Source organism: Bidens hawaiensis, unplaced genomic scaffold, assembly GCF_021521415.1.
Source record: "Bidens hawaiensis isolate Kalapana, Puna unplaced genomic scaffold, B.hawaiensis_p1.1 tig00000904_1, whole genome shotgun sequence".
In the NCBI taxonomy this organism is placed as follows: Eukaryota; Viridiplantae; Streptophyta; class Magnoliopsida; order Asterales; family Asteraceae; genus Bidens; species Bidens hawaiensis.
The window spans coordinates 3,185,858-3,257,946 of record NW_027491052.1 but is presented as its reverse complement, the minus strand read 5'-3'; the positions used below and the strand labels follow the sequence as shown (position 1 = coordinate 3,257,946).

The following is a 72,089-nucleotide window of genomic DNA, read 5'->3' as shown; positions in this document are numbered from 1 at the left end:
GGGTAAACCATGCACCCTTGCATGCGCCTCGTAAATCCGTTCTAGATCGTTACAATTTGGCGTTCTTAGATAATATGGAGCATACGTCTTTATTATTCTTATATAAAATAATTAATTAATAACTTAAAAAAATACAAGAGACATATATGTTTTTTTTAAATTGAAATATACCGTATCAGAAATACTCCAGGGTGTCTCGAGTTGTTTTGTCGGCCATCTTTAAGTACTCGTCGTTGATGTCGGCCGTGCTTCCGTATGCGAGCACGCATTTAGCCGAGGTAACATTTTGGATTGGGTGAATCCTAGCATCCTTTGACCGTCCGGTTTTTGCTTAAAGTAATCAAGCTCGCGCTCCAAATATTTGATAATGCACAAAAATAAACATTTAGACATTCGAAATCGACGCCTAAAAGTCTTCGGGTTCTTGTATCTCGGCAACTCATCGAAGTAATCTTCCATCAAACGAGTGTTCGCGGGCAAAGGGTCTCATTCAATATATGCTCTTTTCTTAACATGGAGTGGAGGAGAACGAAGAGAACTTATGTAATTTGTCGTGAGCAAAACCGCACTCGTAATCGCCTCTTCCTCCATGGCATCATCGGCTTGTTGGTCGGGGCAAAAAATAATGGTTGTATATAGTAGTGGGAGAGAGTTGGTTATGTGTAGAGTTTGAGAAACATGAGTTTTGATTGGAGAGTGGATGAATTATATATGAAAAAAAATTGTTTTTTTCAAAGTCGTTGGTCTCAACGGTCAAAAGGGGAAAAGTTTCAAAATTCGTGTCATTGCAACATTGCCTACAAAACGGCGATTAAAAAATTAGCCCCCAGCGTTTTGGAGCCAAAACACCCTCCCATAGTGTTGCGAGTACGAATGGCCTAAATATCTATACTGTTGACAGTTTATATGTTCAAACTATGATATAGCCCGTGTAATATACGCGTTGGTAAAATAAAAAAGTTAAATTTAATAATATACATATTAACATATCTTATGGATTCATAGGATATAAATAATTTACTAAAATACATAGATTAGTAAGAATAATTTGTATTTGCATTTTAAAAGTAATAAAATGGAAGGTTGTGAATTTATACCAATTAAGAAAAAGAGAAGACTAACATCAATTAATCCTAGTTGAGTTGATAAGCCATAAACATTTTAAAAGTAAGGTATGGAGTTCAATTCTCACCAACAACATATTTTTCATTTTATCATTCATAAAGGAAAAGTTGTAAAAATGGAAACTTGTACACTTAGAGCCTATCTGGAGGGTCTAATTAAATGACAAGTGGAAAAATTATGTTGCTTTAATATATAGGTAGATATTTTAAACATCCCCAACTATGGTTTATCGTTCTAAATACTTCTACATGAGTAACTAGGGTGCAAACGAACCGAACGAAGCCTTTTTAATGTTCGCTCGTCTAGTTTAAACTTGTTCACGAACGCTAACCGAATGAAAAATCTTGTTCGCGTTCGTAGGAATTGAACTTGTTCACAAACGCAAATGAACATGTACCATTTAAGAAAAAAGAAATCAATATTCTTAATCCAAAACATTATAAATGATCACTTTAATTAAATATAAAATTACGTACTTGAGATAATAATAATAATAATAATAATAATAATAATAAATAATAATAATAATAATTATTATTATATAATCATCTTCTAATCAGCAGTTATATGACGCACAAGTGAGATTTGTTAGTTAAACTTCATAAAACAAATTAAATATAAACAATAAAATTATAAAATTTAATGTTAGGTTAGTTATTACAATAAAATATAAAAATTAAAAATATAAATCAAACATTTAACTATTTTTTAGATTGACTTTTTTTTATTGTGTTTAGGCCACCGCAATCTTCAATTTGGAGTAGAGATGAACAAATTTGGTGCGATACCGGTACCGAAATTGGTACCGATTTCGGTACCAAATCGATGCCAAAGTTTTGAGTTTGGTATAGGGACCGATACCGGTACGGTATTTCCTGAATTTTTTACCTTTGATACCGGTACCGGGACGGTACCGGTACCGAACTGAAGATTTCGGTACCAGTATCAGTACCAAAAATTTGCGTTTTTTGGGATCAGGACTAGTAAGGTACCGATCTCATCCCTAATTTGGAGAACTCGATGCCCCACTCTGGCCAGACTACGTTGTCTTAATCGGGCTCACGCTGACTTCAGAGTTTAGCTTGGATGTTTCCCCGGGTAACCATACCGCCGGTGCCACTTGGCAGACATTGAGCCGCCACAAGAGCATAACTCTCTGGCGTAACACACGGTGGGACGAAAATCCGGGTGGGCTCGGAATCCAAACTAACAACCTTATACAAGGCCTAGATCAAATCCTTCGTTGCCAATATCCACCAAAGTGACATAAATGGGGATCGAACTTGGGTCTCCACTGGAGAACCCAAGTCTTCTTACCACTAGGCCACAAGTGAATGATCAAATCAATAAATTTTATTTTTCAGGTTCGTTAATTTATTAAACGAACGAACGTAAACAAACTTCATGCTAAACAATTCACGGACTATTCGTTGGGGTTGAGTTCGTTTACAACCCTACGACTAACAAATTGATAGTTAACCATCTACTAGTGATAGAATCAGAATCAAGGGGAGGGGTTATCATCATAAATTATTCTCTATGGTTTTAATTTTTTTTATTAAATATATATTTTTAAAGAAAATCATGTTTTCATTAAGAAACTTAGATTAGTATGAATTCCCACGACCAGGTTCATCGGAGTATCGGCCCCTTAATCCCCTTGGTCTCAGTGTGATGTCTACAGCAATAATGCAAATAATGTTGCCATACATACTGAATATGCCAAAGTTGTATGCCATGTTAGTTGTTACACATGAATATGAGTGGGATATAATTAATTTCGTCTAAACAAAAAATCACATAAAGTGACAGATTTTCAAATCTCGATGTCCACACGTTCCTTTCAAACTTCAATGATATAACATATTACAATAACACATGCACTTATAATCATGAAAATAAGAGCAGCTTAGAAGGGCACCCATAATACATGGATCAAATAGTGGACCACATTGTTTAGAGGAAAGTACCACACTCAATAGAATTCCAGATCATCTTCAAATAACATATTTAACAAGTGAATGAATCTAGACGGTATTAAACTATGTATTATGGGTCATCTCTATTTCATTTGTTATTTAAGCGTCACCTAGCCTTTCTTCTATCATTCAACCTACCACTCATTCCATGTAATTCATTCTTCATTTCATTTATTTATATTCTAATGACATAAAAAAATATATAAACAAACTCCAATCGGAGTGGTCGGCTTAAAGAGTGGATAACGGATAGCGACATTTTATATCACGTGCACATCTATTTAGTTGGCATAGTAATATATTATTATTTGTTAATTTTACTTTCTATAAACATTACTGTTTTGTTCAAAAATTGACAAACGTGATTTTATAACAAAATTAGTAAAATGGAACTAGGTGCTTGTAAATATGACTTGAACACAGAGATTTGTTGCGAGGAAAAAACATGTTATCCTTAGGATAACAAGAAAAAAAACCCCGGGCGGTGAAAACTATCACCACCGATTTATTAATAACAAAAAAGTGGTTACAAGTGTGGAGCTAAAACTTGATCGTGATTACAGGGAGTGCGAGTACTAATAAGTCTCGTGTGTCTAGAGTGTGTGTGTTGATCGAAGTTTGTAGCTCTATTTATAATAAAAATGAGCCTAACAAATATTGCCTATAATTTAGGAAATGTGAGACCGGATCCAATTAGCCGTTAACTTCTTCAATTAATCACGTTTTCCTTATTGGCCATGTTCTAATAACAGCAAGTCCGAATCTTCAGCTAATCTCGATAAATCATTTGACCTGGTACACAAGGAAAGTAGCGGACAATGTGTTAGTTAAATAACATATTTAGGATACCTGTTACCTTGGAGGATACCGCATCCTAGAGTTATTCTGAATAAAACGTTTGCTAAGGATACTGAAAATCCGAGCCCTAACAATTGTCCCCAAATTTAACAGCTGTAGATATGGTTTACAACTGTAAAATTTTGAAATTTGAATTTGAATCTTCGAATGCGTGGTGGATCTTTGATGCACGTGTCAGTCGTCCGCCCTTTGAGTAAACCCTAGGCCGTCCTTATAATCACTTGGATAAATAACATTTTCAGTCACTTGTTCTTCCATCCAGGTAATCTTTTCTTACTTTCTTTCCTTTATCTTCTGGAAACTATGAGTCCAAAGCTCCGTGATTCTGGTATGGAAGATTTAGTTTCCCAAAATCTTCTTGCCAACACCGTGAAAGAGATATGCACGTTCAACAACAACGATATTGCAAGCCTACAGTCCCGAGGCTGCTTCCCTCCCGGAGCCGTTTTCCGACCCTTCGATCCGGCCATCTTATCTGACCTTGTCTCTATGACCTGGGTTTGCTTTCCGTTTTTGCCGTTTAAAATCGGCTTTTCCTATCCATTTCCTGCTTTTACTACCGAGTTCTTTATCAGAACCAGTCTCAGTTTTGTCCAAACTATGCCCATGGTTTGGAGGAACTTGTTCGTTTTGGAGAGGTTAATTGCTGACCATGCCCTTGATTTCACCCTTTCAGAGCTTGCTTCTGTATATGACCTTCGCAGCCACGAATCTTCAAGATATCTTCTTAAAACCAAATCCGGCCGAACCCTGCTCGTTTTAAGAAACACCCAGAATAACGACCAGTGGAAGAGACAATTTTTATTTGTTAGGAGATATTCTCTCCCACAGCCTGATACTCTTCCTTATCTCTGGGTTTCCAAAAGTAGGATACTTTATCTTGAAGATATATGTTGATATCTTTGAAACTGATATTTTTGTTTTTTGCAGCTTTGAAGTTCTTTGAGATTGCCCCTCCCACCAGAGAAACCGAGGATAAGTTTGCCTCTTTCTTTCTTATCGACGAGGAAGAGAGGACATTTTATTTCCAGTCAGGCCTTCAAGAACCATCTCCGTCCGCGAGCTCCGTTATGTCTTGTAAGAAATAATGAGATATTAGTAGGAATTTAAGGATCAAAGATACTAACATGTATATTTGTAGGCAAGTCTGCTCCTGCTTTTGCTCTTGACGATATTGATAGCATGGTATCCACCCGAAGCACTATCAAGAAGGAACCCGTCCCTAGTTCTATCCCTTGTTCGGAAGGCAGCCGAGCAAAAGGTTCTAAGAAACGGAAGAGTCAAGAGACTAGTGACTCCATTCCTGTGCATGACATTGATTTCCATGATGCTATGAGTAAGACTCAACAGGTACCTTTCCCTTTCGTCACGATTTCCCATATCCTGAAGATAATATATATTGAAGATTCCTTATCCTTGTAGGGCCTTGAGTTTCTTTCCTCCCAGTTTACCGCCATGAGCCTTGAACTTCATGAAGCCCAGACCCGCATTTCTGAATTGGTGAAGATAGGGACCACAAAGACCAGTATTCTTGACAATAAGATCAAAGAGCTGGATGACGTGAAGCAAGAGCTGTCAGTGGCCAAGAAGGAGCTGATTCACAAGGAAGCGGAGTGCTTGGTAAAGGTCCACGAGGCCATGGAGGGGGCTAAGAAGTCGGCTGCTGTCTCTGTATTCCAGTCCCAGCTAGCAAAGGATGCTGGTCTGGATACTCCCTTTTGGGATGTAGCTGGCTGGGAGAGAATCTTGGCTAAGCTTAATGGGGAAAATGTGGAGGAAGCTGGTCCGAGTGGAGCGGAGAAGGCTGCGGAGGAGGCTGTGGAGGTGGCAATCAAGGATGCAGTGAAGGCGGTCGGTGGTGAGGTGCAATTGGGCGATGATAGCGGTAAAGAAAAGGCTTGAGCCCAATTTTTTATGTGTTTGTGTTTGTTGGTCTGATGTCGGGTTGTAATGCTTGTTGAACAATTTTTATTTTCCTATCTTGAACAATATTATGCTTAGGATATTGGGATACATGGGTGGAGGGATCTTGATTTTCCAAGACGAAGCCTAAGTTATCTTGTCTTTTGGACATATGGCAGTATTCGGGTGGAGGGATCTTGGCTTTTCAAGACGAAACCCGGATGTTGCCTTTTTAAATTCATATGATGTCCCCAACTGTTGATCTTTTTAGGTATTATGCTTTCTGGAATTTTGCTAAACAACTTTGCAATATCTCTACATTTAGCGATTTGCTCGATCTTCGATCTGTCAAAACAAAGTTAGATAATCCTGGTGATAAAGCCCATTTACCGGCGACAAAGCCTTTGTACTGGCGATAAAGCCTTTTCACTAGCGACTACTTGGGAGACATGAAAATGTCTAAACTTGAGATAATAGTGGGGAAAGTCCCAAACGTACGGGCATGTAAATGCCAAAACTTGAGATAACATGAGAATGTTATAAACCTTAGATAACATGAAAATGTTATAAACCGTATGTGTGACACGTCTGCCACTTATCTTAAGGATTTGGTATATAGCCAACAACAAACGGATTATCAGCTGGTCTGGTCCGCCTGCCTCGAACTATATCCGAATCATCGTGCGCTCCAGGCGGCGTTAGAAAGGTGAAGACCTTTAGACCTTAGAAGATATCCATGATATCTTATTCGTGCGTTCCAGGCGTTCGTTGGAAATGTGAAGACCTTTAAACCTTAAGAGATATCAGGGATATCATATTCATGTGTGAGGTGATCAGCCTCTGACTATTGTGAAGATAACATATCCTTGGGATAACTGCAAAACACTAAGCTCTTGATAAGGGGTGGGTGTTAGCCTGGCTAACACCCCTCCGATGCTTAAGTCAGTAAACTTGATTTAGAGATAATAAAGTTCAAAAAATATAAAAATAGACGAGGGAATATACCTTTATTTGAGGATACGAGCATACCGGTCAAGGATACTAACAAAAATATGCTTTAAGATGGATAGCGTTCCAGGCTCTGGTATAGGAACACATTCCATAGTGATTAATCTGTAGGCCCTTTTTCCTGCTTCTGAATCAATCAAGTAAGGACCTTCCCACTTTGGAGCTAGCTTTCCATCTGCTGGGTTATTGGTATTCTGAAATGCCTTTCTTAATACCATATCTCCTACTTGGAATCTTCGAATCCTGATATTATTGTTGTAGGACTTGGCTATTCTTTGTTGGTATGCTGCCGTTCTGATCCTGGCGAGATCTTTGAGTTTATCGATGGTATCCAGGTCTTCAGTAAGACTTTGGTTGTTGGACTCAGTATCTTGGATGCTGGTTCTTGCTGTGGGGATCACCATCTCCGTAGGGATAACAACTTCGGCCCTAAATACCAAGGAGAAAGGTGTTTGTCCTGTTGCATTTTTTGAAGTGTTCTATCAGTCCAAAGAGCAAATGGTAGTTCTTCAGCCCATTTTCCCTTCTTGGATCCCAATTTCTTCTTCAAATTGTTGATGATGATCTTGTTACTAGATTCTGCTTGACGTTAGCTTGAGGATGTACTGTAGTTGAAGTCACCATCTTGATTCCCCAACTTTCACAAAAATTGGTTGTTCTACTACCGATAAACTGTGATCCACTGTCACAAACAATCTCTGCCGGGATACCAAATCTTGTCCGGATATTGCGTTTGAAGAATGATATCACATCCTTTTCTTTAACTTGGATGATTGCCTCTGCTTCGATCCACTTGGAGAAGTAATCTGTCATGGTCAGCATAAAGACCTTTTCACCAGCAACCTTGGGCAGCTTTCCCACAATATCCATTCCCCATGGTTGATGCAAGATGTTGCTGTGTTTTTGACAAGCATCAGACTTCTTGGAGAAATTTATTGCGTCTTTCTTCATTGTTGGCCAAAAGTATCCTGTCCTCGGTATCTTGGATCCTAAGGCTCTGCCCCCAGTGTGGTTTCCACAATCACCTTCATGTATGTCTTTGAGGACTTCTTGTGCTTCATTATGTTCTAAGCATCTCAAGTATGGACCTGCAAGTGATTTTCTATACAAAATATTATTTAGGATAATATACTGGGTTACCTTCATTCGAAAAGCTCTTGGATTTTCTCCTTCTGGTATCTCATTATCCTAAAGATACCACATTATAGGATGGGTCCACGATACTGGATTATCCTTAGGCTTTAAAGTCTTCAAGACTTCATGGCTCTCCCTTGTTTCTGGAGTCAAGATATGTATGATGGGTATCTTGATGTCATCAGGTATCTTGAGCGCTGATGTGCTGAAAGCGGTCTATAAAAAACCAAACTTAATCTAGACACTCTACTTTTAAATTTATAAATCTAGACTATCCTAATGCTAGACCACTAGACAGGCAAGTGTACCTATCGACTGTAGTAAAGCCTAATGAAGTCCGGATGTCGAACCCACAGGACACTAGCGACACCTAAACTAGACTCTGACTAAATTAAACTAAACTGAATTAATTGATTTTTTTTTGTTATTAAATATAAATTAAAAAATACTTAAACTAAAACTAGACACGAACAAATCGGGGTGAAACTTATATAGGGGAAACAGCTACCTAGGCAAGGAATCCTACTAGTAAACTCGTAAACTCTCGGAATTGGATTTAAGATTGGTAACCGAATTCTAAAAATATGAAACTTAAGGGAATAACTAAAGTATGCTAGATCACCTCCCGGTCTCACCAACAATACCTAAGAACCCTAAATATGATGTAAGCTCAACGGTTTAATGGTTCGGATCACCTCTCGATCTCATCTTACCTAACTATTCTTAGGTACCCAAAGATTAAATCACCTCCCGGTCTCTCTAATCACAATATACCTTAAGGCGTAAAGGGGTATTCTTATTAAATTCGGCTATAATTCGGATCTTTAAGAATCTAAATGAATCTAGGGAAACTCACTCCCGTACAATCACTCCGCAAAAGACCAAAACAGACGACACTCAATTACCACCCAGTCTCTCAAGTGGCAGAATATAAGGTATCTCTAAACTCTCAGGGTATGTTTGGTTGGAGGTAATGGAATGAAGGGGGAATGGAATGGAAGAAGGAATGGAATAGACAAGGGAATGAAATTGATCATTCCATTCCTTTGTCTTATTTGGTTAACCTATGAGAATGAAATAAATTATTACTTTATGTTGTTTGGTATCCTAAAAAATTGTATGATTGAAATAAAAATAATAAAAACATTCCTATCTCAAAATAATTTTTTTTACAAAAAAAAAAATCGCAATGGCGATGGTGGTGATGTTAGCTCCGGCGACGAAAATGGTGGTGGCAGTGGCGGCGGTGGTAGTGGGGGTGGGGGTGGTCAAGCGGTGGTAGCATTGGTAGTGATGGCGATGGTAGGGTGGCGGTGATGGTCAGGAAACGACGGTGACAATGTTTTCGGTGGTTAGAGCGACGATGGTGGCGGTGGTTGCGCTGGTGGTAAGGTGGTGGTGGTGGTGATGGTGGCGGTAAGGTGTCGGTGATGGCGATGGTAGTGGTAGTTATTGTTGTTAGGTGGTGATGGTGTTGTTAAGAAAGTAGGGTGAAGGAGGAATGGAATGAAAAAAAAGAAGGGGGTAGCAAGGAACGGTTTTGATGGAATGAAATTCCATGTGTAATGGAGGATTCCATTCCATTAAGCAACCAAACACCACTTTTTTCGTTCCTACGTAATGAATCATTCCATTCCCCCTATCATTCATGCATACCAAACGCTACCTCAATTACTGTTCCTATGGTAAAGGTTAACAATAAACCATAAACTAGTTGTAAACACACAGTAAACAACCTAATACTCATCCATACATGAAAGACGTTCACAAAGACGCATATGGAACAATAAATTAATCATAAATTAATACCAAATACGCACACGCATCATAACCAAAGACAATAAAAACTTTACCAAAGCATGAACCAATCAATAAACAATCCAAAACTGAAAATAAAACGTGTCTAAAAAATATTCATCCAAACCAAGGCAGTTTCACAGTCTAGCCGCTCATAATAATTGATGAAACAAAGATAAAATATAGTCATGGTTCATCATAAAATAAATAAATATAGTTGAGCTACCTGCCTGTGAGTTTAAATTAATTTAGCTGTGTGTCTGCTTGCTTCCTAATTCCTTTCTTATTTGGCCGATGACTTTTAGGCTCCTACTTGCTTGCTTTTCAATTTTTTTCTTGTTTCCTTGCGATTTTTCTTGCGGCGAATAACCTCCACTGGAGGCGCCCCCTCCTAGGGATCTCCCAATAATCCTCTTTTTTTCTCACCACCGTTCCTTAAAAGGCCTCCAAAATAATTCCTTAAGACTCCACCGACTTTCTTATTCCTTGGCCTAGACATTCTTTTCTTTAATTATTTTGTTCTTTGATATGGCCCACTAGAGTTCCACATAACTTCTGTACATAACAACTGAACAATTGTAGTTATTTATATTCATAATTTAAGAGTTAAAAATTAATATATAACCAAATCAGTTTAAAAAATAATTTGATTGCACGACATATTTTTTATACTCAACGTATTTATGATAATAATATATGATATAAAGTAATATATAAAATACGTTCGACCATTTATTTATTGGTCTCAAGTTTAGCCAAAATACTTTATGTTAGCTCAATATCTCTTAAAACTTTTAAAATCTAAATATGAGCTAGATAGGAGAAATATTTAATAAATATGAACCCAAAAACTATTAAAAGTGTAGGAAATAGTTATAATATTTATATATAATTTAACCCATATCAAGAGCTGATGCTAAATTTGCCAAAGCATCTGCTTCAGTATTTTCTTCTCTTGGTACCTGTACTATATCAAATGTTTCGAAACACATAGCTAATTTCTTAACTATTTCTAAATATTTTTCTAAGTTTTCTGCATTCACTGCATAAAAGCCATTAAAATGGTTAGCTAATAATAATGAATCAACATAAACTTGGAGATACCTGACCTTCATATCCTTAGTTAATTGTAAGCCAGCTATTAAGGCTTCATATTCAGCCTCATTATTAGTAGTCTGAAATTCACAAGATATAGATAGAGGTATAATGTCCCCCTGTGGCGATTTTAGCAGGATACCTAGACCTGTTCCTCTTATGTTGGAAGCACCATCGGTATACAAAGTCCAAGTCTCCTTGGTCACCAGGATAGCTTTGATCTGCTTAGGGCTTGCTTCTATTCTTCTCTTGGTGACCATGTATCCAAGGAACTTTCCTGCTTTGGCACCAAAATGACACTTGGCTGGGTTTAGCTTCATGTTATATTCATCCAGGATGTCAAATGTTGTTGCCAAGTCTTTGAGATGATCCTCAGCCTTCCTTGACTTTACCACCATGTCGCCTATGTAGACTTCCATCGTGTCCCCCAGTTGGTTTTTGAACATCATGTTGACTAGCCTCTGGTATGTTGCACCTGCATTTTTTAGTCCAAAAGGAATTGCAGTATAACAGTATATACCCGTGGAAGTCATGAAGGTTGTATCTTCTTGATCTGAAGGCTCCATTTGAATTTGTTGAAATCCTGAGGATGCATCCATGAAGGTTAGCAGTTCGTGGCCAGCAGTTGCATCCACCATTGAGTCAACGTGTGGGAGTGGAAATGGGTCTTTTGGACAGGCCTTATTCAGGTCTGTGAAATCCACTCACACTCTCCACTTTCCATTTTTCTTCTGGACAACAACTAGATTGGCCAACCATCTAGGATATTGAACCTCTCTTATCATCTTGGTTTTGAGCAGCTTCTGCACTTCTTCATGTATGGTAGCGTTTCTCTCAGGAACAAACTTCCTTCGCTTTTGATGTACCGGCCTGAAAGATTTATCTATATCAAGTTTATGAGTAATTATAGATTTAGAGATACCTGTCATATCTTCATGTTTCCAGGCAAAGGTAGAAGCTCTTTTCTTCCGGAAGGATATCAATTCCATCTCAATATCCTCAGGAATACTTGATCCTAACAATACTTTGATTTCAGTATCCTGAGGATCCAAAGATACTTCCTTTACATCCTGCTCTTTTGCTTGCAGGACCTTCCCTGGTTGTTTCCGTAATTGCTATGCTTGAGTAGGCTTTGTAGTCCATTTTATTGATAAAGCATAACATTCCTTGGCATCTTGTTGATCGCTTTCAATCTTGATGACTCCCCAAGGACTCAGCAGTTTCACATATTGATGATAAGTTGAGGGTACTGCCTTCATGCTGCGGATCCAAGGCCTGCCTAATATCAAATTACAACAAGATAATGAGTCGATAACACAAAATTTTTGTAGAGAGTTAGTTCCCTCAATATATATTGGAAGTTTGATTTCTCCCAAAGTATTCTTGGTCTTGCCGCTGAACCCCAGCACTGAAGATTTCGGGATAATCTCAGTTTCTGGGATATAGGATACAACCTTAGCTCCTGAGATAAAGGATACAACCTGAGATAAAGGATACAACCTTAGCTCCGGGTGGAGGAGAATGTGCCCTTTCAGGTATATTGACAGGATCCTGACTCTTGTTTTTGTTTCTTCCAAACAGTTCCTTTAGGTATCCTTTGCTGAGAAGGTATCCTATTTCTTTCTGAAGTGCTATGCAATCTTTAGTGTAACACCGTGAAAATATCCCATCTAGTTTTGGGCCAAAAATGTCAAGATTAGAAGTTAAAGGGCTAAAAATGTCAAAATCCAGAAATAAAAGGATTGAAAATGAAATTTTGCTCTTCGCGTATCGCGAAGATGCAAAGAAGGACATCTTCGCGTATTGCGAAGATGCTGGCACACATTTCAATGTTATCCAGTGACGTGGTGACACGTGGCAGCCTGGGGTTGACATGCAGAATTACGGCGCCGACTTAAGCAACTTCGCGTATCGCGAAGATGCTCAAGCAAACATCTTTGCGTATCACGAAGATGCACAAAAACGGCTATAAATAGGGCAGCCACGAACACAACCCATTCATCCCATTTTCACACTCATTTTCACACACATAACCTGGGTAATCGTGCCAAGGATGTTCTAGGGTGTCGAGGCTGTTTTCGTGAAGAACTGGGGTGTCGTTACGTTGTTTAACGAACTGCTTATCTCGTAATCAAGATACGAGCTGAACTGCTGCTGAATTTCTCATCTTTTGTTCTCGCCTAGCCGGATAAGGTAGGATTAGGGTTAAGTAAGCCTATTATATATAGTTATTAATACCTGGTTATGGTTATAGTCGTTAAACTGTAATTATTTTTCAAGTAATGTTTTATAAAGCAAAGACATTGCTTCCACGTGAAATAATGTTATCAAAACTATTATTTTGACAAGCATGTAGTAACTGTAAGGGGGGTATCATTAGTAGACTCTTCTTGCCTAAGGAAAGCAATTCGTACAAATCCCAATCAACCGCGGGACCCGTTTGCTTACCTGGAGAAGTTTGCCAACGTGATATCCTTTATTAGGCCAAAGCGTGCTACCCCAAACATCATATGTAAATCTAAAGTATTTTCATAAAATGACTATAACTATACTAAGGTTAGGTCAGACATTAAGTCTGCTGATCAGACCGCGAGTCTGCTGAACTGAATCAGACATTAAGTCTGCTGATCAGACCTCGAGTCTGCTGAACTGAACCAGACTTCAAGTCTGCTGATCAGACCTCGAGTCTGCTGAAACTGAAACAGACTTAAAGTCTGCTGAATTATACCAACTAGGTACTTATGCATACCTATTATGAATATAGGTTAATAGCATACTGAAGTCAAGGAGGTTGATATTTACTACTGATATACGAGGTGAACACGTTAACCTTTTACTGTCTGAACTGATCTTACTCTTGTAATAGACAGGTTGTTTATTACAAAGAGTCTGACAAATGTTTGCATGAGATATAATCTCTATAATCGTTATAATACAAAATAGATAATAAAAAGCAACTCAGACCGAATACACATGTGTCTGGATCCAAACATAACTAATAATTGGCAGACAAAACCAAGTAGTCATAACCGGTTCTCCAACAGGGTTATATAGCCTAGGAGGAGGTGTCTCCGAACAGGGGCTATATACTCGGGGAACCTTTGAATTGTGTGTGTAGGGCAGTGGTACAAATCCCGGGAATGGACAGGCGTTCCTGCTGAGTTTGTGAAACAGAAAACTATGTTTGTATTTAACGACTATTATAAATGTTTTATCGAGTCAATGTTTCACCAGCATATAGCTGATGTGTTTTTCCCACCTATGCAGGTAACTAGATGACTGTAGATGATATACAAGGATGGGAGTCATTAGAAGATCGCTACAGATGGCTTGATTTTGATAAATATAAATCCTTGTATAATTAATATTATGATTTTGTAAAACTGAAACTCGGGTGTTTAATTCCTGAGTAATTTTGATAATGTAAATTAATATTTAATATTTAAAGTCTTCCGCTAAAATGAACCCGCTACTCTGATATATTTACAAAACAGGTACCAACTGATGGTCACACTCCTAGGTCCTGGATCGGGGTGTGACATTTAGTGCGATGGCCAAAGTCTTCATGGAATGCACACCGTTTGGACTTGTCTTTGACGGATTCGGGCTTTACATTTTTCTTAGGCCATCTGGCCTTGTCACCTAAATCCTGCATGGCACATATCACACCATCAATATCAATATTAAAACAATATTCAGAGATTTTAGGATACTCTTCATCATCTTCATCTTCTTCCACAGCATTTATCCTGGGATTATCCTGCTTGGAATAAGGCTTGGGCCTGGAGAATTTATGTGAAGTGTCTGACTTCCTGTTGGTGGACTCATACTTCGGGATAGCCAAGTTTCCATGAGCCTTCTTGTCATCCTCTAGCTGAATGTATCTTCACGCCCTGTTTCTGACTTCATCAAGATTTCTGTATGGAGTCATGACAAGATCATCATAGAAAGGAGAATCCTTCCTTAATCCCATCTTGAAGGCTTCAACAGCAGCTGCCATGTCAAGGTTGGGGATTTCCAAAGCTTCCCTGCTAAATCTGGTTATGTAATCCCTTAAGGATTCATTGTTATGCTGAACAATTCTATATAAGTCACTTGTCATTTTCTCAAAAGATCTACTACAAGAAAATTGATTATTGAACAAGTTAATCAAATGAGAAAATGAGGTAATAGTGTTGTAAGGAATACTCAATAACCATTTAAGGGCTGGCCCCGTCAATGTAGAACCGAATCCCTTGCATAGGCAAGCTTCTTTGATGTCAATGGGGATGGGGTTGATCTCCATCCTTTCTCTATACTGAGCTACGTGTTCCTCAGGATCCGTAGTGCCATCATACAGCTTCATGCTGGGAGTTTGGAACTTCTTGGGGGATTTCTACGTCGCATATAGGCCAAGTAAACCTAGATAACTTGTGGCTACCTGCGGGCACTTCAGCTATGGGAGGTATTATCCCTGGGATACTGGAAATCATATCCTTCATTTTCTGCACTTCCCTGGCTATCTCGGGGTATATCCCCTTATCCTGCATATGTCCACGGTTAGTGTATAAATTAGCATTAAATAAACTATTACCGAGGTCGTGGTTAGGTCTCTGGTATCCTGAGCCTTGATGGCTAGTTCCTCCATTGAGGGTATCCTCAGGATAAGGTGACGCCTGCATTGGGATGTCATCTCCAACATGCACTTCAAAGGACACCATGGGAGATCCAGACGAGAATATGCCGGCTGGCATGGTTGAACGAGGCTGCATGTTGATGGATTCTAGCCTCGTTGGTCTAGGTAATTCCGAGGATACCAGAAGATAAGTTCCTCCGTATCCTGATTGCTGTTGAGACGGAGTCCTTATTGATTGTGTCCCCAAGGATCCGGTATTCTGAAGGATGGTTGATCCTAGAGAACCAAAATCAAGAACCCCAGGCATGATTGGAGTAGCCTCCTGCCCTGGCCTCTTTTTGATTCCTTCAATCTCCTTAAATAGCCTTGAGTTGGTCTTTTCTTTCTGCTCCATGTATGTCTTGACCTGTTTCATCAAAGCAAAAATGTCATTGTTAGAAATAACCGGTCTACCCGTGTAGAGGATCCCATGAATGGTGGAAGTTCTCCTCTGGGCTAAGTATTCTTCTTCGGCACTGGCAGAGGTCCTGGATTGACATTTGAAGCAGTAGTAACCACCGGAGCAAAGACCGAACTAGTTTTTGGTTGTGAGGCCATTGTCAAAAGAATGAAAGTGATTGAAAATGGAATAAACGGATTTCAAATATTGAAGCACCGTAGCCTCACGGTGGGCGCCAAATTGTTTTGGTCAAAAATTGACAAACGTGATTTTACAACCAAATTAGTAAAATGGGATAGGTGCTTGTAAATATGGCTTGAACACAGAGATTTGTTGCGAGGAAAAAACCTGTTATCCTTAGGATAACAAGAAAAAAAACCTCGGGCGGTGAAAACTTTCACCATCGATTTATTAATAACAAAAAAGTGGTTACAAGTGTGGAGCTAAAACTTGATCGTGATTACAGGGAGTGCGAGAACTAATAAGTCTCGTGTGTCTAGAGTGTGTGTGTTGATCGAAGTTTGTAGCTCTATTTATAATAAAAATGAGCCTAACAAATATTGCCTATAATTAGGAAATGTGAGACCAGATCCAATTAGTTGTTAACTTCTTCAATTAATCACGTTTTCCTTATTGGCCATGTTCTAATAACAGCAAGTCCGAATCTTCAGCTAATCTCGATAAATCCTTTGACCTGGTAAACAAGGAAAGTAGCGGACAATGTGTTAGTTAAATAACATATTTAGGATATCTGTTACCTTAGAGGATACAGCATCCTGGAGTTATTCTGATGTTTGGCTGCGGTGGCAAGGTGAGGAACCAACGTCGGGCGCGGTAGTGTCGTGTTGCCGGGAACTTGAAGTCGCCGGAGTTAGTGCCAGATATGCATAGGGCGATGAACATTCTTGAGGGAGAGTGCCATAGTGGCATAGTTGGGTCTATTTTAAGGGTATTTTGGTACTATTTGTTTAATAAAAATAGTTAATCCCATCTATTTTTGAGATTTAAGAGTGTTATGTTTATGGATATAATTGGTCTTAAATTTTAATGTTTTGAACTTAAGGATTAAAGTTGTAATATGACCAAACCACAAAAACAATCTATATAATTACTTTTGAGGAAAAATCACAATTTTGTTTAAAAATAACATGTATAGGGATTTTAATATGCAAAATATTGTTGAGTGACTTTTGTGAGCAAAAAAGAAAAAGTACATTGGTTTTTTTTTATGGCATTTGCCCTAAAAGTAATCATAAAAGTATTAATTGTTTTAAGAATAGATAGTATTATTATTAAATAATAACTTCTTATGTGAAAGATATATAAAAGTAATACGGTTTAAGTTATTGCGTTATGTTGGACTTTCTTAACTTTCCATTTTGCATATTTAAATTCTAACTTGCAGAATGTTAGTAATGCGCTGAAATCTGGACCGGTTTTTAAACTGGTCATACCACTTATTCGCTTATCAGACAGGTTGAACCTTTGTAAATTAGACGATGTTATAATTAATTCTAATAGGTATTATGTACAACATAAAATTTAAATAATATATGGTCATGCTATTTATAACTAAAAGAGTTAAAAGGATAAAATCTATATTTTTTTCCAAAGAAAACAGAAAAATAAGAAAAGATTGTTTAAAAGGGGTATTTAGTTTTACTATCGGGAAATATAACATTAAAATCATCCCAAATTAGTATACATAACTTTGTATTTGTATTAAGCTTTGTATTTGTAACCTCACTAATTTGTGAAAAACAATGGTAATAAACTATTAGTTTAAAACGGTCAACTACTGGACTGGCTCACTGTTTCAACCTTCATAAAAAACCATCAGATTCAATAAATGTCGGTTCAACCCTATCAACCAAGCCTACCCGCAGCTAATCCTGTTTGATTTTAATCCATTATTTTTTCATAACGTTTGGAACTACCGTCAATATCTGACTCTGAGTAAGTTTCCCTTACACGAGATATCAACCATTCATACTGACTTGATGTTACAGGCTTGACTCTCACAGGAACACCATCAATGAAAAACTCATAACCGTGAGAGGACCTCTAGTAAATCAGGTTTCAAAACCTAAGACCAAAAATATTCAAAGCTTTAACCATCATACCATACCCAATATATTAGACAATACATTATAATATGAATATAACTCCAGATGAAGCAAAATAAAGGAATGGGACAAAATCTGATATTATGGGGCAGTGGGAGACGGGAATGGTGCGCAACACATGATAGTCGGGTAAAAAGTGGTTCAATCAAATACTTGATTATTTAAATCTATATGTGATGATGGGTGAATATGAAACCCATAATTCTCATTTGGCCATTTGTCATCCTCTTTCTTTTTTCCTCACTTCAAAGCCGCCTTAAAGTATGTGACAGAAAATAAATTATATTCATAATCATAATTTGTTAATTAAATATAGAGTAATCTGCATAAATACTGTCTATTGATTTATATAAACCATTTCATATTTCACCTACTTTACTTTTTAGAATTTTATGTGTTTTCATGATCTTTAAACTATCTATATTCTCACATGTGTTTTTCTTTAATAAAACCACTAAATAACTAAATATGAAACAACCATTTTCAATCATACCAGAATTCGTGAAGTGATCCTGGTATTGGCGGCCTAGTGAAGTGACAAAGACCAAGTCACTTACACCCCATAAATCATGAGTTTGAGTTCTACAAACAACAAAGAAATTTGTCTTTCAAAATAAGGATTCATTAAGCGAAGATAGAAATCTCTACCAAAACCAATCGAGTTTATAGATTTTTAAAACCCGTTAGCCAAAATACTCAAATATACATAAATCAAACGAACTATAGTAAACTTAAATAATTAAGAAAAGTAGAAAACTTCACACATTTATACAAGTGAAATTAGTGGTGCACAAAAAACCGGTTATTAACCGAAACTAGTTTCGGTTATTAACCTCTAGTACAAAAACCACAAGTCCTAACTTGATTCTAATCGACGGTTCCTAATCGGCTTTGAGTATTGAGCATCAAACCAGTTTAAAACCGGATTTTAGGGTTTTTTTAATTATTTTTTTATTAAAATACCGGTTTAACCGTTTCAGTTATAACCTAACAGGTTTGACAGGTAGGGGTTTCGAGACACAAAAACCAGTTATTAACTGAACCGGTCTTTGGCCAAACCGGTTTTGACCATGTTGACAAAAAACCGGCTCGATTAATAACTCATCATCATCATCATCGTACTCAGTATATCCCACCAATAGCAAAGCTATAGTAGGGTCTGAGGAGGGTAAGATGTAGACAGCCTTACCTCTACCCCATAAGGATAGAGAGGCTGCTTCCGGTGAGACCCCCGGCTCGATAGTAGTTTTGCATCAAACCTTGGACATAAGGCACATAGCACTCAATCATCGGGACACCGGCTGATCGGTGCATGTACCCTTGTCATTCGGCTATCAACGCCACTACATGATGCCTGATTAACCGTCCGTCACTTTTAACGTTATTTTCACGAGATTAGTAAAATAACGTCAAAATTAGTGCAATTTCACTTTTGCCCACCCGAGGGTTCACACATATATACATCATATGTGCGCACCGCAAGCAGGGCTACGGCTCGATTAATAACTAGTATTTTTAATATCAGCTAACCGTTTTGTTCATCTATAAGTGAAATAGCCTTAGACATGTCATCGAAAACCAATCAAGATTAGGTTTCTAAACTCTAGATGGTAGTTCGAGCCAAAACCCTTTGAATTCAAGTAGGGTTGTTCATGAACCGAGCTGAACCAAACGGATTGAATTTAAAAAAACGAGCAATATTTTTATGCTTGAACTTGGTTTGGTTTGAAACCGAGCGACTTGGTTTGGCTTGGTTTTGCTTGATTTTGTTCAAAGTTACAACTTTCAATTTTTAGAACTCCAAAATATCATTTATTTAAGACTTTTCAACTCTAAAATGTCTAAAGCTCAACGTTACCAAGAAAACATATATAAAACTAGCGGAGAGTTTAAATTTGAACTTAAAAGTCAACCCAAAAAAGAGAAATTTTAAAAAGTTAAAAAAATAATATATATATATATATATATATATATATTAATAAATAAATAAATAATATATTATATTAATAAATAAAGCATAATTCGTGCAAAATAAACCGAATAGAATGAGAATTTGCTCCTGCTTGGCGCCTTGGCTTGCTTTAAAACCCACACCGAACCGAATGAATCATTTCTAAACTGAGCCAAAATCAAACGAGCATATTTCAATCAATTCCGAAAGAGCAGTGAGCAACAAGCAGCTTGGACAACCAAATTCAAGCAAGCCAAAACCAAAACCGACTAAAAATAATTACGCCAATATCAAAACCTTTCGGCCACCACTACCCTTGATGCAAAACATTCTTGGTACATTAACTTGTGTTTTTCAACAATAATTCGCCCAATAACAATTGAAATTTAATAGACCAAATTTTGTGATGTGTTGATTAAATAAAACATTTATTCTTTCCACTCTTTATGTCCCTCATAATACACACACACACATATATCAATAACCTGAGTTCAATGTTACACCATCATAAAGATTATCTTCATCATCCAAAATAAAGTTCCCAAGAAAACCATCAAATTTCCTTCCACATTCAACAGAATTTCATAAAATTCTAAATGCTACGTAAAATACAAATTGGACATGATAAAAATGCATAAAACTTGACTCAACAAAAGAGAAATTATCTCTAAAGAAGGTTGTTAATTAAAAAAAAAAAAATCACTGTAGCACTAAACCATGACGAAAGTGCAGTTAAAAAGCAGCACTTTTCACTTTCTCAATTCACTTAAAGAGGGGAAAAAACTTGAATGATTTAAAGAGTACCACTTAAATCATTGAACGATTTTGTTCTTCGTGCTATTGACATACTGTTTTATACACGATTTATTTGTCTCGAACAGAAAAGCCATTCCTTTTATCTGTAGATAAAGTTTATATCACAGTTAGTAACATTTATAATTTATATCACTAAGAAACAGAAAACAATTAATTTGAAATCAAAGTGTTGGTTAAAATTACCTCAATTAGACAACTTGAAGTCAATGTGATACTCTGGTTGGTTGCCAATTCAATGTTATTTATGAATATTGAATATTTGCCAAGATTCTTCATATGGAAGGAACCCTCACGATCCATGTGTAAAATTGCCTGAAATTGTGACAAATATTAATTTGAGAAAATTACTGTTTGCGTCCCTGTGGTTTTAGGACGGAGACACAATGAGTCCCCGAAAATTTTTTTGAACTGGCTGAGTCCCCGTGGTTTCAGAAACGAACAATTTGAGTCCCTGTGGTTTCAGAAATGAACAATTTGAGTCCCTATGGTTCGTTTCTGAAACCACGGAGACTCAGCCAGTTCAAAAAAATTTTAGGGGACTCATTGTGTCTCCGCCCTAAAACTACATGAACGCAAACAGTAATTTTCTCTATTAATTTTTTATGATAAAATCTTATTATGTGATTCTTGAAACATGCATAATTATATTTCCCAGCCAAATAAATTCATTAAATATACCCATCTAAAATACTTAAAATTTCATGTTTACTGAATTCACTAAATACCATTATAATATGACCATTATACCCTTCTCTTTCTCCTTGTACTCCAAACCCGCATATCTTAATCCAAGGTTTACAGGAATGGTATAATTGTCATAAATTTGAAAAATGATTGTATTTGATAATATATGATCAACTGTTTTACCTGCCGTCGAGATATTCTAGTGTTTTGGCCTTCTCTTCCCAAGTCAATGTCAACAAGAAATTCCTCGGTTGCCCTTCCGATTAAAACCTAAAATCACAACACGCATTCATAAAAATCAAATGTAAGAAATTAGTTATGAAGTTGTCGTTTTTACCTCTGGTTTCTTGACATAATACTTCGCATGCCTCCCTTGTAAAATAGCAAAAGCTCCATGTGATTTGATATCCCGTTTTACAAACGCATTAGCAGCTTGTTCCAGTCTCATGATTGCCTTTCGTGCTTCCGCATTCTCGTATATAAAGGCTGCAAATTAAGTCAGATATATGATTTAAGATTTTCTAAATGGCACTCATTTTGAAAGGCTTGTAAACGAACCTGAACAGAGCTTGTTCATGCTCATTCATTTAACTTTAACCGAACAAACGATCAAACACGAACTAAAAAAAATGGGGTTTTCTTGTTCGTGTTCGTTTGGTAAGAAAATGAACTTGTTCATGTTCGTTTATGTTTGTTTGTTATTAATTCACTTAATTGTAAAATGAATGGTTCACGAATGTAAACGAAAGAAGATAACTGAACATAGATGAGCGTACATAACTAAGCTAAAACCATTTAAATGTAAATGTAAGCAATGTGTTGGGCATAAAAAGTTAATAAAACTAGACTATATTGTAACGGCCTATAAAATTTAAATAATATATTAACAAACGAACTTAACAAACGTAAAGTAACGAACATAAATGAACAAGCATTCACGAGCATAAGTGAACAAACGCGACATATGTTTATGTTCATTCGTTTAATAAAATGAACAAATTTTTTTGTTTACGTTCATTTGTTTTTTTTAAATGAACTTCCTAGTTCCCGCCGAACAGTTCATGAAGGGTTCACTTAACGTTTGGTTCATTTATAGACCTAACTTTAAGATCAACTGAATCTCCATGATAAAATAAAAATAATACTTTTGCTATATTTAAGATGAAAATTATACTTTGTAGAAGCTCAGAACTCCCAATTCGATTCATATACAAATGTTGTTCATCTAGACTCGCATCCTCATCAAGTATCTGCAAAATAACAAAAAGTAAAAAAATGTAATAACTGAATAAACGATAAATGCAGTAAGAACTAAAAATAGATTAAAAAACAATTACCATCGCTTCAACATCAGAAAAACTAGGCATGTCGTAATCATAATCACCATCAATATCACTTTGAGATGAAATTGCTTCATCATTTATTGGCGAAGTTCTTTCAACAAAACATGAACTACTTACTTCTGAAGGGACTAAGTCAGCTTTTAATGTTTTTTGTTGAACAGCAGGCATAGGATTCAACTGGGCATGGCTTGTAAAGATATCAGAACCGCCTGTTTTATTATCAACAGCAGTCCTTACGGAACTGATATTATGCGTATCCTGATCAGATTTTAAAGTTACTTTCTCCGATGCAGGAAAAAGATTACTTCTAGATATTATTGCTGACCAATCTTCATTACAAAATTCCTGTTTAATCCTGTGATCCACTTGTACTTCTGAGCGGAATTGTGAACCAATTATCGGTGAAGAAAACTGGGACTGTTCATATCGGTTACTTTTTGGAATTATCTGCTTTGAAACCCTAGATTTGGAAGTTAGCTGAGTTGGCAGTGGAGGTTTGAAAGCATCCATGCGCATTTCTTGAGATGCAGAAGGAACAAGATTCAAAAGAAACACATCATCATTGCTAGGTATATCCGGGTCCTCGATGTTTAAAGTGCAGATGATCGCTGATGTCACCGGTGGTTTAAATGATGTCATCAATAAACCATCTGAAGTTTTTGTTTCCTGATTGTCACTTTCACTCTGACCCTTATTATAGTTATTATTATCAAGAAACTCGTCTGCTAAAATGGTATCCTGTTTAGCATTAGGAGAATCTAGCCAACGAGAGCTCATATCATCAAGATATGACATGTCGATTAAGTTACCATCAGCATCCACCAACGGGAGATCATTCTCCTCCATAGTGAGGTCAAAAAGGTCATTTATTAAATAGTTGGTACTATTAGTCACCCCAGTTGTAATGTCATCACAGCACATTTGGTTTTCCAGCTCAGCATCACCAAGATTAACATTTTGCATGTTTTGAATTATAGGATATTCATCAAAATTTTCAGATTTCGGTTCATCAATAATGGGAGGCAATGATTCTGGTCCTTTAGCTTCAAGTAACTCAAGAATCTCTTCAAATCCATCAGATTCTTCTTCATACTGATTAACATCAAGATTAACAATGTCAGTGTTATGAGCAGGTTCATAAGTCAAAATGTCAACAGGCTCATCTTGAAGGGGCCCACAAATGTCTAAAACAGGAGGTTCAGCTGGCAGGTGGTCCAGCCTTATCTTCTTTTGCAATGCATAGAAACGTTTTCGGATGCTTTCAGGCTTTCTCTTGACACATACAGGAATGAGATCCTCTTCAACATTTCCTAGATGGACGGTTTTTATAACTGGTGCCGTGTCAGCATGCTCAAACTCCAGCATACGAGCTGATGACTCAGCAGCAACCACCGGATCGTAGAGTATGGCAAACCACCGCTCTTGCAGTTCTTGAATTGTGAAACGCTTTGAGAACTTTACATCTCCTCTAGCTAGTGATTCCAATGAAGTGCCAGTCTAATAATAATCAACAGATATGCATAGGTCACTCTCTCACAAAAAATAACATAACAAGACATGTTTTTGTACTGACTTGTGTCATATCATGGCTGAATTTAAATTAAAGGCTCATTTACAAGAAAGCAAACTTATCTGGAAAGTATGATATTTCAAACAATCAAACACACAAACATAAATGCAGTTTTTTAGAACCTTAAATTTCATCATAGAAAATCGTTTCTTAATTATTATTATTATTGTTGTTGTTGTTGTTGTTGTTGTTGCAAAAGAAGCCATGTTATGAAAAATTGAGCCTCTATGATGATGAAGAAGCTGATTTTTTTTTTTAGTTTTAATTTTACAAGAAGGAAACATAATAAATACGAAATAATAAGATTTTTGAAGCTGATAAACATCCTAATCAGCAAAATTCCCCAATCATATCAATCATCAATTCTGTGTATGCATCATCAAGTTTTCTGAGTAAACTCTTTGTATGAATCATCATCAACTGTTTGTATTTTACAAGTTTTTGTGCGAATTCGTTGTATGAATCTATCAATTTTTGGTAGGAACATCAAATAATTAAAGTTGATACAAATATGATCCAAAGCTAACAATTCTGTTGACAACCTAAATGATCACAATAAACCTAACAATCAAAAACAAACAAATCAAATACACAATCATTCCAGTAACTACTTTAATTGTGTAGTAATAACGATCAATAGAAACGCAAAGCTAACAAAGAACAATTAACCCTAGCAGAGAATAATAAACTATTATTGTCAATTGAAAACATTGAATACATGAATGAGTGTAGGTTAGTACCTCGGCAGCTTTTCTAAGGCGATAATCGTCTTCCGTGGTCCACGAGAACTCGCCGGCGAAGGCTCCCATGGCGGCGGCGGCTGTGAATGAATTCTGGTTGAGTCTGTTAATGAGCAGAGGATTTTGAATAATATAAAATAAACTTGTGAGGGTTTAAGAGGGTTTATATATGTATGTTGCTAGCGTGGACTGCACGGTGAATTGATTTATTCTAGTTGAATTGATGAGTCACAAATATTTTAAACACAGGGTAATAAGTTTGATTTTTGGTTTTAACTTTTTTATGTAGATTTTTCTACACTTTTATGGAATATGTATTTCAATATTAATTTGGGTGAATACATGTGACTAATGTTGGTGTGTGTGAGAGAGGAGAGAGGCAAATTCAAGGGGGTGAGGTTAGGCGTTGAGTCCGTTCTCTCTAGACATAGTGTATCTAATTTGACTATATATTAAAGCAACTTGATTTTTTCACATGCCACATATGATACCATATAGATGTCATGTGAGCAGTGTTTAGTTATGTTATAACCCATGACCCGTTTTCTCTTCAAATACAACCATCTTCATATGAAGATAACATTTTGTAAAATTTTGAAAAATAAATTATTGTGTGATACAAGTTTCAAACCCAAGACCTCATGTTTCAAACTAAAAATGCTTATCCACTCCACTTAAGTAGTTATTGTGTTGAATTTCTTGACTTCTAAATGATATATTGTTAATTCACTTATAATTAATACTAGAAAATCATTAAACAATTAAGTTAACATCCAATGTTGTATTCAAAGAGGCTTTTAGAGATTTATGAATTGTAAAATTTTGTTTATCATTATTAATATTTTATAAATCTATAACGTATGTTATCATGTATATTACTAAATTTAACTTTTTTGTTGTTTTTTAACCACCAGTGTATCACACGGGCTATATCCTAGTTGTATTAGTAAATCTGTCGGTAGTGAAGAACTCGTTTTGATTTTCATATTTCAATTGGACCATTTTAGGTATTGTGTTTGGTTTAAATAAAATTTATTCGAATGGTATAAGATGATATATGTGTAGGAATAATTCATTCACTATGACATGAATCTATGAGAGGGGTGGGGGTGGTCCGTTATACACCGTGATGGCCTCACGAACACCGTCGCCGGGTCCGGCCGTGATGGCCATCACGTGGTGAATAAAAATAAATGGTAATTATTTGTTTCCTTTATATGTTATATTTGTTTCCATCACACCACAACACCACCCCCACCAAAATTCCATCACTAGTGATGGAAAGTGGTGGGGTGAGGTGGCACACTTGTATTGGTGGAAGCAAGTGATGGTTTTTAAACCACCCCCACCCCCCTGATAATACACATTTATCTAGTAGACTAATCCAAAGAAAAAGGATTGTTGATAAATCATAAGAGGAAAAAACAAGTTGATGGAAATAATATCAAACAACATCTTAATTATAAAAGCCGATAAATCAATATTTTGCAAGAAATATGTCACATCCGGTGCCGGTGTGGGGGGGGGGAGTGGAAGGTGATTGGTGGCTTGTTTATTTGTTTTTTTTTTTGATAAATAATAATAATAAGGTAATGATTTGAAAGGTCTCCGTCCACTACACTCATTTTAACCACAAATCCCCTATTGTAATGTGGCGCCACATAACGCGTAACACCCACATAGGGGCTCCATTCACTACACATGTCTAAGCAGTAGTTGTTTACTGAAATCGATTGGAGTCACTCTTCTAAATAATTTGGGTGGAAATTCATGGTTATTTGTAAAAATTGTGGTTTTTTTTACTTAGGGGGTGTTTGGGATTCCTTATTTTACCTCCTTATAGGCTTTCATTAAGTTAATAATAAGTTACGAAAGTGTAACTTATTTGTTGGAGATATTTTGTCTTCAGCCCAACTCATTAATGGGATAGCCAGAATAAGAGAAAAGACAGAAACGGGTCTTGCCAGCCCTAATAGCCCAAGCCCAGTTTGTTGTTTTCTTGTTTATCAAGATTAGCAAAGGGTTAAACCCTAATTAGCTAGCCTATATATATAATCTCTTGTACTTGTAACAGATTATCACTCAATAAAATATAAACCCTAGTTGCCCCCGTGGACGTAGGTTACACACCGTAACCGAACCACGTAAATCTCGTGTCTTTTATTGCTTTCGTGTGTGCTCTAGAACCTAACAACTGGTATCAAGAGCTAGGTTATTGATCAAGAACACACACCAGCCACCTACCACCTCTAGCCGCCAGTTTCCAACCGCCTCCAGCCGCCTTGCTGAAACTGCAGAATCGCTGCCGCCACTCAAAACAGAAGTTTCTGCACTATTTTTCGCTGTTGCGATTATCAGCCTTCACGTTCTCTGGTCAGTTTCTATTATTCAGCAAGCAAAGATGTCTGATGATGGAAAAGTTAGAATTGAGAAGTTTGATGGGAAGAATTTCGGATGGTGGAAGATGCAAATCAAGGATTTGCCGATACAAAAGGATCTGGATGCAGCCTTAGAGCCTCCTCCTACATATGTAACGGAAGAATGGACAGCAATTGACAAGAAGGCTATGTCAACTATCAAGCTCACCCTTTCTATGAATGTTAGTTACAATATTTCTAAACAAACCTCAGCACGAGGAATCATAGAGGCTTTGTCGAATATGTATGAGAAGCCATCTCCTACCAACAAGGTGTTTCTGATACGGGAGTTAGTCAACACCCGCATGATAGAGGGAGGTTCTATTATTGAGCATATTAATTTGTTTAGTTCTCACATGTCTCGTTTGAATTCAGTAAACTTCAAGATAGATGATGAACTACAAGCATGTTTGCTTTGATCCTCATTACCTGACAGTTGGTCAGGAGCTATCACTACAGTCAGTGGGGCAGTTGAGACCCTCACTTTTATTAAAGTTCGTGACTTGATATTGAATGAGGACTCGAGAAGGAGGAATTCGGGAGAGTCAAGTTCGTTGCTCAGTACTGAGGGGAGAGGGAGAAGTAATAATAGAGGTGGAAATAGAGTAAGGTCAAAGTCAAAACAAAGAAGCAAATCAAGACCAGCAAAACCAAGAAAAGACATAGTTTGCTGGAATTGTGATGAAAGCAGGCACTTCAGAAGTCAATGCACCAACCCACCTAAAGATAAGAAAGAGGTGAATGCTGCCACAACATCAGATGATTCAGATGATGCTCTTATTTGTTGTGTCGAAGATACTGTTGAAGATTGGATTATGGATTCGGGAGCATCGTTTCATGCTACCTCTAGCACGAAGAAGATGAAGAATCTACGAACAGGTAACTTTGGTAAAGTTCGTTTGGCTAATAACCACAGTCTTGATATTACAGGAGTTGGAGACATAGACTTAAAAACACCATTGGGAACCATATGGACCTAGAAGAATGTTCGGGTCGTTCCTGGTTTGAAAAGGATGTTGATATCCATTGGACAGCTTGATGATCAGGGATACAATGTCCACTTTGGTAGAGGATAATGGAAAGTAGTGAAAGGCAGTATGGTGATTGTTAGAGGTAAGAAGAGGGGTATTTTATATATGGTTGAAGTACCAACTGAAGGGGTTAATGTAGTGACTAGTGGCTGAGTCAATCAAAGTTATAGCATCAACGACTCGGTCACATGAGTGAAAAGGGGATGAAAATGCTTGTGGCTAAGGGAAAGCTTCCAGAATTGAAAAGGGTCGAGCCTGAGTTTTGTGAACCGTGCGTCTTCGGCAAGAAAAATAAGGTTACTTTTGCTAAGACAAGTAGAGTACCAAAGCTCGAAAATTAGAGCTAGTTCACTCAGATGTATATGGACCGACATCGGTTGCTTCAATTGGAGGATCTCGCTACTATGTTACTTTCATCGATAATTCAACACGCAAGGTATGGGTTTAGTTTCTTAAACACAAATTTGAAGTTTTTGGTATTTTTAAGAAATGGAAATCTGCTGTTAAACTTGAAACTCATTTGAAGGTTAAGTGCTTGAAGTCCGACAACGGAGGAGAATACATCAGCAAAGAATTTATTGATTATTGTGCTGAAAGAGGGATCAAGATGATAAATACAGTTCCAGGAAATCCGCAACATAATGGTGTTGCAGGGAGGATGAACAGAACATTATGTGAGAGAGCCAGAAGTATGAGATTGAATGCGGGGCTCCCAAAAATGTTCCGGGCTGATGCGTTTAACACCGCGGCCTATCTTATAAATCGTGGGCCCTCAGTACCATTGGGATTCAAGATTCCTCAAGAAGAATGGAAGGGCAAAGCGGTAAAGTATGATCTCCTAAGAATATTCGGGTGTAGTTCTTATGACATCAATCCAGAAGGTGACAAGTTAGATGCTAAAGCAAAGAAGTACACACTTATCGGTTTCGGGTTAGAAAACATGGGCTACAGGCTTTGGGATTTTAAAAGCAGAAAGGTAGTCAGAAGCAAGCACACTGAATTAAATGAAGCAAAGCTGTACAAAGACAGAAATTTGGAGAAGTCGGAGGTTCAGAAAGAAGTGGTTGAGTTTGACACTGGTAGTCAAAAGAATGAACGGGTTATAGAGCCCGAATCAGATTTCGAAAATGGGACAGGACCAGAGCTTGATAAAGGTGGATATAATGAGACAGAAGAAGTCTATGACAGTGGGAGCTCAGATCATGAAGTTGAGCAGCCTCCACAGCAACCTAACCCGTCTGAGAATTGGGTCAGGAGATCCACCAGAGTTAGTAAGCCTTCTAACAAAAATAATCCTTCAGTTAATTATATTCTCTTGACAGAAAATGGTGAACCGGAAAGCTACTCTGAAGCGGTCAAGACGAAAGATTTTCTCCAGTGGGAGCATGCAATGAAGGATGAGATGAGCTCTTTAGATAAAAACAAGATTTGGGTCTTAGTCAAGCTTCAGTCAGATAAAAGAGCTCTACAGAACAAATGGGTCTTCAAGGTCAAAGAAGAACACGATGGGTCTAAACGGTATAAAGCCCGTTTAGTAGTCAAGGGGTTTCAGCAGATGAAGGGAATTGATTATGGCGAGATTTTCTCTCTAATGGTGAAAATGACTACCATCAGGTTGGTTCTTAGTATTGTAGCTGCATAAATGTTGCATCTAGAGTAGCTAGATGTGAAAACGGCTTTTCTACATGGTGACTTAGATGAGGACATTTATATGGCACAACCTGAGGGATTCAAGTTTGTTGGAAAAGAAAATTGGGTCTGCAAATTGAAGAAGAGCTTGTATGGTCTCAAACAGGCACCTAGACAGTGGTACATGAAGTTTGATAGCTTCATGGAGAGGTCGGGATTCAAGAGATGCCAGATGGATCATTGTTGCTATCTGAAGAAATTCAGCAGCTCTTATATCATATTGTTACTTTTTGTTGATGATATGTTGATTGCAGGATCTGATATGAAAGAGATATGCAAGTTGAAGAAGCAAATGTCCAAAGAATTCGAGATGAAGGATTTGGGTCCAGCCAAACAGATACTTGGGATAAGTATCACTAGAAACAAGGATGGTTCTCTAATGCTATCCCAGGAGAAATACATAGGGGGAAAGTGTTGGAAAGATTCAAGATGAATGACGAAAAGACCAAGCCTAGAAATACTCCATTTGGAAGTCATTTGAAGCTTACCAAAGATCAGTCTTCTAAATCTGAAGAAGAAAGATCAGAGATGTCTAAGGTTCCATATGCATCAGCGGTCGGTAGCCTCATGTATGCCATGGTCTGCACTCGACCAGATATTGCTCATGCTGTTGTGGTTGTTAGTCGATTTATGTCAGATCCAAAAAGAGAACATTGGGAAGCTGTTAAATGGGTACTTAGATACTTGAAGGGTACACAGAAAATCGAGTTATGTTTTGGAGCAAAGGATGCTATTCTAAGAGGTTATACAGATGCTGAATTGAGTGGATGTAAAGGGACATTTAAGAGCACTACAGGATATGTTTTTACAGTGGGAGGAACAACAGTGAGCTGGATGTCCAGACTTCAGAAAAGTGTAGCTCTATCAACAACAGAAGCCGAGTACATGGCTGTTGCTGAAGCAAGTAAAGAGTTAGTATGGTTGAAGACTGTTCTTGAAGAGTTAGGTAAACAACAATCTGATTACTCATTATATTGTGACAATGAGAGTGCGGTGAAACTTGCCAAGAATCCAGTCTATCATGGGAAGACGAAGCACATCGGGATGAGGTATCACTTCGTGAGAGGATTGATCAGTGATGGAACAATCAGCTTGAAGAACATCTCAGGTGCTAAGAATCCAACGGATATGTTCACCAAAGTTGTGGTACTGGATAAGTAGAAGCTATGCACAGCTTCTGCTGGCCTTCTGGAATAATGATGAGAAGGTGGGGTAACTAGAAAGATTTGAAGATCAGGGGGATTTTTCGTTTTACAGAAGTACAGAAGATATGGTGCAGTTCGAGGTCTAAAGACACCAAGTGGGAGATTGTTGGAGATATGTTGTCTTCAGCCTAGCCTATTAATGGGATAGCTAGAGTAAGTGAAAAGGCATAAACGAGTCTGGCCAGCCCTAACAGCCCAAGCCCAGTTTGTTGTTTTCTTGTTTAGCAAGATTAGCAATGGGTTAAACCCTAATTAGCTAGCCTATATATAATCTCTTGTACTTGTAACAGATTATCACTCAATAAAATATAAACCCTAGTTGCCCCCGTGGACGTAGGTTACACACCGTAACCGAACCACGTAAATCTCGTGTCTTTTATTGCTTTCGTGTGTGCTCTAGAACCTAACATTATTAACTTTTCCCTCTCACATTAAAAGCAATCCCAAACACCTTATTCGTTTTCAAAAAGTTAATATACTATAAGTTGGTGAAAATAAGAAATTCCAAACACCCCCTTAAACAAAAGGGTGATTTATTTAATTGATTAGACATGACAAGTTGAAAAAATGATTGACCAAATTGTCCAATACTGGTTTACGTGTTTAAATATGCTATCATAAGTTTTTTTAAACACGTAGCAGAGAGAATAAAGATGTACTGGATTTTAAACGTCCCTTTACACCCATGTAATAAGTCGACTCGGTGCGTAAAAAATTCTGCAATTTTTTTACCTACATATATTACGTATATGTAAAAAAAATTGTTACGTTGAATTCTTTCAAGTTCTTAAAACTCAAAGTGGTTCTCATAAGAAATCTCCCATATATATATATATATATATATAAAGGATAGAATACAATAATCATTTATCGTACATTACGTACACGACACTTCCAACCGTTAGATTTTCAAAACCCAAAATCAAAATTACACTAATTTGTTCGTCCCTCTCCCTCAATCCGTCTCCACCACCCCTCACCGACACCAGCACACCTCCTTCACCTTCGCTTGCAGGCGCCATCAACAATCTTCGTCACCATAATCGCCGTCGACAACGAATTCATCGGAAAAAGGCAAATCACAGGGTTGTTTAGTTGAATTGAATTGAAATTGAAGCCGATCCGTTAATCTTTGAAATCGATTCAATTAATCATCAATTTGAAGCTTCAATCGATCAATTTTGAGTTCTGGATGATGGGTTTTTGACATTGAACGTTTAAGATTTTAAATGTATTAGCAGAACGTTCTTTTAATACGTTTCGATAAAACTTTTTGATAAAACTTTCTTTTAATACGTTCTTGTTTGAAATACGTTCTTTTATACGTTCTTGTTTTCTATTAAAGCGTTCTATATTATAACTTTTAATCCTAATATGTAGATCTTTTGATAAAACGTTCAAAACTTTTTGATTAATATGTTTTGATTAATATTGGCCAACAAATTAATACGTTCAAAACTTTTAATCACAAAATATTGGCCACCAAATTAATTGAATCGTTCTATTAAAAACGTTTGATTAATACGTTCTATGCCAATATTTTGATTTCAAAACTTTTAATAACAAAATATTGGCCACCAAATTAATTGAATCGTTCTATTAAAAACGTTTTGATTAATACGTTCTATGCCAATATTTTGATAAAACATAATAGGTAGATCTTATACATTTTTGATAAAATGTTCTATTAAAACGTTTTGATAACATGTTCTATTAAAACATAATAGGTAATAGAACGTTTTGATTAATACGTTCTATTACCTTTTGTTGCACAAGAAAGCTCGTTATTGAACTGTGTTCCCAAGGTTATTTCTGCTCAACTAATCCATCTCTATTGCCTTATTGAGTTGCCTACCTGAGAAGACGACGGCCAGTCCCACCATCTTTTTTAGGGTTAGATAATTAACTCAATTAGTTTGATACGATCTGCAAATTAGTTTAATAATGATTGACGGTTGAATTATATTAATATAGATCTCGATGAATCAATTAATGAATTAGATCATAAAACTAAATTTAAGCTATTTACAATTATGCCACCGCGTGAAATTGAAATCGACGTTCAAAAAGCTCGCGTACCTAATGTACGATAACCGATTATTGTACGTTAGCCTACCCCTATATATATATATATATATATATATGATTAAGTTCAGGAGAGAAATGAAATTACTTTGAGAATTGTGAGAAATGAATACGGACCACTAGTTTTATTTTATGTTTTAAATGTTTAAAATTAAATGAAAAAAATGTAAATGCAACAATAAATGGATTCTCTCTCTTCAATTAATACAACTAAGATAATCATAATAAATCCATCTCTTTTCAATTAATACAGCTTATTTAACCAAAATAAATCCTCTCTAATTAATAACTATCAAAACATATTATTATTATTTTTCAATTAATATACTTAGAAAAAATATTGTTATAAATAATAATAAAAAAAATATCATACAAATGTGTTCATTAAATATAAACAATAAATATACAACATACACAAAATTATATAACTTACACTTGTTTTGAGCAATAAAAACGTACAAAATACAAAAAAGTATACAACTTACATATGTAATTCGACATCAACAATTATATAAACTAGAAAAAGATACACACATCCTATACGTGTGTAGGTTATATATTTTTCGTGTGTAGGTAATATGTTTTCTTATTCTTAGAACAAGTGTATGTCACATGTTTTTGTGTAGGTTGTATATTTTTTATTGATATTTAATACTAACATATGTAAGATAGTTTTTGTATTATTCATCACAATGTACCTAAGTGTTGATGGATATTGATATATTGAGTTGGAAGAAATTGGTTTTGGATAGAACAAATATTTAATGTATGAATAAATTGTATTTTAATGTGTAGGATAAAATTTTCGAGTGTAGGTTATACGTTTTCGTGTGCGTGTGTAGTTTATTGATGCTGAATTTTGTGTGTCGGTTATATGTTTTTCGTGTGTAGGTTATATGTTTTCTTATTCTTAGAACAAGTGTAGGTTATATGTTTTTTTTAGGTTGTGTACTTTTTTGTTGATATTTAATTTAAACACGTGTAAGATAGTTTTTTGTACTATTCATCACAATGTAAATACGTGTTGATGGATATTAATATGTTAAGTTGGAAGAAATTGGTTTTGGATAAAAATAAATTTTAATGTATGAATAAATTGTACCTGTGTAGGATAAAAATTCAAGAAAGAAAAAAAATAAGTTATAAAAATAAATGAATTCTTTATATTTTCCAATTATAACAACTTGATTAGTTATATTAATTAATAGATAACTATTATATTTATTAGTTATATTAATTGAAGAGAGAGCATGCATTAATACTTTCCTTATTTATCTTTAAGCATTTAAAACCTAAATTAAAATTAGTGTCTCATATTCATTTCTTACATTTCTCACAGTAATTTCATTTCTCTCATGAACCATCCTCTATATATATATATATATATATATATATATATATATATATATATATATATATATATATATATATATATATATATAATTTTTTTGTGTAGGCCAAATCCATAATAATAGATGTCTATTACAAAATAGCACATATTATTATTTCTTATCCTATACAATTCGTATTTTAATTTGGAACTTATTATCACATGGTATTGTAGTTACTTTAAACTAATATTTGTGTGTTTTACAATTATGATTTTGGTTTTTGAAAATTTTTAACATAGGTGATCTTGAATTAAATCGAACTTATTCGAATTCGGTTCGTATTCGATTCAAATTCGAGTTTCAAATACGAATCGAATATCGAATATGACATATAATACAAATACAAATTCGAATTGAATGATTCAACTTTTATTCGAATATGAATACTACAAAAAAATAAATTATTCAGATTATTCGATTTGATTAACTTGAAAATTCGTTATTCGATTCGATGAACACCCCTACTACCAATTATTTTAATAGAAACATATAGTAACAATAATTTTATAGGATTTTTTTTATCTTTATAAAATGCATAATAATTAAAAGAATTAAATGAGTTCCTTATTTATTTAAATGAACCATTCATTTATTAGTATTACGGGGGTTGTTTTATATTTTTCGTTTATAATCTTTATATATTTTTTTATTTTAATATTATTTGCTGTAAAAAAGTTAATAATATACTTAGTGTTTGATGATGAAAGAGTTTCACAAATAAATGAGATATTATAATCTGTTTAAAAGCTATCTGGGTTTGATGATACCATGACCCGTTTATTTTTTTTACTATAAAATTGTTTCTTAATTGTAAATAATATCTTTTTAAAAAAAAGGAAATTAATTTTTAATATATCCCTATTTTATAAAATTTTCATATCAAATTTTTGGTAAAATTAATTTTTAATTTAATAAGATGTTATAACCCGTTAAAGGGCTGTCTGGATTTGGTGAAACTCATACACGTGAATTCTAGGTCAAATGCATGAGAAACCTTAATTACAAATAAAGCAATATAATGACTTAAGAGAATGTGGAGAGCAACCAAAGAGCTTTTAAGGGTTCATTTATATATGTTTAAGATAATTAACGTACATAAAATTTATGAGATCTTAAAAAAATTATAAAATTTATGAGATCTTAAAAAAATTATCTTGATTATTTAATTAAGAAAAGAAATATTCTAAAGTTAATTTCAGAACCCCAACTCTTGAGGCATTTTATGTATGGGTCGAGTCCACTTAAAGTATGTATATAAGTATGTTTATTAGTCTATTGAATTTGTGGGCTGTTATTTAAAAAGATCGTGGCCTTTATCGGAACGATGCCCTGTGCAAGTGTGCAACTGCACTGCTTATAGAGGCCCAAAACCTACCTTTAGGGGGGATTGCTTATATTGTGAGAGAAAACATTTCATTAGTTATACTTTTGTAACTTATTAACTTAATGAAAAGTTATAAGGAGGTAAAATAAGGAATTCCAAACACCCCCTTAATCTTTACGTTGAGCTTCTTATAAGAATAAAAAATAAATTATTATTGGATACAGAGTGGATGTAACATTGGTTGGTTAACACTTATTCAAATGACTATAAATATTTATGTTTCATTTTGCTTATTTTTTACTTTTAATTCACAAGATCATAAAAAAAGATATTACAATAAACATTCTATAAGAAATAAGATTACTGTGAGAAATGTGAGAAATGAATATGTATCACTAGTTTTATTTTATGTTTTAAATACTTAAAGATAAATAAGGAAAGTATTAATTCATGCTCTCTCTTCAATTAATATAACTAATAAATATAATAGTTATCTATTCAATTAATATAACTTATCAAATTATTAAAATTGGAAAATAATAAGAATTCATTTATTTTAATAAATTATTTTTTCTCTCTTGAATTTTTATCCTACACAAGTACAATTTATTCATAAATTAAAATTTCTTTCTATCCAAAACTAATTTCTTCCAACTCAATATATTAATATCCATCAACACGTAGTTACATTGTGATAAATAGTACAAAAAACTATCTTACACGTGTTTGCATTAAATATCAACAAAAAAAGTACACAACCTACATAAAAACATATAACCTACACTTGCTCTAATAATAAGAAAGCATATAACCTACACACGAATAACATGTAACCGACACACAAGATGCAGCATCAATAAACTACACACGCACACGAAAACGTATAACTTACACACGAAAAATATATAATCTACACTTGAAAATTTTATCCTACACAAATACAATTTATTCATATATTATATATCAATATCAATTAACACGTAGGTATATTGTGATGAATAATACAAAAAACTATCTTACATATGTTAGCATTAAATGTCAAAAAAAAATATACAACCTAAACAAAAACAGATAACATACACTTGTTCTAAGAATAAGAAAACATATTATCTACACACAAAAAAACATATGACCTACACACGTATAGGATATATGTATCCATAATTAGAGAGTGATTTATTATTTTTATATTAATTGTATTAATTGAAGAGAGAGAATGCATTTATTGTTGCATTTATATTTTTTTCATTTATTTTTAAACATTTAAAACCTAAAATAAAACTAGTGGCCCACATTCATTTATCACATTTTCTCACAGTAATTTCATTTCTTTCCTAAACTTAAACCTATATATATATGATTACTAGTTTGAGACCCGTGTATTACACGGGGAATTAATGAAAATTACAATATTTAAACATTAAACAAAATACAATCAATAACACAATTATCATATATTGTTAATACAATTACAACTTGCATTAAAATTACAGGAACTACAAAACAAACATTACGGAAGTATTTTACAAATAAGAAAAAATTTCCTTGTACACTACATTTGTGGTTGTATTGGTCGGATTACTTTGTTTATCAAGAATCAGAATCTTGAGCCCAAACCTGCTTGTAACTCTTGACAAAGCGACGTATAGCTGTCCATGTGAGAACATGGGTTTTTCAAGTACAAACCAACCCTAGATAATGATTGACCTTGGTTTTTGTTTATGGTCATCGCAAAACATACTGCAAGGGAAAACTGTCGTCTTCAAAATTTATATGCTATTTTTGTTGTCTGTTGGAGTCAGTGGTGATCTATGAATCAAAATTATATGTCCAATGTTAGTTCCAGAAATAATTTTTGTTTCAACTACATGAGTACCTAAAGACATAAATTTAGTCGAGTACCGTTGCATAAGCCTTCTTTCTGGTTAAGATTTCTAAGGAGAATAATAGGAACACCAACTTTTAGCACAAGCTTGTGGTTTGGTAATCCGGATATTCTTAAACCATTAAGCAGTTCAGGCGAGTATAAAGCTGTATCAACCGTGTCATTGATATATCTGAACTACATATAGTATCTGAGCTTAAGTACTCGACTTCATCACCTGGAAAAAACTTAAGCAAACTATCATTAATCTCATCAACAATTTCCTTTGTTGGTGCAAGTATGGCTCTATCCTGAAAGTAATGTTGGTTCTTGTAATTCTGTAGAATATCAGGATATAAAAAGTCAAAAAGTTTTAATATAGGATCAACAGAATCTTTTATAAGTAGATTGTCAGGTATATCTATCGTTGCAACACCATCATTAGGACCGCTTACATTATCTTCACATATATTTAAAAGCCATTTTGCAAATAATTTGTTTTCTTCAACATCAAATTATGGCCTACCCATAGTTAACCTTAGGTTTTTTTGTTAATCTTAAGACATTGCATTCACTCCAAATGTAAGAAGAACATAGAGAGGCGTTTACTATGTCTTGTCTAGTGCCTTTTTGAACCACAGGTAGGATCTGTCGAAAGTCTCCACCAAATACAACAACATTTCCTCCAAATAGCAAATTAGAAAACCATGTTTGTGAGCCATTGGAGCTTCGTCCCAAATTATTAATTTGGTTTTTTATAATAATTGTGCCTCGTCTGTGCCTGGATACATGTAGCAAGTAGAATCCTCATTCAGATTTACAGGAATATGAAACCTGGAATGTGCTGTGCGACCTCCGGTTAACAATAGTGAAGCAATTCCACTTAAAGCAACAGTTAGGACGATTTCCCCTTTTGATCTTATGGCAGGTGATAAGGTCTTCCATAAGTACGTTTTACATGTTCCACCATAACCAAATATGAAGAACACACCCCCTTTATTTTACTGAACAACCATCATTTTACGATCAAAAACATTGTTCTGCTCATGAGTAATTGAATTAAATAGAGTTTGGAACTCTACTTTTAACAATTTTTGATCGTATGACAACTCATCATGAAACAAACTATTAGATGCAATAGATATATACTCGGCATCAGGGAAAGGCATGGTCTTATATTTTCTTAAGCTTGAGTTGTTGCGCAACAAGATTTTTTCAATCTCAAATAAAGTGAGCTGCTTGATTTGATCTTCAGTTATCGATAACTCTGTGAAAGTTGAATAAAAAAATTGGGTAATATTAATGACTACATATATAAATATAAAGATTGTAAAACTCACTTCCAAAATATTGATACCTGGTGACTTTATACAATGTAAAATTATGAAAGACCAATCCCAAATAATAATAATAATAATAATAATAATAATAATAATAATAAGAAACAATGTAAAATTATTTAACCATCAAAATAATCTTACTACTATAATAAAACCTGCAAATTGATGGATCTAAAGCAGGAAATTGTAAAATTACCTAATGATAAGGAACAATGGAAAACGGGAGACGGCGGTGGAGATGACGGTCTCGTAGGTGGAGAAAAGAAATGGATTGCACAACTGAAATTAGGAGACGGCGTTGGGATGAGCGGAGGTGGGAATTAGGGTTTGTTATTTGGGTTGGAGTTGAATGAAAAGAAAGGATAGAATAATAAAAGGATCCGAAAAGTATTATTTGGGCGGGTTGACCCGAAATAATTACTATTTTTTTAATATGGGTTAAAAAAATGAGAAGTGATAAGAGCTTGATAAGTGGCACAATAAAGTAGCCTTTTATTAGAGTAGCAAGACAAGATAAGATATTCACCTCTCTATGTTTACAATGGCTATGTAAGATAAGCCAACATAGCATGGCCTTCAATGTTGTTGTGATTAAGAGTATATTGTTTTCCAAAATGCTTGTAGGTTGATTTTATGTATATACATGAACTCATATAATTTCCTTAATATGCTAACTATGTATATTTCATAATAAAAGAAAAAAACACAAATGAATATTGAAAAGGAATGAAAATCTAGGGATGGATCGAACTTGATAATATAGCTCTGTTATATGCTGCTTATTTGTGAGCTTCATTTTGGACCACATTTTGGGTACATCTTGCATCCTACGTTTGTTGTAAGGTTTGGTTTTGAGTATCAACAATTATGTTCATTATATATGTAACGTGACTCCTTATAATTTATGTTATCGTTTAAAAAATACTTCGGGAATCTTCATTGAATATTATTACACGGAGTTATAAAAATATGAGTTTACAAGTCGGTATCATAGCTGATTACAATAGGATGCCTAGAATTTCGAAAACGACTCTAGGTGTAGCAAGAGCATGAGCGAGAGTGTGTTAGAGAACTCTAAACGTGACAAGTTGAGCTATTCGCAAACGTGGGCTCTATAAAATGACTGAATGAGCAATTTAGCACTTTATTCGTCAACATTAATCAAGACTACCGCCCCAGCCACTCTTTAGCACTGCTCAAGACACCATCCCAGTTCAAGTTGATGTATATATTGTCGGTGAAGCATTCATTGGTAGTGCGCCCAAAAGTTCCCCTAATGAGGTCCTTACACATGCCTGGCTTCCCACTGACTTTGACTGACGAGCACTATCATCACCGACAAATCTATACATCGATAAAATTTCTTTGATTTATAGTGCTTAATGTAAGACAATATACAACTATGTGCTTTTATCTGCATAGTCATGTGCATACCTGAAATTATGAAAGTTATGCACTTATTTAATAAAGTAAAGGGTAACTCGATTAAAAATGTCTTCGATTTAGCTGCCAGTTCCTTCCCATCCATGAAGAATCCGAAAATATCATTGATGATCAATGGTTTTGATATTTAAACAAAGTATCAAGAAGTTAGAAGAAGTGCATTTGAACAAAGTAAACACCATATATGAGAAAACATAAACCGGAAACACACCAAATAGCAATCTATCGTAAGTCAACCAAACGAGGCAAAACGTTATATGACTTATGAACAAGTCAACACACAGATAAATTGTCTTAAAATTCATATTAATTATTTAGTAATTAGTTAACTGATAGCTAGCCAAGCAAGCCATAGGTAGTGAGATGAGATGCAGTGGGCCCAGAGGCGGTGACCGTACCATGAAGATTGTTGGGATGGTCCGGTTGCAACCGTAGTGTTAGAATATGCGGTGGTGCACCCATTTGTGTGTATCCGTAAACATTTTCATACTCCATTCCATTTTCTATCAACCCATATTGTGGATCCTCTCCTCTTATATCCTGCATTTTTATGTCAAAAAATCATAAAACTAAAGGTTAACACTAAATATGAAGATGTGACTTGTAGCACTTTAAACCGGTTAAATATGGTGAAAATGGCATTTCAAAGTGTGAGAAGATGATGAAGTTAAGAATACTTACAAATTCATGCATGAGTTTTTTGTATACATCTTGGGCACTCCTCACCTGAAAGAAAATTCAGGGTTATTTTTTAATTTTATTAAAAATTAAATATTAGCAAGTTCTTTTTATAAAAAAGATAATACCTTCTTCTTTGAAGTCTCCACTTTATTACCAATTACTTTGAGCTGCATTGTTTTGTTAACATCAGATTATGAGTTTTTACATCTTCAACAGTATAATCAATTAATCATAGCAGATGGTTTCAAATGAACAAGTGAAATACCAACCTTTTAAAGGGGTCTCTTAGTAGATTTCATAAACAGACCAAAGTAAATAAGCTGGTTAAGGTTTATACGGTTCGGCTTACAGTTTGTAGTCACGCATATGTAAATTTATGCATACCAAACCTTTTACCTTGACTGGCTAACTCTTTTTCATGTTTATAATTGCAGAATAATTTTATAATTTTTAAAATAATTTAGAGATTTTATTATATAAAGAAAACGTGCAAATTCAAAATATTCAAATCGCCAAACCCATAGATTTAGTTTGTTTTTTTAAAACTTTAATCAGTGGTTCATCTCAAACGTTTTGTTAGAACTGACTAAAGCGAATCGTAATTATAAAAAAAAGGTACAATGCTTACCTTGCGCTCACGAATAACATAAACAGCCTCTTGTGAATCTTTTTCAAGTGCAAGTAATTCTTCAAAACTCATATCTTCCAGGCAATCACCCAATCTTTGCCTGGACAAAATCCATCAATAAGAAAAAAGGTCAAAAGATTCCCATGACTTTAGTCTTAGATGAATAAAAATTAAATTAAGTTAAGAAAATAAAAGTTGAGGAAGTAAAGTTGAAGTTAATGGTACCTAATTTGCTTCCTAAGATTTCTGTTCACATCTTTCTGTTGTCTCAGTTCTTCTTGCATTTTCTGCATATCATTTTACGGAGAAGCCATTAATAATAACTTTGCATTAATGATTTCATTTATATATTTATATACATTTGTCTGTTTAGTGATAGATTCAAAAATTTTGCACCAGAGGTGACGAAATAAACGAGTTGGGTTAAAGTGCACACAATTAAAAAATTGATTACGTATATTTTATGGTGTTCAAAAAAATTATTATAATACAAAAGAAAAATGTTATAAGCGAAAGTAATATAAAGGTGGCCCGACCAATTTGAAATCCAATACATTCAGAACAGGTCTGTCGGTTAAAATGTTGAAAAGTAAAGGAAAATTCAACTAAAATTGACGACCCGGTTGGTCTGGTACACATGACAGGTTATAATTGGTTGGTAGATTTGTTTAATTAAAACTTATTTTCTTAAAAATTTAACATTACTGGATTAAAACAAATATACCAAAACTCGTAACTTTTTCTCTCTTTGCATAATGTATAACTTTAACATACTTTCAAACCCCTCAATGAAAGATTAATGATACACATGAATAACACTTGGTGCAACCCGATATCAACTAAATAATATTTTAAAGCAGCTTTTAAGATAACTTTTTTTATTTTAAATATTTATAAACCATATTTATTAAATAAAAATTAGTTTGGGTTAGCTTGTGAATGTGTGAAAATTTGGGTTTGTATTAGATTGTGTAGATAGAAGGAAGAAATAGTATATTTTTATTGAAAAGTTTGGTTGGATTATACCATTGGATGGTCTTAGAAATTTATGAAATTGTCATAAACTTATGAGTTATGACGTACTTGAGTATTTGATGTTTCAATTCAGATTTTTAGACTAGTTTGATAAAGGAGCAATATTTTGATCCCACAAGTGATGCTCGAGTTTTAGACAAGAAACAAAGCAACACGAAGAATTTTTCAAGTGTATTTTTCAATCTTCCAAGCCGGAAGGTAATATGTTTGCACTTCTAGACGATAAACAAAACAGTGTGTTGGAATGTTGGTTTTTGTTGTAAAAACAGACAGTTTAATTGGCAGAAAAATTATTGCTAGCTTGAATTCATGCTACCATTTAGGTTATAGTCTTATAGACCGTTCCGAGGAGACAACATCCCTAGACCTGGCAATAGGACATGGTCTTCTTGACACTTGATTATTCATCATTCTAAAATGAGATTAGTTTATACTAATTTACATTTTGCATCTCCTGACCCGTAGACCTGGCAATAGGACAAGGTTCTCGGCCTTTTGAAATCATTGGGTTCACCTAGTTGGGCTTTGGATTTTGTTCAAGTGGGCTTCTAATTCGTTGTGCCAGTCATTCGAGGTAAGTTCATAGCCTTCACCACTACCAAATCCTCTGAGGTAAGTTTTCAACCATGTTCTCAAGATTGTGTGGATAAAATTAATCTATACAAACTCCACAATGATAACTTGCTTAGAGATATGGAAAGAGTGAAATCCGAAAATTTTAAACTTAAGAAAAATGAAAAAGCCTTCTTAGATAAAATAGAAGCAAATAAAAAGGATTTTTCTAAGCTTAAATCTGAATTCAGCATAAAATGTTGTCACCACCTAGATGCCAAGCAGGAAATTGCTGAATTAACCGCTAAACTGGAAGTCTCCAAAATAGAAATTTTGAATTTAAATGCTAAATTTGAAAGAGCTGAACTAGATTTCAAAAAATTCGAGGGTTCTAGAAAATAGTTAGTTCAATGATTGATAATCAGCTATGGTGGAAGGAAAACGAAGGTAGGGGTATAGGTTATAATCAGGTACCCCCACCTTACAATGATAACTATGTTCAACTTCCTGTCACCAACGAACAAGAAGAAAAAGAAAAGTGCATGCAGTATGGTAAGTCAACCGCAAACGACAAGGGTAAGGTTGGTTCAGTCACGGCAACTGAAACAACAATCGGGGTGAACGATTCTAATGTGTTTACTTCATGTGCAGATGAAGTAATTATTGAGGAATGGACTGATGAGGATGATGATTCATCTGTTTTGAATAACAAAGACATTGACTCTCATGTTTCTTTAAATTTGCCGGTTTTGAACTCTATTACTGCAGATGTTTGTGTGGGCTCCGTTACAAAGAGCAATAAACTTGATGAAATTAAAAATCCAAATAAACTTTTTTCACCTAAGTTTGTTAAAGAAAGATGTTCATGTGCTCACCACTGTGAATCCAAAGGAAGACAAACAAGCTCACACAACAGAGCAAGATCGGGAATCGGCCATAACGATTTTTTCGTTAAAAGGCAAACATGTTTCAACTGTGGCATTCCCGGTCACATTGCTAGAAATTGTTCTCGTCTCCCTTATGTTCCATATTACAGACACCATCAGAGGACCATGCCTCAAAATACCTACATGAACTTTAACTCAAATAAAACGAGGTATTATAAGGCAAGATCCTCTAACGGTGATTGGAGGAGAAACAAGGCTGATAGGTCAAGTTCCCATCAGACCAAGCCTGTTACGGTTCAAAAGCGGAACGGGAACTCTGTTTTGGGTCTAAGACCAAAGTGGGCCTCAGAATCGAAATCGGTTAGAAAGTCAAAGTCAAATGTGCATTCCGTCCGCAAACCGGAGACAAAGCCAATTGTCTGTTCAAAAAATAAAGTTTTAAAACCCAAATACAGATGGTTGCCTAAATCTATGGTGAACAAGTCATCAAAGTCTTCCTGTTCGATTTGTGATAATCGGGAAGACATGTCATGGCAACCCGTGACACGTTTGAACAAGTAAGGTTTACCCAGAACGACTATGGACTGGGTACCTAAGACTAACTAATTTCGCACATCGTGCAGGAACAGCTATGAAGGAATATCATCAGACCATGGTATGTTGATAGTGGTTGTTCCAGGCATATGACAGGAGACATCTCTCAACTACACGACATTCAAATTTTTAATGGAGGGTATGTTTCCTTAGCGGGAGGAAAGAAGGGTACTTTGATTGGGTGATCGACTCATTTCATGGTAGTGCAAGAAATAACAAACGGTGTCCACTTCAACTGCCGAGGCGAATGATCTTGCTTCTGCCTGCTGTTCACATGTCATCTGGATGCAACATCAATTGCTGGATCATGGTTTGAAATTTCTTTACTTCTATTTTCTGTGAAAATGATGCTGCCATTGTCATTGTTAAAACCGGTTCAGCATTCTAAAACCAAGCACATCGATATCAAAATTCATTTTATTCATGACTGTTATGACCGGAAACTATTCCATCTTGAACAGGTCCACACTGATAATAATGTGGTGGACCTTTTTACGAAACCGGTCGTAACAGCCAAATTCAATGTGCTTGTAGGGTTTCTTAAGATGTTACGTTTTGAAGACCGAGTATTTTTGAGGTTTAAATTGTGTACATAATTTCTGTACAAATTTAGGGGGAGAAAAAGAAAAAAAATACAAAAAGAGTGTGTGTGTGTGTGTGCTTAAAAAAAATCAAAAACGTTTTGTTCTCTTGCTTAAAATCATGCCGGTTACTCAAGTTCAACGAACATATTTCATATGTTTGGTCCTGTCATCAATTCTTGACTCACAGGATAGCCATTAACCTTAGGACTGAAAGTAACCGGGGCAACTGAACATACATAAAAATTAATTTTTGGTTTAACTATCAGTTTAAGTTCTTTCACTGAAAATCATGTCGGCCACTTAAAGTTTGATGGACACATTTTATTGTGTGTTTGGTCCTATTGTCTACCTGTAGACACATAGGATAGCCATTCACCTGAAAATTGAAGGCAGCTGGGGTGATTGGATTTAAATCGTCTTTGGAATATCATCTGGGAAGTGATATTATTATTCAGCTAAAAGCTTTTCAGATTGCTTAAAGTTTTTCAAATGAAAATTGATCCAACCTTTGAGAAATGATAGATAAATTGATTTTGAGTGCCTAATGTGTGAAGTTATTAGGCTAAAAAGGATTTTGATTAGTTATTGATGTGTGTGGAAGCTTTTCATGATACGTAAAAGTTGAGGTGATATAAACTAAATATGCTAAACTTATTGTGGAAAGTCATTTTGAAAATTTTTACATGTCCCTAGACACATGTCTCCGAATGATAGGCAGAAAAGCAATTACCCAGTCATACACGAGCCCGTTAGTATCTTGATCACCAAAAAGGTTATATTTCTTAAATATATATATATATATATATATATATATTATTTAATTCATCATTAAATTGTTTTCTAAAAGCTTAAAGGGGTCTCAGGGAACTATAGGGGTGGGGCATTCAAATAAGTCCTAAACACCCTGAATGTAAGGCTTGTAAGTCCGGAAGGCATGTAAGTCCAATGTTCAACCTTAAAGCTTAATAATCATTTTGTATAGAGAAAATTATTTTAATCAAGTACTAAGGGGTTGGAGTCAAATTGGGGTGATCTGGGGAAAGCCAAATACGCCTTGAGAATAGATAAGGGGCATCAAAGGTCCATAAGTGATGTCCATGTAAGTCTTATGCCTAATCGAATCTAATCATATCACTATCGCAATGAATATCATGAAAATTACCCGTTATCAACCTTTTCACTATGTCACAATAATGCTGAAAATGAATCATTGTGAAAGTGCCTTAATCAATATGATTTCATATTCGGATCTTTTCATAAAAAGGTGGTTCGTTTTTAAATAGCTGAAATTTGATCCCAATATACGTTGATTTTCTAAAGACTGGATAGGTAAATTTTGTTTTAGTTTAGTTTTTATTCTAATTTTATTTTATTTTTAATTTTTAGTTTTTACCTCATGTTTACTCGTGTCGAAACAAATGTCTTAAGAAATCATTTTCAAATGAATTGGGATTGTTTTTTAGATCATGAAATTTGACGGTTGCAAACAATGTCACGGGCCATTCAGTTAGGCCGAACGTGTCCATAATATTTGTGTTATTGTTCGAGTCATCTTTGGTCCAAGTTGTTTGTGTTAATGGTGTTCTCGGCCCATCCTGGTTCTCGGCCTAGATGGGTATCTCCGGAGTCAGTGGTTTATTAAGGTCCTTCATCCGTTGGTCATGTTTGGAAAATTTGCTGAGATTGAGGCAGATGTTGATGCTGTTGGTGCAGCTGTAGCTGAGGAATATGTGGTTCCTGCTCAAAGGTACAACAGTCAGTACCTACTGCTGAATAAGTTAAAGAGTTCGAAGCGTTCAAGAAAAAGCTCCAATTGACTGCATTGAAACCTCCTCAATCAGTCACTGCGACACATGTTGAAGATGATATTGACGAAGAGCCAGCCACCGATCTTATTCTACGCAAACGATGAAAGAAAGATCCGAGACCGGAGTGTTGGCTAGTGATGTGATACCAACTACTCAACCAACTGTTGCTGAGCCCGTCACTATTGAAGCTCAGACAACTCAAGGCCTATCTCATGCTGCTAAACAAACTCAAGAACAGAGTTTTAAAGATATCTTCGAGCACGAATAAAATCAAGCAATAAACCAAGGGGGAGATTGTTGGGCTATATTTTGTGGTTTATGCTTGGTATTGTTAAACTTAGATTGGGCTTAGTTGGACATTTATGTGTAAACCGAAATCTATTGATTTTGGTGGGCTTTACTTTGTTTTGGGCCTAGGTTGGTAGTCTATATATAGGATGTATGTTTACATTTGTAGGGTTGCCAGTTGGTTCGTGAGTGGGTCATCAGTGGGGTTGATTCATTGACGTGTTTTTGGCCGTCTAGGGGTTGTCATAGACGAGCATTGTATTAATAGTGCTTAAGCACCCGACGTTAATATTAACGTGTGTTTTGAAGCTATTCTTGTGTTCGACGTGTTTGTGTTTTATTTGTGTTATTGAATCATCTAGTGTTGGAATTCCGCACCAACATCTAGATTGTTGATATCATAATTGTAGTGATCGGGACTTACATTCTCTCTCCTTACTTTGACTTTTTTGCCAGATTTAATCTCAACCACATATTTCAATTCATTTAATTAAATATGTGGTCTAGAATGAGAGTTCTTAAGTTCTTACTACTCATCATAATTCTCGAAATATCCTTCCCTATCTATCTACCTATCTATATTCTATATTTATTATTTTTTATCTAATATAAGAGTGGATTTTCAACAACTTATCCATCAATGCACCAAATACCTTCATTCTGCCACGTGGCACTCAATAAATTCACCAACCTTGTTCTCAATAACAATTACAAAATATGCGGGTCATATTTGTTTTTTTTAACCCGACTGGATGATGGTATCTGTCAATTTCTTTGAATGTTTTTTGTTTCAAAGAAACCCTATTCTCTCCATCCAATCCGATGATTCTGATGATAACTATTCTCATCGATAATGATTCTGAACTTCAATAACACCAAGAGAGTTGCTAATTAACCGATGTCTTCTTAGGTTGTTGTCAGTTTTCGATGAAAGATCCAGGTAACTTAGTGAACTTCTTATACGAATTTCAACACTGTTGGGTTTAACACGGGTGTAGCCGCGGCCCGTCTTGGGTTGGGCAGTTGAAGACTAGAAGGGTTGAATGGGTTGGCCACCCACTCAACTTTAGTGGCCCATTTTATATTATTTCTTGTAACTTATGGAGAAAGAAATAAACCCTAGTTAGCCTCCCTATATAAACAAATGTTGTATCTTGTAATTTTGTGAGCACATCAATAAAAGAAGAGACACTGTTCGTTGCCCGTGGACGTAGGTTACACACCGTGACCGAACCACGTAAATCCCGTGTTCAACTTTACTTTATTGCATTATAATAATATTATTATTAATATTGTTTGAAGTTGATTTGTGTTTGTGATAAGTTCACTGCCGCCACCACTAAAGTATTAATATATTGCAATTATTAATTTGGTTTTGCAATTGTTGCTGTGTGTCCCGTGAGATATTAAGCATACGCCAAAAGTCAAGAATATTGTTGACAGTTGCATGTTGTTGGTTTGTTTGATCAAGATTGAACAAGACGCAAGCAAGTCCAGGTTCTAATTTATATTCAGTTCTAGTTTGGTTGTTTGTTTAATTAATTTGAGTTCAGTATTACTTCTCCTTTGTTTCCGTTGCAAGTTTTTTTTCGTTTTATAAATCAATTAGAAATACTGTTAAGTTCTTAAGGCCCAAGCCGTTGTATTGTATTGATTTCTTTAGCCCTATCCGACTCCTTTCGGGTCAGCCGCGTACACGTAATACCTACAAGTGGTATCAGAGCCAGTGTTGGCTCTCACTCTTTGATCTCCGGTATTATGGCTGATGAGGGTAAAACGAAAATCGAGAAGTTCGATGGACAAAACTTTGGATGGTGGAAGATGCAAATCACGGATTTGCTAATACAGAAAGATCTACATGTGGCTTTGGAGGAACCGCCAAAAAAGATTACAGATGAGTGGAAAGCTATTGACAAGAAGGCGAAGTCAACAATTAGGCTTGCCTTGTCTATGAACGTGGCGTACAACATCTTAGACGAAACCACGGCGCGTGGAATTTGGAGGCGTTGTCAAACATGGATGAGAAGCCATCATCTGCAAATAAGGTGTTCCTAATCCGGGAGTTGGTAAACGCACGCATGAAAGAGGGAGGTTCTGTTACCGAACACATATACACCTTCAATTCTCACCTGAGACGTTTATCATCGGTGAAGTTCAAGATTGATGATGAATTGCAAGCTTGCCTACTTTTGTCTTCATTACCTGACAGCTGGTCAGGAACAATCACTGTAGTCACCAGTTCAGTTGGTTCGGATGCCTTGACTTTCAACAAAGTTCGTGACCTGATTTTGAATGAAGATTCTAGAAGGAGGAATAATGGAGAATCATCAAGCACTTTGCTAAGTGCTGAAGGTAGAGGGAGAAGCAAGAACAGAGGAGGCAACAGGGGTAGATCAAAATCTAGGAAAATAAGCAAGTCTAGACCAAGAAAAGATATTACCTGCTGGAATTGCCAGGAGAATGGGCATTTCAGAAGTCAATGTACCAACCCTCCAGCACCTCAACAGAAAAAGGAAGTAAAATCTACTTCAGAAGTAAATGTTGCTACAAATGAAGTTTCAGATGATGAAGCCCTAGTCTGTTGTGTTGAGAACACAGTTGAGTCTTGGATCATGGACTCTGGTGCGTCTTTCCATGCCACTTTTAGCACAAAGAGCCTAATGAATGTTAGAACAGGAAACTTTGGTAAAGTCCGTTTGGCGAATAATGAGGCTCTAGATATTACCGGGATGGGGGATATCGACTTGAAGACTTCTTTAGGAACTACATGGACTCTGAAAGATGTCAGAATAATTCCTGGGTTAAGGAAGATGCTGATTTCTATTGGGCAGCTTGATGTTGAAGGTTATAGTGTTACTTTCGGAGAAGGGCAATGGAAGGTCATAAAAGGTAACTTGGTAATTGCTCGTGGGAAGAAAAAGGGTACGTTGTACATGGCAAAAATCTCAGCAGGAGAGGTGAATTCAGTGGCTAGTGGACCGAGTCCATCATGTTTGTGGCATCAACGACTCGGCCACATGAGTGAGAATTGAAGATACTGGCAGAGAAAGGAAAATTCCCTGATTTGAAAAAGGTGGAACTTGATACAGGGTTCTGTGAACCTTGTGTGCTTGGCAAGAAGAAACGGGTCACCTTCATAAAATCAGGAAAAACACTTAAAGCAAAGAAGCTTGAGCTTGTTCATACTGATGTGTATGGACCAACACCAGTATCATCATTAGGAGGCTCCAACTACTACGTTACTTTCATTGATGACGCTACACGGAAGCTATGGGTCTATTTTCTCAAAAACAAGTTCGAGGTATTTGAGATTTTTAAGAAATGGAGGGCAGCCGTGGAGATGGAAACGAATCTGAAAGTGAAGTGTTTAAAGTCTGACAATGGTGGGGAGTACATCAGCAAGGAATTCGTTAATTACTGTGCTGAGAGGGGTATAAAGATGATTAATACCGTTCCCGGTACGCCACAGCAGAATGGAGTAGCCGAAAGAATTAATAGGACACTGAATGAAAGAGCTAGGGCAATGAGGTTAAATGCAGGGCTTCCAAAGACCTTCTGGGCAGATGCAGTCAACACTGCTGCATATCTTATAAATAGAGGACCGTCAGTTCCTCTTGGTTTTAGACTTCCAGAGGAAGTATGGAGTGGAAAAGAGGTTAAATTCAAACATCTTAAAGTGTTCGGTTGTGATGCTTACATTGGGATAAAAGATACGGAGAGGGACAAGCTTGACCCTAAGGCGAAGAAGTGTACTTTTATAGGCTATGGAGACGCAAAGATGGGCTATAGGCTTTGGGATCCAGAGGCCAGAAAGGTATGTGGGCTCGTGATCCGGTTTTTAATGAAGCAAGACTTTACAAAGATAGAAAGTCATTCACACAAGAAGTTGATAAAGAACATGTAGAGTTTGAAGATTCAAGTGAGAAGGTTGATAGTCAGAGCTCAGAAACATCAGAAGAGGTTTTGGAAGAAAATGCAGATGAATTTGAGGATTTCTCTGACAGTGGGAGTTCAGAGCCTAATACTGAACAGTCTCCACTAGAACAAGAAATGATTACACCTCAGCTAGAGGTTAGGAGGTCTTCCAGAACCATTAGACCTCCTAAGAGATATTCTCCTTTTGTTAATTACCTTCTACTGACAGAGAATGGTGAACCACAGTGTTACTCTGAAGTAATGAGCTTGAAAGACTCGTCTCAGTGGGAGAAAGCGATGAGAGAAGAGATGGATTCACTTAACAAGAACGAGACTTGGGTTCTTACAAAGCTTCCGGCCGGGAAGAAAGCTCTTCAGAACCGATGGGTATTCAGGATCAAGGATGAAAGTGATGATATAAAGAGATACAAAGCACGATTGGTAGTGAAAGGGTTCCAACAAAAGCATGGGGTTGATTATAATGAGATATTTTCCCCTGTGGTAAAAATGACTACAATCAGACTGGTGCTTAGTATTGTGGCTGCAGAAAACTTACATCTAGAGCAGTTGGATGTGAAGACAGCTTTTCTGCATGGTGACCTTGAGGAGGGTATCTACATGGCACAACCATAGGGGTTTCAAACAGTTGGTAAAGAAAGCATGGTGTGCAAGTTAAAGAAGAGTCTTTATGGGTTGAAGCAGGCGCCCAGGCAGTGGTATATCAAGTTTGATGATTTTATGGGCAGGAATGGATACAAAAGATGTGAGATGGACCACTGTTGTTATCTCAAGAAATTCGCCAGTTCTTATATCATTCTACTGTTGTATGTAGATGATATGTTGATTGTCGGTTTAGACATGTCAGAGATTAATAAGTTGAAGCGACAGATGTCTGAAGAATTTGAAATGAAAGATTTAGGTCCAGCCAAGCAAATTCTTGGCATGAGCATCACCTGAAACAAGAAGGACAGTTCTCTAACTTTATCTCAGGAGAAATACATATGGAAGATTTTAGAGAAGTTTAACATGAGCGATGAGAAAACCGCTACTCGAAGTACACCTATGGGTAGTCATATTAAACTTTCTAAGGATCAGTCTCCTAGTACTGATGGAGAAAAGGCAGAGATGGCAAAGATTCCTTATGCATCTACAGTGGGTAGTCTTATGTATGCAATGGTATGCACGAGACCTGATATCGCTCACGCAGTGGGAGTTATTAGCAGGTTCATGTCAAATCCAGGGAAAGCACATTGGGAAGCAGTGAAGTGGCTGCTTAGGTACCTAAAGGGAACTTCAAAGATGGCCTTATGCTTTAAAGGCAAGAATGCAATTCTTAAAGGGTTTTCAGATGCTGACTTGGGCGGATGTAAGGAGACTTATAAGAGTACTACGGGATATGTGTTCACTATGGGGGATGCTGCAATCTGTTGGAAGTCTAGACTGCAAAAGAGTGTGGCACTCTCAACCACAGAAGCTGAGTATATGGCAGCTGCTGAAGCGAGTAAAGAGCTTGTTTGGTTGAGGACTTTCTTAGAGGAGTTAGGCAGGGAACAAACAGATTATCCATTGTACTGCGATAATGAAAGTGCTGTGAAATTAGCCAAGAATCCTGTGTATCATGGTAAAACAAAGCACATTCATATGCGTTATCATTTCATTCGGGGTTTAGTCAGTGATGGGACTATTCGGTTGAACAACATTAGGGGAGACAGGAATCCGGCGGATATGTTTACCAAGGTTGTGACCTTGGACAAACTGAAGCTATGTGTAGCTTCAGTTGGTCTCCAGGAATAGTGTTGAGGAGATGGCGACGAACAGGTAGAAGACATGGTATATATTGAAGACAAAAGATTACAGGTACTGGTGTGTTTACAGGTGGAGCAAGTGAAGACGTTCCGAGACTCCAAGTGGGAGATTGTTGGGTTTAATACGGGTGTAGCCCCGGCCCGTCTTGGGTTGGGCAGTTGAAGACTAGAAGGGTTGAATGGGTTGGCCACCCACTCAACTTTAGTGACCCGTTTTATATTATTTCTTGTAACTTATGGAGAAAGAAATAAACCCTAGTTAGCCTCCCTATATAAACAAATGTTGTATCTTGTAATTTTGTGAGCACCTCAATAAAAGAAGAGACACTGTTCGTTGCCCGTGGACGTAGGTTACACACCGTGACCGAACCACGTAAATCCCGTGTTCAACTTTACTATATTGCATTATAATAATATTATTATTAATATTGTTTGAAGTTGATTTGTGTTTGTGATAAGTTCAATGCCGCCACCACTAAAGTATTAATATATTGCAATTATTAATTTGGTTTTGCAATTGTTGCTGTGTGTCCCGTGAGATATTAAGCATACGCCAAAAGTCAAGAATATTGTTGACAATTGCATGTTGTTGGTTTGTTTGATCAAGATTGAACAAGACGCAAGCAAGTCCAGGTTCTAATTTATATTTGGTTCTAGTTTGGTTGTTTGTTTAATTAATTTGAGTTCAGTATTACTTCTCGTTTGTTTCCGCTGCACGTTTTTTTTCGTTTTATAAATCAATTAGAAATACCGTTAAGTTCTTAAGGCCCGAGCCGTTGTATTGTATTGATTTCTTTAGCCCTATCCGACTCCTTTCGGGTCAGCCGCGTACACGTAATACCTAACAAACACATCGTATCTGTATAATGTTTCGATTTCAGATTTGGTTTGTATGAATTGTAACAGATTCGAATTTGTTTCTCTCCGCATCGATTTCTACATATAAACCCTAAATTCATTGTTGCTTATGATATATAAACCCTAAATTCATTGTTGCTTATGATATATAAACCCTAATTGAAAAAAATATTGGAGCCTGGATCATGAAGATCGTCAAAACAAAAGAAGAATTTCATTGATTTGAAGAAATTATAGGTATATTTGAGTAAATAAATTTAACACAAATGGTTTCTGTTATGACTTCTAACAGTTGTACACAAACAAATTGTTAGTAATCATTTTTTATTTTTTTAATAAGTGGAAGATTTAAATACAATTTCAGTCTTTTTGTAGCCAATTTCAATATATTTTGCTCAGCAGTTTCTCTAGGATGCTGGACGAATTCGGCATGGGATGTTAGGATTCAAAAGATAAGCTCTGAGTATTACTTTAGTTACTTGGTTTAAATTATTTGACGCATTGATAATTGGTTCTATCATCGTTATAGATTATGACTTTTGCAGTTGCTTTAACATGTTTTTGGATATTAACGTTGTTGTTAAATTTATGTTCTTCATCTCGATTTCACTATTCATCTTCAGTTGATATGGCCATTCTTCGTCTTTGATTAATCTAGTGATTATTCATCTTTTCTTCTTTTAAAATTTATTTATTGTGTAAAGAATTGAGAAGAAGAAGGTATTGCAGAAGCTAATTCTAAATTTATATCAGGTTAGGGTTTTAAGTTTGAACACACAATTTGCCAGTAGAATTTGTTTATGAGTTGTTACATTTGTCGGTCTAAATTAGGGTTTTGTTTGTTTGATGATTTATGTTTTTTTGTAGTATGATAAGGCTTCAATGTTGGATGAAGCCATTGAATATCCCAAGCATTTTCAACTTTGAGTGCAGGTATGTAGTTCTTGAAAAAAAGATTTTGGCTTTTTGACTATTCAATTTAAAGGTAGTTGAATGAGTTACCTAAAACAAATTAGATACAAACATTTAGAGCTAAAGTGGTCATTTTGGGGCAGTTTTGCTTCCTGAAGAGAGTCTGATTTGTTTCAAAGCTTCAGTAGGTCTCTTTCTTTCATTTTCTTTAATTTTTTATTTTTAACAAAAGAAATGAATGAAGGAAGCTATAGGGAGCATCATGCTAGAATAATAATTAATAAATATGACCATTTTGGGTTTGTTTGAGGGCTAATTTTTTATTTTATTGGACTGATAACTTGTCTTTTTATCGTATGTTTTTACGAAAACATAAAAAAATAACAGGAAAACCTTCATCAATATTGTAATTTATTCTGAATATTATATAACTAACAACAGCTTAGTCATTAAAGATCCAAAAATGGCACTTTCTTCTTTGATGCTCATCACGATTTGTATTTTTTGTTATTCCTATTTATCAGATATGAACATTTGATATGTAGTGTATGAGATTAAAGTTATGCCACAAGGGAATACTTTAATTAATCAACTGTATGTACATATGAATGAGCTACATGTTTGCTTTGCGTTTAGAAAAGGAATTTTGATTTTTAACTCAAAATGTCTTTGGTTTGGAGCACAATAGCGTTTGACTTGAGGCCAAACAAAGAGAAACAAGGGCATCATTGTCTATTTGTACTCACGTTTCTTTTTACATCTTTAATTTTTTTTATAATTTAACTTTATATGTTTTGTTTATTAGTAGCTATGGAAACAAGTTTAAAATAGAACAGTGACATTTTAAGTGTTTTCAAAAATGAAAAAGCATACAAGACAATCATAAGATATAAAATTTTCTTTATATTTAATAAATAATATTTTGTGTTATATTTTATGACTTAATGTTATTTAATCAGAATAACATGTTTCTTGACCCAACTCATTTTGACTCGGCCCATATTTTCTCCAGCTTATCGAAACTTTTGAATTCACCAATGTATGCAGATGCACTCATGAAATAGAATTAATCGGGAGATACTTACTTTGTGTGTGTGTGTGTTTTGGTTGAAATTTTGTTACATTGTCATACAATATGTTCTTATTGCTTGACAGGTCGAAGGAGAGTCGAACAGTTCTTCCATTTATTCAAGATGTTATGGTGCATATGAATCAAGTTTTGGCCTTTTGGGGCCACTGAGTACACCACAACAGTAGTTATTTGGTTTGTGATATGTTTAACAAGCATGAATTACTTAAATTGTTATTTACTTTGGGATTAAAAAAGATTGTATAATCTGACATGTGTGTTTTGTAATTTCAGTCTCTCTGTTTACTGCAAGAAGTGCTTTGAGGACATAAACAACTATCATCTCTTACAATTTGATTGTAGTTTTTGTATATTCTTCATGTAGCACACAAGCTACAAAGGTTTTTATACCAAAAACAGTTTTAAGGAAGTTATTATAGACAAAAAAAAAATTAAATAAATAAAATTGTATTATTTTTTTTCCTGTTATTTATGTAACACATATTTAATGAAGTGAAAATTTTTGTAATTATTATTTTTATTATTATATTTATTATTTGTATTTTATTACAGGCCCGTGTATTACACGGGTTCTAACCTAGTGTGTGTGTGTGTATATATATATATATATATATATAAGAAAAACCAAAAATCCTATGTGTCGTGATGTAGTCGCTCCCCTTTTTTATGAAAGCCACAAGATTTCTTGATTTTTAAATGGATACCTTTCATTGATTTAACTCAAATTCATGGATATGGGTCTCACCAAACCCAGATAGCTTTTAAACAGGTTATAACATCTCATTAAATTAAAAAATAATCTCATCAAAATATTTGATATGAAAATCCTATAAAATAGGAATATACTAAAAATTAATATCCTATTTTATTTAAAAAAAAAGATATTATTTATAATTAAGAAAAATTTTATAATAAAAAAATAAATGGGTAATGGGTATCACCAAACCCAGATAAATTTTAAACCGGATTATAACATATCATTTATTTATGAAGTCATTTCATCTCAAACCTCAAGTATATTAATTATTAACTTTCTTACAATAAATAAAATTAAAATCCAAATATAAATATATAAATATTAAAAATGAATAATGTAAAACAACCCCCGTAATACGGGGGATAAAATCTAGTGTGTGTATATATATATATATAATCTGAAGAGTTAATAGCCATTTTCGTCCCTGTGGTTTGCTACTTTCGCCACTTCAGTCCAAAGTTTAAAAATTTGTCAATTTAGTCCTTATAGTTTTAAACATTAGCCAATTACGTCCTCTCGTCTAACGACATCCAACTATGCCGTTAGTTTAAGGGGTATTTTTGTCTTTCTCCTGTTTATGTTTAGTTAATGGTAAGTTTCGTCCCTGTGGTTTGATACTTTTGCTACTTCAGTCCAAAGTTTGAAAAATTTTCAATTTTATGTTTAATTTATTCGGTTTTTTTTTTTTTTTTTTTTTTTTGCTACTTCAGTCCATGATGGAATTCATTGGTAAAATCAGGGTAATTCCCTAAAACTGAACTACACCGAAAAACTAAAATCGTTTCTGTGATTAATGCATAATAGTTAGGGTTTGGAGATTAACATATCGTAGCAAACATCTGGGTCGAAATTAGAATCAGGAGGTCGAATATCCCGCATTTCCATGTTTGCTTAAGAAATCGATGCACTAAATCGCATGTGTGTTCTTCAAATCGTGGTATTATTATCGACAGAGTAAACGTAAACTTGTTTTGGTCGATGCTCGATGGTTTTGGGCTTGGATTATGCTCTTAAGGGCTATAGACAAAAAAAAATTGAATAAATTAAACATAAAATTGAAAAATTTTAAAAATTTTGACTAAGGTAGCAAAAGTATCAAACCACAGGGACAAAACTGACCATTAACTAAACATAAACAGGAGAAAGACAAAAATACCCCTTAAACTAACGGCATAGTTGGATGCCGTTAGACGAGAGGACGTAATTGGCTAATGTTTAAAACTACAAGGACTAAATTGACAAAATTTCAAACTTTGAACTGAAGTGGCTAAAGTAGCAAACCATAGGGACGAAAATGGACATTAACTCTAATCTGAATTTCTTATAACACGACACGCAGCTTCTAACTCTACGCCACCTAAATACCCACTGTACCACTTGGTTGAGAGGAATATGCTATTAGACCAAACGCATCTTAACATAATAACTTATTTGGTTGTAGTATTGTAGATAGAGTAACGCGTCTTGAAGCTTGCATTTTTTTATAACAGGATTGCTTTTAACTTTCTATTATAATCAAATACCACCTGAGTGTGAAATTAATATGATGTGTTTTACTTTACCCGACCCAAAGTTTTTAATGTCCAGCCCTATAATATTGGAGCATTCAAAAACAGTGAACCATTTAAAGAAAAAAATTCTAGATCCTTCACTGGCCATGCCCCGAGCACTACTTATTTAACTTATGTGAGCTCAGCTTATTCCAACCTATTTTTCTAGATCTTCAACTCGACATTTGAGTAATCTTTAAGCTCTAGCATGACCCATTATCATTTAGTAATTATCTTATTATTTTATTTTTAAAATTTATAGTTTTATATATAATTACAATTATACTATTATGTTATTTTTATATGGAATATTGGTTTTATATAATCTCAACTATGCCCTATTGGTAAATATCAGTCCCAACTTTACACTTGCCTGCTGACAGTCCCAACTATTGGTGTATTTGTTTTTAACGGGCCGCGACTAATGGATGACTAACTCCGTTAGTCTAATGCTTATGTGGCACGCCTAGTTGTAAAAAAAAATCTACGTGGCAACATTACGTGTCATCTGATGCTGAGTAGGCTGCGTTGTTGGACCCATCACTAAACACAAACTTATCATCATCTTCATCAGATCGTTATAAACCTATAACAATCATCAAATCATCCCCCAAATCATACATCTCCACACTAATTTAGGGTCTAGATCGTGTCTCTTTCAAGATCGATATTCATTTTCCCTCTTTTAACCATAATTCGTAACAGCTTTTTGTCAAACTAATTTTGGATCTAATTGTCGCTTTCTTCATGATCTTCGGCGACGGTTTTTGTCTGATTCCTGAGATTCAGTTGAAGGGATAGGAGAGGGTGGTGTTTCCGGTGACAGTTGCAGACGAGGCGGTGGCCGTGGAGTTCCAACGTGGCGGCGGTACAGAGATCGAGCGAAAGTTGCAGGTACAGAAGCGGAGTAAAATTTACAGGAGATGGCCGAATAACATGGTAGTCACCGACTATTTCTGTATGGATCTCCACCGCCGGTGGCCGACGAATAAAATAATGGTGGGGGGCTATGGGTTCCGGTGGTGGTTGTAGGTAATGGACATGGTGGTGGTCATGGGTTTCGGTGGTGGTTGTAGGGGATGGACATGGTGGTGGTCGTGTGTTCCGCCGATGGTTGGCGTGTTTTCCGGCGATGGTTGCAGGGGTGGTGGGTTGCAAGAGTGGATCTGATGAAGATGATGAGTTTGTGTTTAGTGATTGTCCAACAAGGCAGCCTACTCAGCATCAAATGCCACGTAATGTTGTCATGGAGATTTTTTGACAACTAGGTGGTAGCGTTGTTGGACCCATCACTAAACACAAACTTATCATCATCTTCATCAGATCGTTATAAACCTATAACAATCATCAAATCATCCCCCAAATCATACATCTCCACACTAATTTAGGGTCTAGATCGTGTCTCTTTCAAGATCGATATTCATTTTCCCTCTTTTAACCATAATTCGTAACAGCTTTTTGTCAAACTAATTTTGGATCTAATTGTCGCTTTCTTCATGATCTTCGGCGACGGTTTTTGTCTGATTCCTGAGATTCAGTTGAAGGGATAGGAGAGGGTGGTGTTTCCGGTGACAGTTGCAGACGAGGCGGTGGCCGTGGAGTTCCAACGTGGCGGCGGTACAGAGATCGAGCGAAAGTTGCAGGTACAGAAGCGGAGTAAAATTTACAGGAGATGGCCGAATAACATGGTAGTCACCGACTATTTCTGTATGGATCTCCACCGCCGGTGGCCGACGAATAAAATAATGGTGGGGGGCTATGGGTTCCGGTGGTGGTTGTAGGTAATGGACATGGTGGTGGTCATGGGTTTCGGTGGTGGTTGTAGGGGATGGACATGGTGGTGGTCGTGTGTTCCGCCGATGGTTGGCGTGTTTTCCGGCGATGGTTGCAGGGGTGGTGGGTTGCAAGAGTGGATCTGATGAAGATGATGAGTTTGTGTTTAGTGATTGTCCAACAAGGCAGCCTACTCAGCATCAAATGCCACGTAATGTTGTCATGGAGATTTTTTGACAACTAGGCGTGCCATGTAAGCATTAGACTAATGGAGTTAGTCATCCGTTAGTCACGGTCCGTTGGAAACAAATACACCAATAGTTGGAATTGTCAGCAGGCAAGTGTAAAGTTGGGACTGATATTTACCAATAGGATATAGCTGGGATTATTTAAAACCAATACTCCTTTTTATATTGATATTACAATATGTAAAGATTTCCTTAGATTATATAAAATTGTGTGATTAATAGCTTCGATTAGTCTCTCAAGCTAACTTAATCTTCAAAAAGTGAAAGCTGATAGCTTATTATCATATTCCAGTCCATTTAACCTCGATTCGATTCAATTTTATAGCAAGCTGATGTTAAGAAAATCACAAACGTCTGTGCTTGTTTACAGCCTTACATGTCTTCAATTTGTCACAACTTGACACAACGGACGATCTGTTAACGTACATGTATTAATCAAGTACAATCTTTAATGACATTATTCACTTCCAGTATTCACTAATTTGTTTTTCTCATTATTCCAACAATAAGTTAAACGTTTCTATATACACATGACCCATGCAATTGTTTCATGTATCAATATTTTTATAAATATCCGCAAGAGATATTGAGATTCTCCTTTTATGTTAGTTATTACTTGAACAAATCATATTAGCAAAATGATTAATTTTAAACTAATTTACATATAATAATTACTTACTTAGTATTGATTCAATTGATTAATCAACAATTATTGTGTTTTAAATACTTTTAACATGAATCTAGCTAGTAGTAGTAGACTAGTACCAGTCCAATCTTTCTCATAAGTCATAACCTTTTAACAAAATTTTTAGCCAAAATCATCAATATGTTCATATCAATTAATCAAACCACTTACCTGATAATGCGAGTTCCAGAGATTGATTCCAGACGCCTTCTGATAATGATCGAAGAACTGCTTCATCCTGATCATGATCAAACATTCACAATCAAAATAAATAACAAGCCGTAAAACAATCAACCGATCCAAGTACTCAGAAACATCTAACATTTTAAAAACCCTAAAATAATCAACTGACTCGAATACTCAAAAGCATTTAATCAAAATCAATAAGAAGAAACCGTAAAACAATCAACCGATCCAAGTACTCGAAAACATCTAAAATTTTAAAAACCCTAAAATATTCAACTGACTTGAATACTAAAAAGCATTTAATCAAATTCAATAAGAAATCGTATAACAATCAAACGAGTCAAGTACTCGAAAGCATCTATAACGAAATCAGTAACAAACCGTAAATTAAATAATCAACTGATTCAAGCACTCGAAACCATCTATAACAAAATCAATAACAAACCGTAAATTAAACAATCAACTGATTCAAGTACACGAAAGCATCTAACAAAATCGATCAATAACAAACTGCAAAACAATTAACCGATTCAAGTACTCGAAATTAGCATCTAATCAAAATCAACAAGAAACCGTACGACGTAAAATATATAATCAACCGATTCAAGTACTCGTAATTAGCATCTACAACAAAATCAATAAGAAACCGTAAATGAAACATGAATCAACTGTGGAAAGCTAGGGATGCATACGTAATGGAAGGACTGATGTATTCATGAAGCTTATCGGTACAAGAGACCATAATAATGGACACCTTTGCATCACACAACACGGTGAGCTCACTCGCCTTCTTGAACAACCGTTGCGTCTCTTGGAATACGTCACCTTCCTGCTCGTCGAGTTCTCTATCTTCTTAATCTGAATCTTCCCTCGCGCCATTGATGATGTTATTGTTATCAAGGTTGCGTATAGAAGAGGAAACGAACACACAGCAGGTAGGTGTGTGGCTTGAAATCGTGTGGTTGGAAGAGAAAAAGAAACAGAAACACGCAGTGAGTGTGTGTGTGTGTGTGTGTGAATAATAATAATAATAATAATAATAATGGGAAGAGGAAGAAAGGCGGGTGGAAATGTTACCAGAAATAGGAAGCAGCGTTGAGTTGCCTCAAATGAGAAAAGGGTGGGAAGGGTGGAGAAATCTATTTAATTATCCAATTACATTCCGTTCTAAACAAACCGAGCGTCTGATGAACTGTACGTTTATATTCGTCTATTTAAAAATTATAACGAACACAAACATAGAATTTTGTTTGGTAAGCTTGGCGAACGGACATGACGGAGGCCGCATGACAAATGGATATGAACAGAGGCCGCGTTTGTTCAATTGCGTCCGTGAACGTTCGGTAATGTGTTCGTTTATTTATGTGTGTTTACGTTCAGCCGGTTACATTTGTTTGCATATATATGTTCGTTTACTAGAATTTTGCTATTACCATTTCATCTATTTTATAATATTGATGTTTTGTTATAACTTTTTTGGGTGATCGTGTGTTGATTTAGTTATTAGTATATGTGCTCATTTGTGTTTGCATATGTTCATTTGTGTTCATTAGTGTCCAGTTATGTTCGTTTGTGTCCGTTAGTGTCAGTTTGTGCCCGTTTACAAACTTAGTGAACAGACATAGTGTGAACGTATATGTTGTTTATCCAACATATACGTCGCATATGTTATGCGGCGTGTTTGTTATACGCCGCGCATGTTTCAATATATATACAGGTTTCTTGTTTCTTGTATTGTAAGAATTGATTATGAGATAATAAAATTTCTCTCTCTGCTTCATTTCTCCTTTCTTTTCGTGTCATTGTTTTATACGATTACATGGTATTAGAGCATCTTGCTCGATCCGATTCCGCATCATCTTCGATTCATCATCTTCATCATTTGATCTCAAATCTCGTTCCATTTGATCTCATTCTTTTGTGATCATCTTATCATCTTCATCATTTGATCTCATATTTTTGTGATCATCTTATCGTTTTCATCATTTGCTTCTCGATTCATTGAATCGAATTCACTTCATTCATTCCGATTTCGGTTTGAATGTTGAAATCACCTTCATCAACAAAATTGATTATGATATCGTTGATTCATTTTTCAATTTCATCATCGTTTTTTCTATATTTAGCGTTTCAAATTTGGAGATTTCGATTTTTCGATTTGGTTCGTTAAATCGAATTCACTTCATTCGATCTTCTTCGGTTCAATTTTCATTTTTACGAATTGAATTTCGATCGATCTGAGTTTGATTTGAAGTTTTCATTGATTTCGCGTTTTCCGGCGAAGAAACCATAATTCCGGCAAGTGTAACTAAATATTCCTGTCATTTTCGTTTTTCCGCTGACTTAATCACTTTTCCGGCGAAATAGTATTTTTACGGCAGCCATGGATATGAGCTTTGCTTACTCAAGTTGATTAATAAGTTCGTAATACATTTCAGATTTGTGTGAGAACTCTGTTCACCGTGTGATTCCGGTTGTAACAAATTTTTCAGTGAATTTCGTTTTTCCGGCGAACTTCCGGTGAAGGCCACGTTTTCCGACGGCCATAACTGTTTTTCTCCGCCGTAACAGAATTTTCCGGCCATATCATTCATTGCGTCGTCGTTGGAGCTTCTTCCTGTTAATAACTAAGCAACCGGAGATTTGGAGAAAGTATTTGAAGTTGTGACGTCTTTTCGTACAAGTATAGATGGTGACGTCAAGGCTTTCATGGTTATGTATTCTGTTTGTTTGTGAGTTCAGTTGTAAATTCATACAACGAATTCGTATCTGTTCACAAAAAGGTTTTTCGGCCATCCAACTGAACTTTCGGTAAGCTAACCATTTATTCCGGCCATCGAAAAAAAAACTCACAACTTCGTTACAGCTTAGTTTGTTTTCGTTCTGAGTTAGTTTTCGTTCGTGCTCTGGTGTTGATTCCGAGTTTGAGTTAGTTTGGTGTGTGGTGTTTACTCACATAAGCCTTAATGTTGCTTTTTGGTGTTCAATTTCTGAGTCAATCCATGCAAGATCCGAGGATGTCTCATTGGAATGCTGCACCTCACACTCTTTTATATGTCAAAGGCACTTTATCTCAAGGAATATTCTTCAACAACAATCATTCTTTTGATTTACAGGCTTTTTGTGATTCGGATTGGGTGGCTTGTCCTAATACTCTTCGATCGGTCCGAGGTTTTTATATATCACTTGGGGGTTCTCCGATTTCTTGGAGATCTAAGAAACAACCTACCATTTCTTTAAGGCTGAAGCCGAATACCGATCTATTCGACTTTTGACTTCCGAACTTGCTTGGTTGACAAGACTTCTCTCGGAGTTTAATGTTCCTAACGTTACTCCTGTCACCCTTAAATGTGACAGTCAGGCTGCAATTTATATTGTGAAGAATCATGTCTTTCATGAATGGACTAAGTACATTGAAATTGATTGTTACTTTTTTTGTTAGAAATTACAAGAAGGCCTTGTGACTTTAGTATATACGAACACGAAAGATCAACTTGCTGACATTTTTACTAAGAGCTTATCAGGGCCTCATTTTCACGAGCTTCTGTGAAATTGGAGGTGAACGTATATGTTGTTTATCCAACATAGACACCACATATGTTATGCGGCGTGTATGCTATACGCCACATAACATATGCGCCGCGTATGTTTCTATATATATATATATATATATAGGTTGCTTGTTTCTTGTATTGTAAGAATTGATTTTGAGATAATAAAATTTTCTCTCTCTGCTTCATTTCTCCTTTCTTTTCGTGTCATCGTTTTATATGATTACACATAAGTGAATACAAACAAGCTCAATTCCTTAACGAATGAAAACGGACACGAAGTGTCATTCGTTAAAGTGTTCAAGAACCGTCCGCTTGTTCGACAAATCTTAATGGACGGATACAAACAAGAGATCATTCGGCTTGGTTCGTTTATAGCCCTCTTAGCAATGGTAGTTTAGTGACAAAAGTTTATCTTTATCTTAATTTTTAGACTAAATTACAATTCGAAACATTTATGTTTTGCTAAACTATGTATGTCATTCTTTAAAGAAACGTCTCACTTAGAGTCCGTCATTTATCCTAACCTCCATTCAAAAACTTAGTTTAGTGACACCATGTGCCAAACATATAATGGGCATAATTTTCACCGCTTAACTAAAATACCCATTAACTTTTAATGGGAATAATGGTAACCTCTTGGCCACCCACGACCTTGGCTTTTTAGAGAATCCTGCTCCTGTCTCGTAGGATTATTTTCACCGCTTAACTAAAATACCCTTTAACTTTTAAAAACATAATACATTAAAAGAACTAAACCGACATACATAATATATAAAATCCATATCTAACCCCTTTAAACCCTAGCCCCTACCACACTTCATCTGGTTACCCCCCCCCCCCACACATTCTCAACCCCTACCACAAACCATCCACCACAAACTAGTATTCACCAGCGATTGCCTTGTCTCCACTAGAAACCATCCACAACATTCCTATGTCAGTATTGCGAATGAACACCATCTTCTCCATATAATGACCACCATGAGACACCCATAACCGCCCCACATGTAGCCCAATCAGCTTGTTAATCTAAAAACAGGTTATAGATCCGTAAAACCACTGACACTGTCGCCACCATCACTATCACCTAAAACTCCTTCCACCCCTGAATACCCGGACCAACCACACCTATAGTGAAACATCTTCTCTGGTTGTTGTGCTAAAAAAAGATCGACCAGATCAGCTTAGTGATTCATTATGCACGTGTGAATCCTGAAGCCAGGAAGATGTCAGCTTAGCGTATTCAGAAATTTAAACCAGTTCGAGGATTTTAGGAACAGTGGGAGCATGGGGCATGTTCTGGGTAAACTTCAAAGCATAGTTGGATTTTGAAGACCAAATTTCGAAATTGGCAAAATCTCGCATGGGTACTTGCTGAATTTGGAGAGTGGTGTTTCTTTGAAAGTCTCTGAAGCTGATAGTGCGAGCAAGTGGGAGTCAATTTGAGATTGGGACGAGTCTTTGGCGGGTTTTGTTAGTGATTTTGGTGTATTTGGGGATTAACTTGTTGATCAAGTTAATTGCAATATGAATCTAAATAAGTCGGGTGCGGGGTGCACACTTATTTGATCTTATTATAATTTGCAATCTTATTGGTACTTAAGGGTCAAGCCCTTAAGCCATGGAGGTTCCAAGGGGGCAACGCCCCCTTGGCAGGGTTTCGAGGGCAGCGCCCCTGATAGCAGGGTCCAAGGGGCAGAGCCCCTGACTGTGACATATATTACTTCGTATAAACTCATTAGAAATTTAATTTTATTAACTGTCGTATATGGGTTTTTCAATTACAAAGTGGGGGTGTCATTTTGAATTTTAATTGATGATAACTGTAAAAGGCAGTTATCTGACCCATAACCCTAATAAACGATTGTTTGATCAAACGCTTTATAACCCGGTTCATCAAAATCTCTCACAAAAATCCATATTTATTCTTGCTCTAAATTCTGAGTTTTATGCGACCAGTTCATTTGTGAACTACAATTAGTTTTGATCTGAAAGTGATTCACGAATCTCAGATTTTCAAATATACTCGTTTTCTGTGCAATTTTCCCAACAGGTTTTGCCATATTTGGGTCAGTAATGATTGTTGGGTTTTACGGAGCTTGAATAGACCTTTCAAGTAATTGACGATGAGGGTTGCTACCATTTGGAGGATTAAAGTGAAGTCTTAGTTTGTTTATGGAAACTGGGGCTTAGAAGATTTGCTTGAAGATTACTGGAGCTACCGAGTAGATGGTTTTGTTTGGAAGGATGTTGCGGATCATGTAAAGCCTCTAAGTAGGAGATTGTTTGGATTCATGAAGGCTATGGGTTTGGCTTCGAGCAGGGCCGGCTCCGAGAAAGCAAAAAAACTTTTGGGCTGAAGGCGAAAATTTTTTTTGGGTCTTAAGTAAAAGAAGTATTTTGTTGGATTTAAACAGTTTAATTTTTATATGGGCTTACTTGGCTATAATTTGGGTTGTGTAAAAACTTTTGTATAAAAAAAGAAATTAACATGTCTCAAGCAAGGCTAGACCCACAACCTCTTGGTTGTGAGTAATACCTATTTGCCACTAGACCAAGCTAGTGGCTATGTAATTGTGTTAAAACATTAAATATACATATTGTTTTTAATAAAAACACATATAATTTTTTTCAAAAAAAAAAATTTCGGGCCTAGCAGGGTGTCGGGCCTGTGGCCGTCGACCACCCTACCACCCCAAGGGCCGGCCCTGGCTTCGAGTTGGCGAAAAGGAGAACAAAGGCTCGAGCCCATATATGAATCTTGTTCATTAAGTTGTTAACAAAGAAGACCTATAGTTATAGCTCGTGGATGTAAGTTCTCCAATAAAACTAAACCACATTTAAATCTCGTCATTTATTATTTTCTGTATATGTGTGTCTTATCGTTTTGTTCATACATGTTCGCTCATGAAGTTTGTATAGGCTGTGGATACATAGGTATTAACAAGATATAAATATCATAAATGCTAATTAATTTTAATAATATAATTTAGAAATATTGTTGATTTGGTGGAAGTTGGCGGTTGGATAAAAGAGTGAACGTGGGGGCCGAGACGTTACGTACACGCCAAATCTTGGGAACCTTTTCGGATAATAACGTTGTTCTTTCCTAAACGTGTTGTCTTTTCCTAATCACTTCAGCTGCCATTAACAAATTATCGGATATATTATTATATAATACAATTACAAACTTTGGTGCTGGTAAGTGCCGATTGGGGCTACTTGGCGGCATCGTATTTATCGTCGATTTTTTTTAGTTCTGGTATCGTGACAAATATAACAGAAACCGAATAAATTCACGTAGACTCATTGCATTTTTTGATACGTAACCAATGTGATGTTGGCCGAATTTGCTTAGACTCATTGTTTCAACCTCCAGAATCGGCAATGCTCGGATCTTCCCAACGCCCGAGTGTTTCCGACTGACGCACTCAGTTGATCTACCTCAAATTTTATATGTTTTTGTTTTATTTTTGGTTTTTAGTTCCGGTATCATAACATACTTAACCAAAACCGACTAAATTTTCGTCGATTTACCTCCTCAACGCCCGGGACTAACAACGTTTGGGTTTACCATCGCCCAAGTTTTACCAACCTATCCGACACAATGCGTCGGTATAACACTAGTTACATACAAACCAGAAAGGTTTCTATATCTTCTCTCAATTTTAGAGTTGAATTTTCTTAGTTTTTTTTAACTCAAACTATTTATAAATACATTTAAATAATCCATTGTGGGATTTGAGCATTCAACTTTCAAATAAAACATCTTACACCTTACATCGCTATATATCATTAGACCAAATGTCATATTATTGACTTTTCAGTGGTAGCCCATCTAGAAAATGGGTTTCCAACTTTGTCCCTCCAAATTCAAGTTTCCAATTTTGTCCCATAGTTATCTTGTCGCCGACGACGTGTTAGGGAATACCGACGACGTGTTACTAAACGAACCGGAGAACGACACGTGGCAAGAATCAGGTGCTAACGTAGGGTTGAAGATGCATTTCTGGTGCTAACGCAAGGTTGAAGACGCGTTTCCGGTGCTAACGTAGGGTCGATGATGCGTTACGTATAACTTGTCGTGACCCTACGTAACGCATCGTCGACCCTACGTTAGCACCGGAAACGCGTCTTCAACCATACGTTAGCACTAAAAATGCATCTTCAACCCTACGTTAGCACCAGATTCCGGCCACGTGTTGTTCTCCGGTTCGTTTAGTAACACGTCATCGGTATTCCCTAACACGTTGTCAGCGACAAGATAACTATGAGACAAAATTGAAAATTTGAATTTGGAGGGACAAAGTTGAAAACCCATTTTCTAGATGGGCTATTTTGGAAATTTTCCCCAGGTATTTTCTATAGTAGGAATGTGGGATACACCTCACTACAAAAAAAAGGTTTGGATATATATATATATATATATATATATATATATATATATATATATATATATATAGGGTAAGGTTAAAATGAAAACCCACTTGAGTTGTGAAAACCTGCGAAAACCCTATGTAACATCGTTTTTTTTTGTTACATGTAATATATGTTGTAACATGTAATACTCAAGTGAAGTTAATATCTAATTGTAAATTAAACATTGTTAAATATAATTTGTATGTATCTTATTACAAATTTTTCTTAATTTCAAAATATTTAGTAACTAGCCTCGTGTAATACACGGGTTCATAACCTAGTATACTATAAATCAAATATGAAAGCACGGCATGAGTTTTTTTTTTTATATATATATATATATAGGCTAAGTATAAAATGAAAACCCACTTGAGTTGTGAAAACTCTAGAAGCTCATTCTCAACCAAATGTTTTTAATTAATGTTTAAATATTATGGTCCACAATTAAAGTGAATAAAAAATGTAAATATAAATATAACTAAAAATTAGTAAAAAAATGTTAAAAAATAGGGTTTTCACGGGTTTTCACAATTCAAGTGGATTTTCATTTTAACATTACCTTATATATATATATATATATATAACTCATGCCGTGCTTTCATATTTGATTTATAGTATACTAGGTTATAAACCCGTGTATTACACGGGGCTAGTTACTAAATATTTTGAAATTAAGAAAAAATTGTAATAAGATACATATAAATTATATTTAACAATGTTTAATTTACAATTAGATACTAACTTCACTTAAGTATTACATGTAGGCTTTTATACACTTCTAAACAAAACACTTGTTTAAGACCTAAAAGTAGAAGACAATTAATTATAATCCCATAATTTAGTTGAATCCATGAAACCCTTCAACATGCTTCAGCATGTTAACTAAGTGTGAGCTTGAGTGTAATCAAATCATCAATGCTCATTTAAGTATATATATTAAAGTCCTAGCTATAAGTATCATATATGCATATTAGCCATACTCAAAATGCTTGGTTCTGCAAATATAAAAATTGACTACTTGGATGATTCTTCTTCTTTTTTTTTTGGTTACATTTGCCAACACCATAAAATATTATACATTTATAAACTACATCTACGTTCCTTCAGTTTCTTCTAATGCTCTTCAACAACACCAGATCTTCTCATCACCTACAATTGTTAATAGAAATTATGGCACAGGCTTTAGGCTCATAAACTTAAATATAAACTATAAGTGTATGAAAATACATGTCAACGTGAAATAGGCAATATCATGCTTAAATGGTCTACAATTGCATTACCTATCCCAAGATTGCCTTCACTATTTTTAAAGTATATAGGGTTGACTTTGTGAGGCATTGTTGATGAAATTACTTCACCAGTCTTAGTACCTACAAAACACAAGTATTTACAATGTCAAAATCAATAACAATTGTTAAGAATTATTTACTTATGGAAACTATCATAAAATACAAATGAAAGTGCATCATAAATCTTTATCAAAATCATGTAAGATATTTTTAAATTGGATGGATGAATGAAAAAGTTTAAACCCTTTTGAAAAGGAAACCCAGAGTGAAAAATTTTAGCCATGTAGTCATTGTCGTCATGAGACTCAATCTGCACCACAATAAGCTTTTCATATCATGCCAATATTACATTAACTTTATATAATATGTTCCAATATGAAATTAATACACAACATACAATTAAATTAAAAAAGCATGAGTATGCCATGTGTGGATCAAAGCTTGATCAAAGAGAATTTACCTGACCAAAGCTTAATCAAAGAGAATTTACCAATTGATTGGCAGCATGTCCCTAACTTAAATCAGGATATGCCACCAACATATGCATTGTAGTTCCAACTGCAGCTGCAAATTTTCTTAATATCTATACTTGTGAAATATCACGCCTTTCTCTATTTAACCTCTTAGCAAATATTATCATTTCTTTACTCAAAGTTGTAGGCGAGGCTGGTTGCATATCAACTAAAGAAAATGAGTTGCACGTTCAAATAAATAAAAGGTATAAAATAAAAGAAAAATGTGGTTTTAGCTCGTAGTAATAGAAAAAAGTTTTTCTTGTCTATAAGTCCGAGAAAGCATAGGAATGTGAGATTGGTATTTTGGTCAAAATATTGTTTCGAATCAAAGTTGATTGCGGGTCAAATACGGGCCAAAGTTGCTATTAAGGGCAATTTTGGAGGTTTCCTACGGAAGACTAATTCAACATCAATTAAGAAACAGCGGGCCAAAACCAATGCATTACAATCGAATTGAAGAACCAGCCACATTACAATCAAATCCCACAAACACCAACTCAGCAAC

At 35.6% G+C, this 72,089-nt stretch overlaps 1 protein-coding gene and 1 pseudogene across 2 annotated transcripts; both read right to left on the bottom strand.

The window, feature by feature from the left end:
• Positions 1–20,841: 20,841 nt before the first annotated feature.
• On the bottom strand, positions 20,842–25,282 carry LOC143544678 (uncharacterized). The gene is made up of 7 exons (XM_077036726.1): positions 25,183–25,282; positions 22,867–24,369; positions 22,704–22,779; positions 21,867–22,015; positions 21,713–21,799; positions 21,029–21,157; positions 20,842–20,928 (listed from the first exon to the last, which is right to left on the bottom strand). The coding sequence occupies exons 1-7, from the start codon at positions 25,249–25,251 to the stop codon at positions 20,842–20,844; spliced, it is 2,100 nt and encodes a 699-aa protein (XP_076892841.1). The 5' UTR covers positions 25,252–25,282.
• Positions 25,283–41,296: 16,014 nt separating this feature from the next.
• LOC143545447 (agamous-like MADS-box protein AP3) lies at positions 41,297–62,686 on the bottom strand (annotated as a pseudogene). The gene is made up of 7 exons (XR_013137428.1): positions 62,500–62,686; positions 61,793–61,859; positions 42,506–42,567; positions 42,281–42,380; positions 41,778–41,819; positions 41,653–41,697; positions 41,297–41,511 (listed from the first exon to the last, which is right to left on the bottom strand). The product of XR_013137428.1 is annotated as an agamous-like MADS-box protein AP3 (transcript).
• Positions 62,687–72,089: the final 9,403 nt, after the last annotated feature.

Bases quoted from the DNA above. Each gene is read 5' to 3' on its own strand.
- LOC143544678 (XM_077036726.1), bottom strand. From the start codon at position 25,251: ATGGGAGCCTTCGCCGGCGAGTTCTCGTGGACCACGGAAGACGATTAT. The intron at 24,370-25,182 runs GTACTAACCTAC...GATTATTATTAG, and splicing joins GCCTTAGAAAAGCTGCCGAG to ACTGGCACTTCATTGGAATC. The intron at 22,016-22,703 runs GTATAATTTTCA...CTTAATTTGCAG, and splicing joins GAGTTCTGAGCTTCTACAAA to CCTTTATATACGAGAATGCG.